This window comes from Chelonoidis abingdonii, chromosome 8 (assembly GCF_003597395.2).
Source record: "Chelonoidis abingdonii isolate Lonesome George chromosome 8, CheloAbing_2.0, whole genome shotgun sequence".
In the NCBI taxonomy this organism is placed as follows: Eukaryota; Metazoa; Chordata; order Testudines; family Testudinidae; genus Chelonoidis; species Chelonoidis abingdonii.
In genome coordinates this window covers 35,581,808-35,639,287 of record NC_133776.1, presented here as the reverse complement: position 1 = coordinate 35,639,287, position 57,480 = coordinate 35,581,808, and the positions used below count along the sequence as shown (strand labels likewise).

Here is a 57,480-nt window from a genome sequence, read left to right as displayed (position 1 = left end):
TAGCAGGAAAGTATTTAAATGTACTTAACCCAGGCAGGAGCACCACCAGCTTTTTTGGCGCCCTTGTTGGCGGAAGGTCCCGCCCCCAAAATACCAACGACGACCAGGGCGGCTGAAGATCTGGCTGCCGCGGTCGCCGCCCCCCAAATGTTAGCACCCTAGGCAACCACCTAGGTCACCTAATGGGTTGTGCCAGCTTGAACCCAGGGCTTGTCTACACAGGCAAGTTTCTGCACAGTAAAGCAGCTTTTTGTGCTCAAGCAGCAGATGTGTACAAACTGCCAAGCCACTTTGTGCGCAGACACTCCTCAGTTGCAGCGCTGCAAATAAACCGTCTTGAGAGTCGTAAGGCTATTTGCACAGAGGCTCCAGCGCTCTATTGCCAGTGTAGACGCTTGATTGCTTTCTGCACTGTAATTGGCCTCCAGAGCTGTCCCATAATGCCTCAAGTGACCACTCTGTTCATTGTTTTGAGCTTGGCTGCCCTGGAGACATGCCCTTCCCCTTTCAAAGCACTGTTGTTTGTGACAGAAGTTATGTGCTGCGCTGATCTGCTCCGTGACACAAAGCAAACCATTATTGTGGAATGCTCATTCTGTTTTAACACAGAGGCAGATAGAGAGGTAGGGGTGTGTCCTGGGGGGCGGGGGGTGAGAGCGCGCGTGCAGGGAGGCAGAAGCTGATATTGGGGTTGCTTCTTGACGCTGTCTGAACTTACAAGATGGCATGCTGACACACTCTCAATCCCCCAAAACACACAGTCTCTTTCACCCCGCTCCATACACACACACACACACACGCACTCTCTCTCCTCTCCCACTCTTCAGATGAAAAGCAGCTGACAATGTAGTAGGATGCTCTACTACAATGGAACAATGGGATTGAGAAACCTGCATCATGTGATGCTGTGCCTGCCCCATGAGGCATTGTAAACCCTTCCCAAAGCACCCTGCGGCCGGTTCCACAGTGGGATAGCTACCACAATGCACTGCCGTCTTTGCAGTTGCAAGAGCTGCTAATGTGGATGTGCTCCAGCGTCACAAGGAGCACAGTGTGGACATGCAACAGCAATTTAATTCCAGCATTTTAATAAAAGTGGTATAATTTGTGGCGCAGAAACTTGCCAGTGTAGACATACCTTAACTTATAACCTATCAGACGCTATCGTATGTTCATTTAAAATTCATTTTTGAAAAGATTGTTGCCTTCTGAATTTTGATTGAAAATCTTTATGCATTTTGCAAATAAAGAAAGCTGTTAAAAGAAACTGCATACTTTTTACTGGCTGTGTGAGAGGTATAAGCAGGAATTAAAGAATCATCCTTGTGTTATTTGTATATTTACTCTCTTTCCTGATTTCTAGCTAATTAAAAAAAATACTGGCTTTTTGTAAAGTTAACATTAATTTGCACAGTCTGTTTGAAAAACAGAATGGAATTGGTTTTACTCTGTTATAGTTTTAAAATGTTAGCTCCAGTACTACGTAACTTCATAATCAAATAGAGAGCCAAATGTTCAAAGATTGCTGTATTTCACACACTTTAAGCAGTGGTAGGTGGTACCAATGAGTATTTAAATTTTAAAGTAACTTCCAGTCCATAGTCAGAGTGCCTATTTTTCCAGTAGTTTAAACCGGACTGATTTTTAGTTTTTTCAAAACTAATCCAGAATGAGTGGTTGGAAAAGTTTATTGGTTCTGAAAGCATTAGATCTGGGCCAAAAACTACTGTAAGCCCCTTTTGCAACAGTCTTTCAGGCCCAGATCCGCAAAGGTATTTAGGCTCCTAACTTTCAATGGAAGTTAGGAACCTGAAATATCTTTGCGGATCTGGGCCTCAACACCTAATATCCTCATGACTGCTAGAGTTAAAAGATTAAGGGCTCAATCCAGCTTCTATTGAAATCAATGAGAGTCTTGCATTAGCAGTGGGATGGAGCCCTAAGGCAATATACATTGTAACAGTTGCAACTGGTTTCTAGATGTAGCACATCGAGATAGCAGCTGCTAAAATCAAGTTGGAAATGAAAGTAGGGAGATGATCAAGATGGTAGTAAAAATTATGTGATTTGAAGGTCCTGTGTCTTATCAGAGTAAGACAGAAATGCTTTTCACAACTAGAAAGCTGAAATTTCCAGCTTTTCAATAATCTAAAACCTTTATTTCTAGCCCAGTCTGATGTCTAGTGAGAGATCAGATTTTATACCTGTAACTGCCTCTGTCTCAATGCTTTTGGCACATGTGCAGGACTGAATACAGCAAGTGCCAGAACTTGGAACAGTGTAATTGTCAATGCTTGTTTATGGCATTTCTTCCCACTCTGACATCTATAGTTGTAGCTGTGGCCATTAACCAAATCACAATTTTAGTTCATAAGTAGCTGTTGATGCTTTTGTATCTATTAGTTTAGAATTTTAGCTATTACAGGCACATGCTGCAACAAGGTTTTCAGGCAAACCTAGAGTTATTCAAACCACAAGAAAATAGCTGGCCTTGAGCAGCTGCAGCCTGTGCTGTGAGTAAGTAATTGCTAACCTCAGTAATGGTTGCATAATCTGGCCCTTACAGGAGTATTACTAAAACCAATAATAAAATGATGTTTTGTGTACCCCTGAATAAACTGGGTTTTAAGGTTAGAGAGTAAATGCACTAATAGTCACATTTGGTGGCCATCTTTAATTTTCTGCTTTGATATTACGGTCAGGAATGCTGTAGAAATGTTTAAGACAAGAAGAAATATAATTTGAACAGAAACTCCTTTGTAATGTGTATCAGTTAATAGATAAAACACAAAGTGTGAACTAAATGACTGGACCTGTGCCATAGCAGGGGTTTTGCTGAGATCCAGAATCTGTTCCAGGTCTCATCACTTCTATATGTTCACCCAGAGCCAGATTCCAACCATCTCAATGTTGATGATGTTAGATATTCATGTCTCCTCGATACAACCTTACATCAAGTCATCATAATATGAAGATATGAGAAGATGCTGAAAATGTTGTACATGAGCAGCCCTTCTGGCTTCAACTGGATTTCTATACAGTACTCCTTAGTCTGACAATGGTTGCAGCAATTAGGGCAGGGTACAGGTAAATGGTTTCTGTATAAGTGTTCTACTTTTGAGACAAAATCATTTTAGTGTTACAGTGCAATGTTTACACCTTTATGCTGTGGTGTGTCCTCAAGTACTGGCATAATACTGTAGTGCAGAACCATTAAGACCCAATATCAGCGAGGCATGAGGTTGCATCACAACAGCCCACACAAATCAGTCTTGAGAGGGGGCTGGTTCTGGGTTGGCATGTTCAAGTGATGGAAAACAGTAGTGATTTAAATTGAATATGCAGTATCCTACTGAGGAAAAAAGACAATAAGAGCACATTTAAAGATCCCCACTAATAAAAATATTGATATGTTATACTAATATTAGTTATGTATTGTCTAATAATAAACAGGTGCTTGTATATGGATCACTGACAACATTAATTTCCATCTTCCTATTGCACTATAATTTTGAAATTCATTTTCTAAGGACTACTGGATACAGTCTGAAATTTGACCTTTTCATTACAGGTCATCATAGAGCACTCAGTTGTTTTTAATCAAATTTCAACTTTTTAGGGTCTCTTTCTGGTATATAAGAAAGTATGAGGTCTGCACCATGGAGAAATTAAGACATCTGAGATAATAATTTTAAGTAATGATTTTAACTAAGAAAATTGGCAAAAGTATATGAATGTGCTGCCAAAGTTGGTAGCTAAATCTGGCTAAAGAGTGGGCTGCTATCAGCCAGCACCATTACTTTGGCCCTGATCATGGAATGCACACTACTACGTCCCCTACACGTGTGATGTCCCATTGATATTACATTGCAAGATCAAAAGCTATGTAACATTAATACCAAATTACTGTTATATTAGAGTAGTAATATTAACTAATATCAATATAGTCTTAACTTTGTTATATTACCGATAAATATTATGTCGCTATTTTGATAGGTATTTGTATTATGGTGGCAATATGATGAGGCCCCCATTGCTCTACACCCTCTACATATACTCAGTAAGACTGGCCTTCTCCTAGAGAGCTCACAATCTGAACAGACAGGACAGATAATGGATAGGAAGGGAAACAGCCAGAGAAAGGTGCAATGACCTGCACAACTGCTGAGTGGCAAAGCTGGGACTAGAACCTTAGAGTACTAGTCATAGATGCAGGAACCTATCCATTAGGCATGCTGTTTCCATAAGCACTGACTCTGGGTGCTCTGGGGCTGGAGCACCCTTGGGGAAAAATTAGAGGTTGCTCTGCACACACTGGCAACCAAGCTTCCCTCACCCTGAGCGCACTGCACCCCGCCTCCTCTGCTTACCTACCAGCGCTTCCCACCTGGCTGCCACACAGCTGTTTGGCAGCATGCTGGGAGGGAGGGGGAGAGGTGGGAACGAGAAGAGGCAGATTGGGGTGGGGATTTGGGGAAGGAATTGGAATAGGGGCAGGGCCGGGGGCAGAGGGTGGGGTCAAGCACTCACCAGTGGGAGCAGAAGTTGGCACTATGGCTGCGTCTTTGTTCTTAGTAGCTGAGAAGCACTATCCTCTTAGACTGATGGAATTAATGGGTGCAGAGGGAGGGTGGTCACAGCACCCCCTGGCTTGAAGGGGTTTCCGTTATAGATGAGGTTTACAGTTTGGTTCAATGGCTCTCAGCATCCCCACTATAAAAATTGTTCCAGCACCACTGTTAGTACTACACTATTAATGATCTCTAGTAATGGGTTAATGGGTCCACGTGGTTGGTGATAGTAAAATATAACTAGTGATAGACATTAAGGATTATCACCTCACACGACACCCTCAGCGCTACTGAGCAGCACTGTATGGGTCGCTAGGAGACTGTAGCAGCAATTACAGCAATAGCATCACAAAGGCGCACAGCACTCACCAGCTGTCTGACCACAGTAAAGATGGCTTCCCCGTGGCTCGCTCTCAGGTGAACGGCCAGAGAGTCACTTCCGCCTTTCTTACGTCAGGTGACGTTACACGGCTCCCTGCTCAGTGGCGGCTACGGCGGTTCGATGGGGACAATTCATCCCGTTTTTCCGTCTAAGCGGACTGGGCTGCATTGCGCTTCCGTATCACTGAGAGACAGCCCTTGAGTGCCCGGAGCGCGAGAGGAGCCTCCCAGGCGGCTTCCCGCCGGCCTCTGGGTGAGTAGGTAACGCTGGGGCCTGCTCCGCCGGACCCCCGCAGCCAGGGTGGGAAGATCCCAACTGCCTCCCCAGCAATACCCCCCTACTCCGCCCCCCCCCCAACTATAGACTCCACGGACGTACCGTCGCCTGCTCTAGCCCCTCCCTGTTCTACACCCCCCCCCGCCTGCTCTAGCCCCTCCCAGCCACACCTGCCCAGCCCTACTCCGGCCTGTCCTAGCCCTCTGTTATGCCTAGTCCCCATTTGTTGTTCCATAGCCTGTTACTGCCCCCCCCCCAGCTGTGCCCACTCGCATTCACTGCCTAGCCAGCTTTGCCTCCCCCCCTCATCTTCTTTATGCTCATCACATCTGCTCTGGCACTCTCACTTCCTGTTTGCCTATCTGCTATCTTTTATACCCCCAACTGGCCCATTTTCTTTTTCTCATGCCCTCCCCCACCCACCCGTGTTTCCATTTTCTCTGCCCACACTTTTATTTTAAATATATTAGCACAATAGGGGATGCTGCTTTTAGTGGCCCCCTCAGGGACTGGATGCCCCAGACTTCACATTTTGAAAGACCTTAAACATGGCACCCTCTATCAACAAAATAGTTTAAAATGTCATCTTAAATAGTATTGAGACCTGAATGGTTAGGATTATATAATACTCTAACTTGCTGGGCCTGTTTTTTCCCTCTCATTTATGCCCTTGTAAATCAGGACACATTCAGCAGAAAACAGTGCTGTGATACCAATATTAGCTCAGAGTCAGGCCCAGTGAATTTCCATTTTACTCTGTTTTAACTTTAGTAATTGTCACTCTGTCAGCAGTATTATTTGAAGTGTTGCTTCTCGGTGGCAACCTGTATATTTCAAAGTAGCAGCTTATCAAACTGCAGCCTTTTTTCTAATTCGTGCTAATTTTACAATACTTGTCTTCTACTAGAAAAATAAAGAAGTTTGCTTGTAAAGCTACCTCTTTGCCCCAGTTGGGATCTTCGCTATGCATTGCAGCTTCAGAGCTGCTGCTGGAAGAGTGGCATTCGCTCTCTTGCATTCATTAAATATTATAGGAACCCAAAGCCTCGCTAACATTTTTTCATTCCTTCCATGTATATGATGTGAAGAGGTGATGTGCATAAATAGATTTGACACATGTATCACGATGAATGCATTTCAGTATTTATCCTTTGCATGCAGATGATATGTAGCTCTGCTAATTTAGGGATTTGGGGCAAAAATCTGTCTGGGCATTGGTCCTGCTTTGAGCAGGGGGTTGGACTAAATGACTTCCTGAGGTCCCTTCCAACCCTGGTATTCAATGATTTCCGCCCCCCCCCCCCACCTCCAATCACCCTGATAGTGCTTTGTTATGTCATAGCTTCCAATTCTAAGTGCTTCAGTGACTGATGCACTGACAGTTAAGCAAAGCTCTGTGTCCCATAGTACATCCTCTGAACTTTGCTTCCAAAGCCCAAAACTGTCATGTCGTTTATGACAAACTTTTTCTCTCCCTCATCTCTCTTGTCTGTGTCTGGCGATTGCCATATCATGGTGTCCAAATTCATCCTTTGTTTAAGTTTGTATGCGCACATCCGTATATGCTCCTTAATCACAAACTGTCATTACAATGACAGTCCCTTTCAGGAGATCCAGAATGGGATATGCATGCTACTTTCTGGCTCCAAGAAGTCAGTGTCATATTGTATTGTCTCCTTGATCTACTTGATTAAACTTCATCTCCAAATCCCATTCAAAATAGCTCTCCTGGGTTCCCATTTACGCTCCTGTATGCACTCTCTCATTGGCCTCCTCTATCCTTTCTCCATGATTCTGTATAATTTAGTCATGTTTTTATTTGTGAAGACTTATCTTTCTCAAACTTTCATTCCTCCCTCACCTTTACAACCACTGAGTTCTGTAAATGTCGTCTTAAAACTTCCTTTCACCTGTTGACTTTGAATACTGTTCAACCACTCAGATTTTTCCAGTTAAAAATGACAGTTCTGCTTTTCATTTACCATAAAAGAGTTAAGAATTTTACTTTTCTAATTTGTGCTTTCAGTTTGAGATCTCTTGATGGTAATGAACTTTTTGTTATTATTTTAAGATCCAGTATGGCTTACAAAGTTGGTTTAAATATTGTCGCTATCTTACACAGGAAACTGAGCCACAGATAGGTCAAAGGTCACACCGTAAGTCAGGAGTGGAATGGGTATCTACATATTCTGATTTAAGCCTCAATCCTGCAAACTTCTCTGTACAAGTGAGCTGCCATTGGGGTCACTAAGGCTATCTACATTGCACCTGAACAAGCCCCCTAAATAGGCTTGTGTTAGTGTGACTCATGCTAGCATGCTAAAAAATAACAATGTGGACATTGTAGCACCAGTGGAGGCTCAGTTTAGCCATCCAGGCTCAGACCCAGGGGCATGCAGCTATTTTTAGCATGCTACCACAAGTTTGTCTACCCAGGCTGGGAGGCTTGCTCTTAAGTGCAATGTAGACATACACTAGGATTTTGCACAGGTACAGGAATCTGCCTACTATGGAGCAGATTGCAGGATCTCAGCCTTAGGTCTCTGTGCTAACTATTCTGCTTTCTAATATCGAGCAACATCTTTTATTATGGACCTCCTCTTCTTTTCCCCCATACATATACATCTCTAGTTTAATTAGTAAGTTTCAGTACTGTAAGGATTCAGGGGCTGAAATCTCACTGTTTTTCCCTTCTGCCATTTAGAAAATCAATGAATTCTCCAGAAATTACATCTGAATTCTAAGACGCATGTGAGCATATTGAAGTATTGTATTTGTAGATACTTGGCAATTATTGTCAGACTCGCATTATGAAACTGATATTTAGATTCTAAATATTTATGAAGTTGACTCTTCTAATGCTGTTCTTTATTTTTTTTACAGCTGGGAAAGCTATTGTCATGCTGTCTTATGTACAAAAACAGATCCAAACTTTACTGTGTTGTAAAGTAAACTGTGCTGCAGTGTAGTGATATTTGATTACAAAATTATATCTGTGCAAATATTTCAAAATGAACAAAAGAACAAGCAGTGAATCACCTGTAGGGAGGTTAGTGAAATCTTATAGAACTCATCTAGTACATGTGACACTTAATATATTGTGGCCATTTAACAAGGCTGTTGCCATAGGATACTCTTGGTATTTTTAAGTTCTTGTTAAAATTTCCACTTTCAGGAGCACTCAGATTGTATATTGTTGATATATTTTTAGCCTGTCCAGATCATCAGATACGTATTAATAAAAGGTCTGTAAGTTTACAAAATACAATAACTTGTCTTTAAACTAGAAGTACTGAATAAATCAAATAGGAATGTTGTAGGAATGCTGAATTTCTGAAACTGATTTGACAGCTTATTGGTGAGCATCTTCCTTCTTGGTGAAACTGGGTTCTGTGTAAGTGAATTATCCCCCACTCCAACTCAGGGCCATGTTGTGAGGCTGCTGTGCAGCCCTGTCCCTTTCCTTTATTCGCCACCTAGCAGCCTACAGTCACCATTCCATCCTATAGGCTGAAATAGCAGCCACAGCCCCTGTGATCCCATTCCCTGGGATACTGGTGTTGCACAAACACATCTCTGCCCCTGACTTTTTATTCAATGTAGCTTTCTGTCCTAGCCTATGTGGAGGCTAGCATGGAAACCTTATCAATGTTGTGTAAGGAATTGCAGGCAGCCAAATGATCACCTGCACAGCCCCAGTGTGGGGTTGGGGTAGCATATGGGGCATTGCTATAGTCCTTTGCTCTTTGAATGTACATTGGAGTTATTCTCAATAAATATTGTGTGTGCTCAGTCAATGGGATCTGACATTTGCCCAGTTACTGGAGAAATGTATCCACTTAACTGTACTGTGCATCGAGAAAGAAACCCACCTAATGTTTAGTTTTGCTGTCAGTTAATAATTCACGGATTTTTGGTTTTCTTTCATCAGAATGAATGGGGCAGTGTTCCCATCTCCAGCTGCTGAGATGGCAGAAATTAATCGAATTCAGTATGAAATTGAGTACACTGAAGGGATCAGCCAGCGAATGAGGGTACCAGAAAAATTAAAGGTAGCTCCACCAACTGCTGACCTTGAGCAAGGCATCCAAGAAGGACTTCCAAATGCCAGTGTAACTATGCAGGTTCCAGAGAGGATTGTAGTGGCAGGTATGTGTATGTTGTGGGGTAAAGGTAGCAATTAAAGCATTATGTTGATTTGCTCTGTGTCCAATTTATCTTGTTTTGGGGGATTAAAAAATAATTCAGTGATGTTTTGGGAAAACAATTATTATTGAAAAACAAAGACTTGTGAAATGTATCCCAATCCTCCAAATAGGAGCTGCTGATCAATTGTGACCTCTCAAGTTTCTTAAAATATGAAAAATGCTTTATTGACCAGAGGCATTGGGATAATTTTTAAGGTGAGATGTTGACATGCACTGTTTCATAATTTTGATGTGCTGTATCTGAATGTATATTGACAATAAGCTGAAATAATTACATGCACCAATCTTTTACTGTGTCTTTCATGCCTGAATTATGAGTACTACAAATGGACCCCAACAAAATTTACTTTGTACTCATAGACTCTAAGGCCAGAAGGGACCATCATGATCATCTAGTCTGACCTCATGCACAATGCAAGCCACAGAATTTCACCCACACATACCTACTGACTGACTTCTGACTCTTAACATAATAGGAATAAGCTATAGGAGCTGCAGTACATTCTAAAAGTATACTTTGTCTGACCTGTTAGATATAATGCAAAATTATTCTGATTAATAGGAGCATCAACATCATATTGATGATGTCTCTGCTACTGAGTTGGCCTTTTGGATAATAAGTTTATGGCGTATAATAATCTGCATTGATCATACTATGACAATAAAGCTTAAGAACATCTGCAGTTCTTACATCTTTTCAAAGCTTGTGCTTGTTGCTGGTACGCATTTGTCCCACAGATGGAAATACTCAGACATTCAAATTTCTAGTCATCTTTATATCTGAATAAAGAGAGTTTTGGTAAGGCCTAATTCTGCAGGTTAGAGAATGCTCTCAGTGAATCAGGTGCTTCCAGGATCGTGAATTATGTGTCCAGACAATACTGCACAGGTAAGAGTGAACAAAAGCTGTAAGAGTGTCAAAGGGCTATAACCATGGCTTGTAATAAGCAAAAACCATGATATGTAGCTTGTAATAAGCAAAAACCATGTGAGAGAGAGGTGGGCTTAATCATATTCTCTAAGGTTAGGTGTTACGTATATGATGGCTATCTTAACCCCCTCTTCCCCCCCTCCCCCCCAAAAAAAAATTCTCATTAAAATTTTGTATCAAATGTCCCTCCTGCATTTCTATCTTTATATATAATTTGCCAAGGCAACAAAGGAAAACCTTTCAGATGTTTGGGTTTTTTTTTTTAAACAACTGTCTAAAAATTGAGTTGTATGAAAAGGTTATTTGGATGGTGACAGTGTGGTCAAGTCACTCAATAATTATCACGCAGCAGATTTAAAGGTGACTGTGAAGTTATGTTCCTCAGGTGTTGTAGAATGTGTGGCCACACTCATCATGGTCAACAGGAATTCACAGGAATATATCTCCGTGGGGATACAGAGGCAAATAACAGCTAGGTCTAGAAGAAACAGGTTGTGGTAAGAATATTTTGGAGCACAGAAATATAGTTAAGGGAAATACTTCAAAAAAAATCTCAGTATGTCCTTAACTGCAGGACTACTAGCAGCCTTCTTTCATAATTGTTTGGTTTTCTGAATTGATTATATTTTGATATATTTCCTTAGTTCCTATGGCATAAATTTTCTTGCCAACATTGGGTCTATTCGTGTCTTTGTTGTCTTGAACTTTTTCACTAACTTTTCACCTGTTAATGTGTTTACTTGATATTGATTAAAGTAATCTCAACTATGTTGTTGCAGGTAATAGTGAAGACATTCCGTTTTCCAGACCATCAGATCTGGACCTTATACGGTCTGCTCCATTCAAACCTCTGTCATTGAAAACTCCTCCCCGGGTTATTTCACTTAGCGAGCGACCACTAGATTTTCTGGATCTAGAAAGACCCCCAACGCAGACACCTCAAAGTGAAGAGGCTAGTATTTTATTTTAACTTTTTCCTAGTTGTGAAAGTTTACTAAAGAAGAAAAATGGAATGGTGAATGATCCCTACATTGTGATCCAGATCAGTTTATTACCATAAAATGGGTAGATATAAAAATATTTTACAAAGTTCTGTATGTACTTACTAGTAAAAAGATAATCCTCTAACCATTTGTCAGTTGAAGTGAATATAGAATCTAGATACCATCGTTAGAACTAGTTTAAAAATAAAAGATCAAAATGCCTTTTTTGACTAAAGGGAAACTTCCACAAGAAAATTCTGTTTTCACTGACATTTTTCAGGTTATCAGAAAACTGAAAACCTAAAAATTCAGTGAAAGCAAAAAAAAAAAAAAAAAAAATCTCAATTATTTGGTGGGAAATAAAATATATTTCCTAACCAGCTCTAATAGGTAAGCATCTATTTTATGGCCATGGCTGTCAGTATTTTCATTTTATTCCCTATTTTCCAGATGCGTAAGCTTTAACTTGGCCATATTTAAAATGCACCAGGAAAAATCTTGGTGTCCAGGTCAATGCAGAATTTTATGTCAAAGTGTGTTGAAAATGCATCAGTAAGTTCTAAATTAAATCTGAGCCTCAGGAAACTCTGTGTCCTTAGAGCCAGTTCAATTAAAATATTTGGTAGTCAAAAAGGCAAATGACATAAGATTGTTTAAATCATCACCTTGAATACTTCAATTCCAGTCACTTCATCTCAAATAGAATATGGCAGAAATAGAAAGGGTTCAGCAAAGGACAATGAAAGTGATTAGAGATATGTAAAACTTCAGTAATAGGAATGATTAAAAAGGAATTGGGACTTTGAGATCAGCTAAATAAGAGATGACGTGATAAAGGTATAAAATAATGCAGTTTAGGGAGGGTAAATCAGAAGCTCCTATTTACCCTTTCTTTATAATACTAGCACAAGGGGACAACAAATGAAACTGAAAGACAGCTAATTTAATTTAAAACTGATAAAAGGGGATTCTTTTTTATGCAGTATATAATTAACCAGTGTAACTACTGCCACAGGATATTATTTAGAGCAAGAGAATAGTGGGATTAAAAAAGTATCAGATCTGCATGAAAACCAGTATCCATTGTTGATATAATCAACAGTAAGCAAAATGTTATTGTTAAAGCTGTAAAAATGTCTTTCAGGGAACAAGACAGAACTGACCTAGGGATGGATAAGACAACTTAATAGATTTGTTCTGTCTCCAATTTTCTAAGCAGCCAAACGGTTATTAAACTGCATATGTAAAACACAGAATTACTGTTTGTTGTTTCAAACTTGGTGGGCTTCTACTGTCCTTTCTAACAGTCATTGTGTGGATGGTTAATAGAAGCAGTAATGGGCATAATGGATTGCCTCCGCATTCATCTAAAATTCCAATATCTTTCACAACACACCTTTCAAGATCCCTGGTCCTACACATGCCTATCATAACATGTGGTGTACCTCATCCAGTGCACTAAATGCCCCAAATGTGGGTGAAACCAGACAATTGCTACACTCTGAAATGAACTCTCACAGAAGAATAAAACAAAAACACTATATCATCCATAGCTGAACACTTTTCACAAAACAATCACTCCATATCTGACCTCTCAGTCCTCATCTTCAAAGGAAGCCTTCACAACAGCTTCAAAAGACAAGCCTGAGAGCTTAAATTCATAACTTCTCTAGAAACTAAAAATCATGGTCTTGAGAGATGCTGGATTAATGGCTTATTACAACAATGTGTAACTCACTAGTCTTCATCCCTCCCCCTCCCTTTTTTTTTTTTTGTGTCCTGTGACTGCAGGGGTATTAACAGGCCACTTCATCTTGAATAGCCCCTGGTAACAGTGTTTCAGAACCTGTTTGATACCAGGGACCAGCTTGCTGCTTTCCTAATCTGTGTCAGGGAGCTCTCAGGGACCAGCACCAGTCCATTGACCAATCGTTGAAAAACACTGCCTGAGGCCATGGCTACACTGGCGCTTTACAGCGCTGCAACTTTCGCTCTCAGGGGTGTGAAAAAAACACCCCCCTGAGCGCTGCAAGATACAGCACTGTAAAGCCTCAGTGTAAACAGTGCCACAGCGCTGGGAGCGCGGCCTCCCAGCACTGCAAGCTACACCCGTAGAGGATGTGGAGTACGTGCAGCACTGGGAGAGCTCTCTCCCAGCGCTGGTGCTGCGACCACACTCGCACTTCAAAGCGCTGCCGCGGCAGCGGTCCCGCGGCAGCGCTTTGAAGTTTCAAGTGTAGCCATACCCATAGACTATGTGTTAATTACTTATGCTAAACAATCTGTTCTGCCTTGCATTTAGCTGTGACAGTGCCTTTCCCTGGCCTGAAGAAGATCTTTGTGTAGCTCAAAAGTTTGTCTGTTTCACGCACAAAAGTTGGAGACAAAGTGGTGAGGTAATATCTCTTATTGGACAAACTTCTGGTGGGGAGAGAGACAAGCTTTCGAGGTTACAGAGAACTCTTTTTCAGGTCTGGGAAACTTACTTGGAAGCTTGTCTCTCTCCCCGCCAGAAGTTCGTCCAGTAAAAGATATTACCTCACCCAGTTTGTCTGTCTAAAATTCCATTTATTCAAGTGTCTTGGACAGCACCAAGTCATTTGGAATAAACTGTATTAGAAACTCACTTCTGTATACTGTAAACAGGACCAGATTCTGCCATCAGGTGCACTTCTGTACTCGCTTTGATATCAACGAGATATCAGATGTTATATGTGAAATATGAATGTTTTCTGAGAGCAGATTCAGTGAACAGCATTTAGCACAGTGCTTGTGGGACACTCCTGAAAAACACTCTCTCTTCCTCTCTTTGTCTCCATCTTCCACTTCTTCTTGTTTTTGCAGGTTCGTTCAGTGGGAAGATTGAAGAGAGAACGTTCCATGAGTGAAAATGCTGTTCGTCAAAATGGTCAATTGGTTAGAAACGATTCCATGTGAGTAGAGATCTGGGATGCAGTGACTTAAGGGCAGCTTGATTAGTATTTTGTTCTCTCTCTTTCCTCCTGTCTGCTTTTCCCGATGTTTGGTGTACTTATTTCAAACACTGAATCCCAGGTAAGTAACACAAGTTTGAACATTATAGAACTGCAATATGTTTCCTGAATAATCAACTCTTTACCCCTGTTTTTTTGTGTGGTTGGCTGACTTCATGTATGAAACAATCTCCCTGTTCTCTTTGGAGTTTGGGATCTTTTTTCGGTTGTGGTTTTGCTGCTTCTTGCCATGAGCTGCAAATCACAACTTTAGCTCAACTGCTTTTCCGTGTGACTTCTAGTTGTCTGCCTGTAACTTGAAAGAGATTATCAGATGATGATTTTGTGTGCAATACTTTCTCCCACGTTTCAGGTTATTCTTCAAAGAAATTGAGTTCTACATTGTGTGTCAAAGATGTCACCACCTTTTTGTGTGATCCATTGAATAAGAGCAAAGTAATTTTCTCTAACATAATAAAAATATAATTTATTTGAAATTGATCACTATATCTTCATATTGAGAAGCAGATGAGTGGCAGACACTCCTTTTTATTGGGTGTGGGTGATGTTGAAATGTTATAATCATATACATGTCATCCCCTTTTGATGAAATTTAATAGAACATTTAAATAGTTAAATTTTGAGTATACTTCAGTTAAGTTTTTTCACAAGAGGTTGGCTGTTTTTGTAATCACTGCAATTGTGCCTTTTATTCCTTCTGCTACTGTCTGAAGATTCCACCCCTGTGTTCTAATTAGAATTAGGAATGTGTTTGCTGGATCTAAACAAATGTGACTTGGATAATAAGCCTATATATTGTATGAAATATGTGCTAGTTCTCCATTCTATTCAGCTGTAAGGATCACATTTTCCATGGTATAGTGAATTATTGACAGAAGCTTATTTGAGTCATTGTAGGCATTTATTCTTGCCCTTGGATGGGTCCGATTCACTTTCCTCCACAAACAGGAGAAGAGCCCATGCTTTGCAGCTTAAATTAAAGTTACATTAAACCCTTTAATTAAAAAGACAGTCCTGTCAAAGCATTTTGCCTCTTAGGATATTTAACCCTTGCTTATCTTGTCCTCTTGGTCTAACTTTACATGCTGATTTGACTGACAGCCAAGTATCATTGTGCACTGTCCACTCTGGCATCTCAATAAAGGCTCCATCTAACCTGGAGATTAATCTGCAGAATCCATTGTAAATACAGTTTGTATAACTAGTGCAGATGGAGCAAAACCATTTAAAAATATTCTCTAGACTAGAACATGGTGACAGAAGCATAGCCTGGAACACTGTATTTTTAAATCTTATTCCCTATCCACTCTGGCCAGACAAACTGTTTATACCATGCTTAAACTAGTCCTGCTAACGTAGTATAATTCTTACATAACTAGGGCATAAGATGATTCTCATGCACTTCTAGGAACTATTTTTAAAATAGGAAAGGGGAGAGTCAAAGATTTTTCTTTTCTGCTTTTTAAAGCTTTCTGGGAGCGTGTTGTACCTCAAATAGGTATAATACTGTACAGATTATGACTGTGATTTTTTCAAAGGAATTTAAGAGGAATTAAGCCCCCATATCCCATTGAAAGTCAATGGGAGTTGAGTGCTTAACTTTTAGGTTCCTTTGCAAATTGCAGGTTGGGCTTTTATCTTTTCCTCCAAAATATCACATAAACAAATGACTTTGCAGAGTCATTGTACACTCAAACCCTACAGTGCTAAAAATGTAGAGACGTTTTGTCTTAAGATTCAGATATTTAATGTACTTTAAACAGTTATAGTATTTTGGAATAAAGATGGCCTGGTAGGTTGTGTGACATTCCAGTATGTGTGCTGTGAGAGTGACAGAAATAAAAAGATTCTTGGAAGAGCCAGCCCAGATTTGAGGGAAGGAGTTGGCACAACTCCTGATTTTGTGTGGGGCTGGGGGGAGAGGGGAGCGTGGAGTTGACAGATGTTGCTGAATGTGTTGTCATTTATCTCCTTGTTACCCTCTTGCATGCAGTGGCTGTCATGAGAATTTGTGGTTGGATGGGAGTTGAACAGTGACAGTAATACTTAGATTCTCAAATGTTTGTAAGACCAGTTGACGTGGTAAGGACTAGGCACATGTTGGTACTAACTGTTGAGCAGTAATGATGGTTCTCTAAATTACCTTCCATTTATTTAATAGGATGCTTACTTAAGAGAATCACAATTATTATTTAAGGTGGCACAGATCAGATACTGTCCCAAGAAATAAGATGTCACAATTCCAGTCACCCTTCTCGACTAAGGACTACACATAAGCTTAATTGTTAATTACAGTACATGAAAATCAAGAGTATTTTTAATTATGTAGCTCTCTGCACTGCTAATCTTATAATCAGAGTGTCTGTAATTCAATGCGTAATACTTGAAATAGTTCTCAGTATGCTGAGAATCTGTTTTCTAGCTGTAATTCTGTTGCAGGATTTCTCAAACTTTACACCTCATTCTTCCTGTAAGGTGCTGGAGTAAAGAAATGTTTGGGCTTACATTAGTGGAAACTCTCTCTTAATTTAAGTGGAGGCAGAAGTTAAGAGGGGAGACTTTCCACTCAGAACATAGTTGCAAAGCAAAAAACAGAAGAATATGTTCAACATATGGACATTCCTTGGCCATTTCTGCTTAGTTGGGGAAACAGAGCTGTATGTTGGTTATTACCAACTGACACTGATTCCTAGGATTGATTACTTTTTATTCTAAAACAAGTGGTCCAGCAAGAATATGTGGCAGAGGAGAGTATTTAATTTTTTGTAGACTCTCTCTCCTTTTCCATGGAAGAGGTTGGTGCCTCCTCAGGGAGACTATGAGAAATGCTGTTCTTCTGGCAACTTGTGGGGGAAGGATGTGATGGAGTTTACATTTTAGAAATGGAACATGCTTTAGCTCCTAATACATCTTGATCTGTGTTTAAAGCTATTTAATCACCCCTGATTATCTAAATCTATTTACTGGAAATTTGCTCCTTTAGAAGCATGAGGCAGGTCGAAGTCTGAATAATAAGTAAGACACCTCTATGTCTTCCATAGTTGTCTAACTGGCCTTCCTGCAAACATTGTTCAACCATAAACCTTAAATATTTTACAGTGTTGCTGAGCTTTACTACAGTTAATTATTTCAATAATTTCCCACTTGGTTCAATTTCATCCCAAATGCACATCCTTCATTCACATGTTTAAGCAGTCTATAGTTACAAACCTGCTAAAATGCTTCCTGAAAATGCCTTTTGTGAAATCTCTGCAGCAAAATAGTATTAAATCCCAAGAATGTTTAATTACAAAAATAGAAAAGACAAAAGAGAGGCAGAAAAGCTTTTGTAGATAGTACAGTAGTTAGAGTAACTAATGACAAGTGTGAGACACTGAAATGTAGGAGCACCTTGTATGTAATTCCCTTGGCAGAGCTGTACGTGAAATGTTTACTCCATATGCCACATCTCCATACTATCTACTTGACTTTGTGTTTAGAATACTTTAGGGTACATCTACCCTGGAATAGAAGACCCATAGCACAGAGTCCCAAAGTCTAAGCTTCAGCCCATGCCAGAATGTCTACACAGCAATTTTTAGCCTTGTAGCCTGAGTGATGTGAGCCCCAGTCAGCTGACCCAGGCCAGCCACAAGCATTCAATTGCTGTGTAGAAGTACGTTCAGAGACTTAACAAATGAATCAATTATAGCTGTATGCTCTTGAATCCTGAGAGAAGATCACAGAAGGGGAATTAACTCAATTCAGTTTTCCTTAACTTCTGTTTTCACAGACAATTCATTTTCTGCCCCAGAAACTTCAAGCTGTATCTCTATGATAATTCCCAAGCTTGCAGAACCAAAACAGAAGGGTCTCCCTTACACTGATTATCTAGTTTGGAGGTATATATATAAGTTAACAAATTGCCTTTGTGGAGAAAATTTTCTTAAGAATTCTGCCTATATAGTTAGCCTATATAGTTTGATCCCTATCCAAAAGCAAATAAATCTTACGATTTGAATAATCTCTGAGACTGTCCTTGCAAGCAGCCTATAAAACAATCCTTTCTTGTAGCCAGTTTGGGGCTCACTGAACTGGATGTAGTATAGTGGACGTAGTGAGTAGATCAAGGACTAAGAGTCGTGTAGCTCTGGATTATATTTTCGTTTTGGACTTTAGCTTGCTCTGTGATATTGTGGAAGTCACTTAATCTCTCTGGTCCTCCATTTTCCTCCATTAAATTGAGTGACAATATTTACCCACTTTGTAAAGCCAACTGACGTTTCAGAGACAATTCAGAATAATTTGATGGTATACAAATTCAAGCAGCTAGTTGTTGTGAGACTGTCAATTTATTCAGTACAGCTGTTAATGCAAAATATCTACTAGAAGTACAATATATATTTCTATTCAGTGGTTCCCTCAAAATCTTTACAAAAACTTTTGTATTTAGATAACATTACTGTGGTATTTAGTATTTATAGACTGGGGCGGGGCTGCGAGGGGGTGTGGAGAGGGCAGCATTCTGTAGTTCGACTTATGTCCAGCCTCTATATTTGTTATCATAAGAACATAAGAATTGCCCTACTGGATCAGACCAAAGGTCCATCGATCCCAGTATCCTGTCTTCTGACAGTGCCCAGTACCAGCTGCCTCAGAGGGAATGAACAGAACAGGTAATCATCAAGTGATCCTTCCCCCATTGCTCATTCCCAGATTCTGGCAAACAGAGGCTAGGGACACCATTCGTGCCCATCCTGGCTAATAGCCATTGATGGACCTGTCCTCCATGAATTTTTCTAGTTCTTTTTTGAACCCTGTTATGGTCTTGGCTTCTGGCAAGTGAGTTCCACCAGGTATGACTCTGCGTTTGTGTGAAGAAATGCTTCCTTTTTATTTGTTTTAAAACCTGTGCCTTATCAACTTTCATTTGGTAACCCTAGTTCTTGGTTATGAGAAGGAGTAAACAACCTTCCTTATCTACTTCTCTACACCGGTCATGATTGTATAGAACTCAATTCAGATCTCCCCTTAGCCATTCTCTTTTCCAAGCTGAAAAAATCCCAGTCTTATAATCTTTCCTCATACAGAAGCCATTCTATACCCCTAATCATTTGTTGCCTTTTCTGAACCTTATTGCCCCCAGTTCCAGATATCTTTTTTTTTTTTTTTGTTTTATTTTTGAGTGAGGCAAACCACATTCTCACACACTATTTTCAAGATGTGGTGGTTACCATGAATTATATAGAGGCAACATGGATATCTTCTGTCCTATTATTTATCCCTTTCTTAATTCTATTCCCAGCATTCTGTTCATTTTTGCACTGCCACTGCACATTGAATGGATGTTTTCAGAGAACTATCCACAATACTCCAAGTCTCTTTCTTGAGTGTAACAGCTAATTAGCCCCATCATTTTATATGTAGAGTCTGGATTATGGCTTTCCAATGTGCAGTTAATTTGCAGTTATCAACAAAATATAATCTGGCCATTTTGTTGCCCAGTCACCCACGATTTGAGAGATCATTTTTGTAGCTCTTTGCAGTCTCTCTGGGTCTTAACTATCTTTAGTAATTGTGTATTCATCTGCAAACTTTGCCACCTCACTGTTTACCCCTTTTTCCAGATCATTTATGTATATGTTGAATAGGAGTGGTCCCAGAACGGACCCCTGGGGGACACCACTATTTACCTCTCTCTATTCTGAAAACTGATCATTTATACCTACCCTTTGTTTCCTATCTTTTAACCAGTTACCAATCCATGTGAGGACCTTCCCTCTCATCCCATGACTGCTTACTTCGCTTAAGAGCCTTTGGTAAGGGACCTTGCAAAGGCTTTCTGAAAATCTAAGTATGCTATATCCACGGGATCCCCTTGGTCCACATGCTTGTTGACCCCCTCAAAGAATTCTAGTAGTTTAGTGAAGCATGATTTCGCTTTACTAAAACCATAGACTTAGACTCATAGACTTTAAAGTCAGAAGGGACCATTATGATCATCTAGTCTGACCTCCTACATAACGCAGGCCACAGAATCTCACCCATCCACTCCTGTTAACAAACCCCTAACCTATGTCTGAGTTATTGAAGTCCTCAAATCATGGTTTAAAGACCTCAAGGTGCAGAGAATCATCCAGCAAGTGACCCGTGCCCCATGCTGCAGAGGAAGGCGAAAAACCTCCAGGGCCTCTGCCAACCTGCCCTGGAGGAAACTTCCTTCCCGACCCCAGATATGGCGATCAGTTAAACGCTGAGCATGTGAGAGTAGCACCATTAGTTCTAAGATCTGCATCTTTACCTTTCTGAAAGAAAAGACAGACACTTGAAACATCCAACGAAGTGGGTATTCACTCACGAAAGCTCATGCTCCATTACGTTTGTTAGTCTATAAGGTGCCACAGAACTCTTTGCTGCTTTTACAGATCCAGAGTAACACGGCTACCCCTCTGATATTTGAAACAAGGTAAGTTACTCAGAAGGAATATTTTGAAGTGTCATCTAGTTCCATGATACCTGCCTGGCTCCCACAAGGATAACAGTAATTGGGTGCACTAAAATGGTAACCACATTTCGATCATGACACCAGTTGTAGCTCTGTAATGTAAAATAATGTTGACTCTTCCTCAACAAATTATATTCATCTATATGTCTGACAATATTGTTCTTTATTATAGTTTCAACCAGTTTGCCCAGTACTGAAGTCAGGCTTACTAGCCTGTAATTGCCGGAATCACCACTGGAGCCCTTTTTAAAAATTGGCGTCACATTAGCTATCCTCCAGTCATCTAGTATAGAAGCTGATTTAAATGATAGGTTACAGACTACAGTTAGTAGTTCTGCAATTTCACATTTGAGTTCCTCCAGAACTCTTAGGTGAATACCAGTGGCTTCTGCAGCTAACTCAGTCATCATCTTCTTCATTTTCCTGTTTGTTCATAATCTGGAAAAGAAAAACAAGCTTTCTCCCTTTTTCAGGTCTCAAACAATTTCTCAATTTGGAATGAATTAGTCCAACAGAAGAAAGTATTCTTTCTACACCGGTAGAAGCTGCTACTTCTGTTAAAAGTGCGATTATCACTACAACAGTCTCTGAATCCAAGTGCTTAAGTGACTTCCACCAGTTCACCAGTGTGATTTCCTTTAAAACACCAGCAGCAAACATATATTTCTTGAATGGTTCTTATTCCCAAATTGGGTCTCTTTTACTGCCTGCTGCCATTATAGGTTTTCCCTTGTAGTGAGAGAATGGCATGCTAGATCTCAAATCAGTGAAGGCTACACTCAGAAAGATCTTAAGACTTCAGGAATATGCTGCTCAGACAGTTTCACTTTTGTTTCTACTGCCTGTCCCTTCTCACATTTATCTCCAGACTTCTTCTCCTTGCCCAGATCTATTACGCCCCCAGCAATCTTCTGTTCACTGAACTTTTTGAAACTTTGCACTTCTAGAGATTGATAAGGGATTGACTCTGTGTCACAGGTTTTGCAGAGGGACAATAAGGTTGAAGTCTCTTATTTCTTGCCTCCCTATATTATTATTTATTTATTTATTTTTAAAACATTGTCTGTTTAACAAGCATGTTATCTCTGGAGAGACAAATCCACAGTTTGAGAACAGCAAAACGAAGCATCTCTGATGGTGTGTTTTAGACTGAGCACTGAGTCCCCTTGGGTATATAGAAAGATTAACCTAAATAATCTATACAGAAGCGCCTGGAACCCCATATGATTGGGTCCCTAATCCATGAACTATTGGAACTCATTTACAAAAGTTTTCATAAACATTACATGAATATATTGTCTCATACTATAAAATTAGACTTTATAATCCCTGTTCCATGATGAGCTGTCTTTGAGCTATAATGTATCTTTATTAAAACGATTTTTAGATAGGTTTTTTTCCCTCAAACAACCATTTTATCAAAAAAATCTGATTTGTTATTGTTTTGTTTTTTTAATCATTGATTTTTTTTCCACCCTGGATATTTATAATATGTGATCACAGTGCAAAAGTAATCCTAAGTATGGAAAAAGAACGTGCAGGTGATTTTTTTTTTTCAAGTACAGAAGAACAATGGCAAAATAAATGTTTGCTGTAGGCTTTGTTTCTATTTCTGTAAATTCTTGCCTAAGTGCTACATCTCTTATGTATTGTGAAAATATCTCCCAATAAACACTATATTGGCTATTGTCAGTCAAGCACCCAGGTAATTCATGATTTCAGGACAAAACTTCAGTTATGAACTAAGCTTATCACATCTGTCAAGATACTATGCAGTAAAAGTTACTACTCATCTCATCTATCCTTATGTCTTCATCTTTGGAGTGGGAGTCAGAAATCCAACTTCTGCATTTCTGTTGCTCCTCAAGCTGGCTGTGCCACTGCTGTGAAAGGACTGATGGCCGGTGCGATGCTGACCCTCCTTTTCAATATAGTTGTTTTTTGTACCACCCATTATTTTAATCTCCGCATCAGCTGAATATACTTTCCACAGTCCAAGAATAACTATACAATGAAAATCTCTGATCCAGCAAAGGAAGGATCCAAACATCAAGTATACTCATTTCCACCATTAATGCTTTACTTAAATTACTGTTTCTTGGGAACACAGGCAAAAGCTCAGAAAGAATGGAACTCAAACTCAGAATATTGTAGCAGTAAAGCAGGAGTGATAGACAAAGAAGGTCAAAGGAATATCCAGTATTGGTCATGAGCAATCGTCTTGAGTTACAAACTATCCCAGAATTTTAAAGAGTACAGTGAATCAGACTCTTTCAAATATAATTACAGTAAGTCCTCGCTTAACATTGTAGTTATGTTCCTGAAAAATGCGACTTTAAGTGAAACAATGTTAAGTAAATCCAATTTCCCCATAAGAATTAATGTAAATACGGGGGGGTTAGGTTTCAGGGAAATTTTCTTCACCAGACAAAAAACTATATATTATATAGACATACACACAGTAAACATTTTAAACAAACCACTGAATACTGTTCACAGCTATGATGATTGTGTAGCTTACGTGAGGTGGTGAAGTTAGAGGGTGGAAGAGGAAGGGATATTTCCCAGGGAATGCCTTGCTGCTAAATGATGAACTAGCACTCGACTGAGCCCTGAAGGGTTAACACTCACACAAGGCAGCACGAATATGAGGGAGGGGAGACAGCATAGCAGACAGACAGACACACACCTTGTGCTTCTCTCTCTCTCCCACGCACACTGCCCCTTTAAGTAAGCTGACCCACTCTTAAGTGGATCAGTCCGTGTCCCCTCCCTGCTCTATATGGAGAAGGGATAAGTGGGGTGCAGGAGCAGGGAGGAGGGGGACACCCTGACATTAGCCCACTCTTTCTCCCCCCCTCCTCCCCCCCCCAGGAAGCAGGAGTCCCTGAGAGCAGCTCCAAAGCAGAGGGCAGAAGCAACACATGGCAGTGGTGGAGAGGGATAGCTGAACTCCCGATTGAGCGGCTGCTGCACAGGGAACTTAGGGGAGCAGAGAGCTGATAGGAAGTCTGCTGGTCCACCCTGCTTCCAAGCCCCCACCAGCTAGCTGCAATGGGCTGCTCTTCTTGCAAGCAGTGGACAAAGTAGGCGCTAGAAGGGAGCATTTCACAATTTTAAACAAGCGTGTTCCCTAATTGATCAGCAACGTAACAACGTTAACCGAGACGACTTTAAGTGAGGAGTTATTGTACTAAATTATCAACTTAAGAATGAATTCAGGCTAAACAAGCATGTCGTTATTAATTAAAATTTGTTTTTATTTTTCTAAAAATAAATATCCTGGTATAAAGGCCTATATGGCTAATGGCAAATTAATAAGAGGAATACATGTACAACACAAAGATGTTTGATCAGAATTTAATAGTGTCCATCAGAAATGTTTGTAAAATAAATCATGTACCAAAAAAACCCCTGTAATGCTTACATTTTAAACTCAGCTCACTTTTCTTTGATAGAATGGTCAGAATTTCAGATCATATACTTTGTCATCTTTGGTAGATGAATTTCGTAGTTTTATTCTACCTTCTTACAGTTAAACCTTGGTTCTTTAACCGTCAACCACAATCAAATCAAAATACTATTGTAATCTCATTCTTTCATTGTTAAACGTGAGAGACCTTTTTTTGCTTCAAGAGATGGACATATGACAGGTTGTCATGGTTGCAGTAATACGTAATTCTTTTGAAGTAATACTTCAAAAGAGATTATGGGTGGGATTGTCAAATGTTGGCCTAAATCTGCTCCCATTGATGTCGGTGAATACTGAGGACTTCTGAAAAAAAAAGCACCCTCTATATCTGTACCAAAATCACAGCCTGTAATTTGTATTTGGTTCCTAAGATCGTTAACAAATGTAATTGTGAATCCATCTACTACTCTTTTTTTTTGACAGTGTTTACCTGGTATTGGTGGGCAAAGGGTAAGATCAAATGGAATCCACCTAAACTTTAGAACTGAGGCTTGCTGAAAAAGTTCTTTATTTAAAATCTGACAACAGTGTTTTTCTCTTCATTTGCTGTGCTTGTACAAACAGTGTGACACCATCACTACAACAGGCTCGTGTCTGTCCTCCTCATATGTTACCTGAAGATGGATCTAATATTTACTCTGCTCGTGGCATTTTGTCGCTTATCCAGTCTTCTACTCGTAGGGCTTACCAGCAGGTCTTGGATGTGCTGGATGAAAATCGCAGGTGATTGGCCATCAGTGATTCTGCCAGCTCTTACTGCTTCTTTTTTTTGCTTTTTTTCTCCTTTTTAGTGGAGTGTGGTATCTGTTTACTAATTAATATGGGATGATATTAATTTGCTTTGCTTTCTTTTGCTTTCGTTGTTTATAAATAACTTAATTGTCCAAAATTCACATTTCAAAAGGCTCCATTATCTAGTACCTTACTTCAATCAATTACAGCATTTAAAGAGTGTGTGTTTGGTTCCTATTTCCCATTCATGTAAAAATCAAAATAGGAAAGGCTAATCTGGTGATTGGAAGGCTTGGTTTATGTGCTGTTTGTAAATTGTTAATTTGTGAGATGTTTTCTGTGGCTTTTGGCAATCCAAATGATGATGGATCACAAGTCTGCAGGCTTCTTATAACATCCTTGACCTTTCTGTTGCTGACTGTTGGAACAAATCGATAAGATTGGGTTGACGTTGTCATCATTCAGTGGAACTAATATGAAGGAGCAAGTTGGAAACTTACCTAAGAGAATTCACATCCAATATTTTTGGAAAAAATGTTAGGAGTCCTTTAACCTGTGACAGTTGTTGTTCCAAATAGTAGATAAGTTAATTATGTAACCGATGACTGTCACTTTGTCTACATGTTGTGCTCAAGTGATAGGTATTAACTGCAATTGCTATTGAAATACTTTCTGGATGGTATTCTGAGAACCATTTGTTCAATACTGCCATTCTTTGGTGACTATCTTATTCAGAAGTATACTATTGTAATATGTTTTACACTTTTATGAATAAGCTGGTTTATAAAGGGTAGTTATTTGGCTAGAATTAGCCTATTTGTGCCACTTATTGTACACAGAATTTGATCCTTAATTTGTTAGTACTGTAAGATTGATGCATCCAACAATATAACATCACTTATAAAGACTAATAATGATGATGTTAATTTATCAAACTTCATCTGTTAATTTAATGGGCTGCATTAGAGAGGTACACACAACTTGCTTCTAGTTCCTGAGGAGTTGACCCAAAAGCCTTTCGAGTAATTAATGGGGAATTCTTGGAGTAGCATTTTAGCACTGGAATTATCTGCATCACGGAATTCTTAAAAATGCTGCCCCTCACCCTCTCGATTTTAGCATCCCAAATGAAATGTTTCTATAATATTCCCTGGTGTAGACAAGGCTTAAGTTAAGCTTTTTCTTTCCCATTCATTTTGGTAAGGGATTGTATCGTGACTGTCAAGACAATCTTATTGTATGTAGTCAGTGTTCAAACTGACCCCTCCTATAGTTAATAGAGTTGTCAACATGTTCATACAGAACTCTCTCTCTCTCTCTCTCTCAAGGTCATGTAATTGTGAAGCACTCCAGACTTGTTGCCTTACGCTCAAAGACGGATTTTCAAAGAGGCCCAAGAGAGTTAATTAGATACCCAGTTCCTATTGAATTCCACTGAGTTGGGCGCCTAATGACTCTCTTAGGGTCTTTTTAAATAATTTTTACCAAGATTTTGATCCTTGTCCAACAGTTGGGTGGATAGTAATGACTTAACATTTTCATATCCATATCAATAAAAGGTTAAACATAACTGTAGTATGTTTTAGTTTTGCAAAATTGCCCCTCCCAAGTAAGGCAGAGTTAACTGTCTACGCTTATGGAAAAAAAAATAACATTTAAAGATTTATAGCATGTAGAAGACTCGTTAAAAATATATGGTAAAATACTGTCCCCATTGAGGTTAATGAGAGGTTTGCCTTTTATTTCAATGGGGCAGGATTTCACACATATATATATTTTCTTGGATTTATGGAAAAAGTAGAACCTTGAAATATTGTTTACCTGTCTCATAATTATCTGATGAGCTTCCCTGAAAATTTCAGAGAACAGCCTTACTGTTTCTGGATTTTATTTTGACATATTTCTTTATGGAAATTTCTAAAGGAAACCGTAAACTATTACTATCCATCTACTATTTTGGCAGGGTTCAAATATAAAACTATTGATGGACTAAAGAGGTGGGTTGGGGATTTTTTTGAGGGGGGGGGGCTTTTTGTTTGTTGTTTGTTTTGAGTAAACAAATTTTCAGATGTTTCAATCTTCCAGACTATTCTGTGACTGAAGTGGGAATGTGAAATTTGGATAATCAACATGCATGATTACTGTTTTTCTTTGCTCTATGTAGTATAGTGTTCCCTATGTATTTCAAGGCATATCTGTTCTTATTTAATATTAATGATATACTTTTGTCATTTGGTGTCAATGAAAGAGATCTTTTAAAATGAACAAGTTTTGATTGTTCTGTTTACTGGAAATACTCTTTGATTTGGTTTTGGCTTGCTTTTCAGTTTCAAAATATTGCCAGTTGACGTCCCAGTCTAGTAAAATTACTGATGGTAGTTTTATACTATTGTAGATAAAATTTTAAGAATAATTCCTTATCAGTATTACTAACCTATTAAAACTATTTAAATTGAAAATAGAATTTAATTCTCACTATTTATACTGTCTGTTTACTTTTGTGTTTTATTCAGCTAGGACAATGAAAATAGGTCCGTTTCATTTTCTTTTATAACAGGTCTTCACTTTCTCTTTCTCCTGCAGTAATGTCTGTTTTGTGTTTCCAAAGCTATAGGGGAATGTTTAAATTTTCAGTGCAACCATATTTTTTTAATTAAGTTTTGAGAACCATTTTTTATTTTTGGCACAACTTAAGCTTGGGACCTAATACTAGTGTTCCTTTTAGGTTGACTGCATTTATAATAACACCCCCTAAAATGCTGGTAGCAACTCCATAGTTAAGTTAGAGCTGAGATTTGTATTTGCATCAGAATTAAAATAACTCCTTCCAACTCTAATAATGTTAATTTTGTCTTTACATTTGGACCAATAACTTTTCAGAGGGAAATTGAATTTTCTATGTAATTTTTAAGGTAAAATATTTACTAACATTTTGCAGGAGACACATTTTAAAAATGCTCCTTCGAAGTTCTACTCTGTTTTCCACACGCTTCTTTGGAATCCTTTAGAGTCTAGCTAAATAACCACTGTCCCCCACAGATGACAAACATAACATGCTCACTCAACATCTCAGAACAGGCCACTTTTGAAAAGTTTGAATTAAACAAACAATTGCTCACCTTATTTGGCATAACTGTTTTTAGCGAAGGTAAGATTAGCTGACAGAACCATTCAGATACAGGATTTGAGATGAGACTGTAGAGGGGAGAGTAAATGGTGTTCTGTGGGCCATGATGAGTTGAGAAGGGCTTTGTGAACTTGGCAGTGTTTGGGGAAAACTGGGATTGACAGGAAGAGGTTTTATGGAGATTAGGGCATGGTATATTTAGAGTAGGGAGTTGTAGTTCCATGGCTCTGCAGGGGGGATAAGGGTCTAGAAGTGGTAAAAACTTAGGGTGTGTCTACACTGTAGTGTAAACCCAGAGTTCAAACTCAGACTCAAGCCTAACCCTCATTCTATCTACATACAAATTACACTAACCCAGGATTCAGACCCAGGGACCAAGCACCTCATGGGAGTGGAGGGTCGAAGTGAAGCTGGGACCCAGGGATCATACCTTATTGCTTTGCAGTGCAGATGCAGCCCCACTGGACTCGTGCTCTGGGAGTTCACAAAAGTATCCCACAGGCCTACTTTCTTTGTCTTCTGGATAGTCAAGTTTGGTGGACAGTCAAGTTTTATCACATTGCACCATGAACAAAGGGCTAGAGTGGCCACATTTTGGGAGGGTGCTAGGAAGTCTGGGATATAGGTCATGGGACTCGGGCCTGCATAATGAAGTGTAGATACTGGAGCCACAGGCTGGAACCCAGTATTCAACAATTCCTAGCCCAAGGTTACAAATGAGTGTAGGTGCTCAAGCCCTAGGTTAACAAACCCAGGTTCTGCTAACTCAAGTTCTACCAGTCCTGGGCTGACATTGCAGTGTAGACATACCCCTAATTTCTCTGCCGAGGCATTAGCACATTAAGGGCTTTCCTGGTGATGCTGAAAGGAGCCAGGGGAGAGCAGCTTTAGTCCGATGCCTGTAGTCTGTCAGTTCACAGCTCCTCTCTGATGTACTGTAAGCAATTAATCAGAGCAGAGCGTCTCACCCAACCCACCTCCAGTTCCCCTATGGCCTTGCATCATTCCCTCCTAACCTCACTCCCCCCAAGATTTCCAGATCAGACTTAAGGCACTCTGACCTGTAAGTCAGCATTGGTGGGTCAGCATAGGGAATCTGATACTACTGCTACTTTTTTGTATATAAGAGAAGACGTGGATTTCCAGGGATGTCAAACCAAAACCTTTAATGATCACTACACTCTCTCTCTCTCTCTCTCTCTCACACACACGTGCACGCACACTAACACAAACTGAAAGCCAGGACATTCATACGTAGTCTGAATGAAAGACAGTGTCTGTCTTATTTTTTTTCCTCAACATCCATGAGTTCGCTACTGAATTATTGTTATGGGATCCCCCAAAATGTGCACTGTTCCAAACAAAGGAACATAAGCTCAGATTGACTATTTCAGCCACTGTACTACTGTCTGTTTTCGCCTCCCCTATTGTGTTGCAACATATTGCAGCATGGTTCCCTCCATGTTCCATTGTGTTTGCAATGGAATATTGTGATATGCTATGTACAGATGGCATCAGGGATGTGCTTAATTTTGATCCTGTATTAGTATTAAATCTACTTAATGTCGTGACCAAAATGATATCAGCCAGGAAATTCAAAGTTTTAAATAATTTATGACAAAAGTTACTCCGGTCATTAAGGAAACCCATATAGAAAGCTAATAACCAGACTAACTGCGTGTTGTACTCATAGATCTGTAAAAATTAAACTAATTGCTAGTTTTAGATAAAGTGCAAAGAGACCTAAAAGTTAGTTGTATTGATTTTAGTGGCGGCTGCATGCTATATGAGGAACGTGTACTTGATGTGAATGTTACCTTTTTGAAATATGCAATCAACGAAGATGTGGCAGGGCAAAGTACTGCTGGTGGTTCTACCCATCCAGTTTGCCCAGGAACTTAATTCACTTACAGCTTTACATTTAATTTGATCTGGATGGAGGAATTAAGGCCCAGATTTTGAAAGGTATTTAGGCATTACTCTGCTCAGCATTAGAAGGCCAAAGTCTCATTTTCAAAAGTGACTTAGGCACTTAAGCTCCTAATGCAGTTAAGTTTTGCAATACTGAACAAAGCAACCTCTAAAAAGCTTTAAACATCTGGGCCTTAGAGACTTGTCCATAGATTAAATCAGAATATTAGGTTGGATTAGAACTCATGGTGTTCTAGCTCCCTGTCTCTAGCCCCCAGATAGCTGTTTCCTAGAAGGGTAGTGTGTTTGAGATCAGTTAGATAACACGGTTTTGTAGATGCTACAGAACTAAATGGCCACAAATTATTATGGAGGCCAAGAACTTAGAAAGATTTTGAAAATTCTTGAATTGTGGATAATGAGAACAGCCAAAATTATATTAGGTGGGATAAGAAATGAATAAGGGATATCAAAACTCATGCTTCATAGTGTAAACTAACCACTAACTGTCTGGAATGGAAAGAAACTTCCTGTCTTGGCAATCTATTCCACAGTTGCCCATTACAGGGTTTCTTACAGTTTCTTCAGAAGAATCTAGTTCTGGCCTCTGTCAGCACAGGATCCTGGACTAGATGGAACACTGGTCTGATCAGGAATGGCGGTTCCTATGGTCTTTTATAAACTTGTTAAATAAACTCTCTGTCCTGAAAAGGAAATGTTAGCACCTATAAAACTGGAGCAAATGATCGTTATCAAATACAACAGACCTCATTCTTTTGGTCAAGAATGCTGTCCTGTTATGTGGGGTGGGGGGTTGGGGTGGCGCGGGGGTGTGTGTGTGTTCCTTTTTGTTTTCTTTTGTAAAACAACTTTCTGCATAGAGTTTCTAGGCATCCGGTTTTTGACCGGAACTCCCAATCAAAAAGGGACCCTGGCAACTCCAGTCAGCACTGCTGACCAGACTGGTAAAAGTCCAGTTGGTGGTGCAGCGGGGCTAAGGCAGGCTGCCTGCTTGCCCTGGCTCTGCACGACTCCCAGAAGTGGCCAGCATATCTTTGCGGCCCCTAGGTGTAGAGGCAACCAGGTGGTTCTGAGTGCTCTTCCCCAGCTGCAGATGCTAACTCCAAGGCTCCTGTTGTTCGGAACCACACCCAATGGGAGCTGGGGGGGCAGCACCTTTAGGTGAGGCAGCGCGTGGAGCTGCCTGGCCGTCCCTGCATCTAGGGGCCACAAGGACATGCCAGTCGCTTCCAGGAGCTGCCTGAGATAAGTGCTGCCCGGAGCTTGCTCCCCTCGCCCCCTTCTGGAGCCTGCACCCCACAACCCCTTCTGCATTCCAATCCCTCTGCCCCAGCCCTGAGCCCCATCCTGCACCCAAACTCCTCAACCCAGCCCCACCTCAGAGACTGCACCCCCAGCCAGAGCTGTCTCCTGCACCCAACCCACTGCCCCAGCCTAGTGAAAATGAGCAAGGGAGGGAAGCGGGATGGAGTGAGTGGAGGTGGGGCTGCGAAGAAGCGGGCAGGGCAGAGGTTTTCGATTTTCGGCAATCAGAAAATTGGCAACCCTATTTCTGCACTGATTTCACATTCTACTGGCTAGTGTTCGGAGTATGTTGTGCAAATGTTTTTTTATTTTTAATTTTATAGATGAGTTTGTTGCTGATGTAAGTTAAGCACCAATATTACTGATCAGAGCCAGGCCTAGTGCAAGTAAGCACAGTGCAAGGTTTCTGCACAATTCTGCTTGTGCACCTCAATCTTCATCTTCTTGAAATGAAACTACTAATTGTGAGGTTTTTGTGTGTTCTTTTGTGCACACGGCTGCTCACCTCTACTCCTTCCCTGGAGAGTGTTCTCTCAGCCTTCTCTCCGCCAGACCTGTGGGCTGTGTGTATCCTCTTGCCCACACATTTCTGCTCTAAGTGTCATCACACCTGGATTCTTTAGTCTTATTATAGAGCCTAGTACATACTTGGGACTAGCATTGTTGTGCAGATGTCTGCAGCTGCCCATAAGTGAGATAAGAGTGAAAAAAAGAGACCTCAAGCCCTTGGAGAAGTGATTACACATCATAGATATTTCAGCAAACAGACAGATGCTAGAGGTCAGTTACAGCCTCATTTTGAGAAGTGCTAAACACCCGCAACTCCACAGTAAGTTACGAGGTGCTATGGGTGCTCAACAGTTCTGGAAATCAGGACCTTAGTACCTGTTCAGCAGCCATGAACATACTAGACACAAATGTAGCAACTTGAGAAGCCTGGGCTCTTCAATTTCTCCTGAGATGGATTGGAAGAGGACAGAAAGGAAAGAGTTAAAAAAAGAACTTGGGAAGGAAGACAGTAAGTAAAGGGGAGAAGAGAAGGAGCTGAGATTGTTTTTCATTATTAGCATTTAAAAAGCCAATATCAAGAGCTCTTATTCACAGACTTGTATGTCAACAGCATATATTCCCATGGATCAGTCTATACCATCAAGAATGACTAGGTTGTCACGATAGCTGCATACTTTTATTGTTAGTGCTATATTAAATAAAAAGAATATTATATGGGGTATTTTGAAAATACAGTTTACAACATGATATTAACTAGATATTATATTGTATTGAAATACCATACAATATAATTGAAAATATTTTGACATTTCTTTGTCCTTGTTTCTTTTGTTGTATCTTTTCTCTGTGTTTATGCTGTTTCCTGCTTCTGTCTTGTGCCTCCTATCTGCAATAACCTGCTGTAGGCCTGCGTTACGAGGTGGGTCGGCTGCTGCCACTTCCTCTAACCCTCATCATGAAAACACCAGGTAAACGTATTTCCTTTTAGTCAGGGTGCACTATTTTAGGCTTTAAAATTTCGTAACTTAATTGTTCTTGATTACTGAATCCCAAAATAGTTTTTGAGCTACTTATGCTTAACGTAACACTTGATCAACATCCGTTCTGTGCATAGAGATGTTCCGTAGGGCCTGACCGTATGCCCATCACAGTCATTAGCAAAGCTCTCATTAAGGTTCAGGTCCTTAAAATATGTTGTAAGCTTTAGAATTCAGTTTCAATATGTCAATTGAAGCTTTTAATGTATGATAGAAGCACATGTGGTAGTACGTCCATTGGGCCTCTGACCTCTGCTTTTCTCTGAGGGAAGTCAATAAACTGGTGTGAACAGTAAAATATAGAAGTTTTCAATAATGTGCCTATTATTGTTTTGCATGGGGTTTCCCACATCCATTTTTCTGTTAGATGGGTGTCATTTCAATGTAAGTGGGTAAAAACCTAATTTCTGATTTGATGGCTGAGACTCTGAGAAATAAGAAACTTTCTGCATACTATGTAAATATCACATCTTCCACCTCCCACTCTTTACCACCTCTGCCATCTCCCCAAAGCAGACATCCTGAATATACAAAAGTTATAAAGATTTTTAAAAGCTGAGTAGAGACGGTAACTCCTTTTTCTGTTATCTAAACATTAGTGTTTTAAAGTCAGAAAAATTGGTCTATAAAAATAACCCTCAACAGATCTCCAAGTCTGGATCCATACAGATCATTCTTTTGGGTTGACTTGGGAATTTATAGCTTTCATAATTAAGAGTTATTTCTGGCTCTGCCAGTATAGCTAATTGCAATCTGGATCTAATATTTGGAAGGGGATTGGAGGTTGGTGAGGTGATGATGATACACTTGTCATAGACTTACCATAACTACTGCAGTCTGAGGTTGGAGTGCAGCTGTGTCATTGGAGTGATGGATCTGTTTTCAATATGCCATCTGAGGAGATTGATAGAAGCAGTGCAGTTTCACCCAACTCTGAGGGTTAGGATTGTGGTGCCAACAGACTGGTCTGCAAGTGGTCTGGTGGGAATTTTATATGCCTTTTTATTTCTTTCTTCAGCCATTGATGCAGTAGCCCCTTTAAAAGCTCCCTACTCTCTTACAAATGACCTGTGACAGATTAAGCAAAGGGAGATGGCTGGAGCAATTGTAGTGGAAAGTCTGAGTGATTTATACCATTTAAGTATTATGCCACAGCTATGTCAGAAGCAAGAAAAAGGCCTTTGTGTCATCACAACATTAGGAAATAATGCCATGTAGAACCATTTAATATAAGCTGCCTGCACCTGGCCTCAGTATCAAGTCTTCCTTGCTGCGAGGGATTTTCAAGTTTCTGCATATATAAATTTGCACCAATCCAGATAGAGCTTCCTACCTCTGTGGCATAACAGCACCATTCTGAGGGGACTAATGCAGAGTTGTCTTTGAATTCCAGCCAGTGTCGCTTCCTGCAGTTCTGGAAGGGATGGGGGCAGTTAGGCCCATCGAGAATGTGTATTTTTATTCTCTCCAAGCTATAGTTAGGTAAAACCTGAGGATTCATTTCCTAGATGCCCTGTGAGATTATCCCCTTAAAACAGCTCGAGGACAGATACATTCCCTCTCTGGTTTAGGGGACTGTGCCTAGTTCATATTTTTTTTTTCTCCAGGAAATCTGCCCAATAAAGATGAAACAGAATTGTACTCATCAAGTCTATGGATACTGGTTATCTCTGAGAAGGGATCCTTGGATTCAAATTTGGCAGAAAATTTAGTTTTTTCTACAATGTTTTATAAAACCTAGACCAGCAGAAATCTTCAGAGTGTTTTTTAGCATACTGAAATGTAGATTCAAACATTCCTCTGCTGTATGTGCAACCTGATTGCTGCAGTAGAGAGATCCTGAAAGTGAAACACTTCATTGATTTTCATATAGTCCAAGCTGAGGGAAATGTAAATAGTAAACAGCATAAATAATCCACAGTAAATTGAATTTTAAAAGTCTCCTGTTTTAATTGTCCTTATGGGTAAGGAAATGTTTGTTTTTTAGTGACTGAGGGTGGCAGTGGCTCTTTGACAGGAGGTTGCCTAATCAAGTTGTCCCTTAACATAGTTCACTGCCGTTCCTTGCCTTTCAAAAACTAGTTTTTTCACATATCAATTGATAATCCAGCCGATCTCTTTCAGACACAGCATCTCTCAGGGTTCTCATTGTTATCAAAGCTTCAATTTCATTTTTTTAAACCACCAAAATATTGACAAACTACAGGGTAACTGACCTGTAACTAGAAGAAATGATGAATTCTAGTTAAATTGTGTATTCAGCTAATTGCACTCTACAGAAACTTGTTTCACTATGGCTACACTTGGAATTTCAAAGCGCTGCTGCTGCAGCGCTTTGAAGCATGAGTGTAGTCAGAGCGGCAGCGCTGGGAGAGAGCTCTCCCAGCGCTGCACATAAACCACATCCTTTACGGGTGTAGCATGAAGCACTGGGAGCTGTGCTCCCAGCGCTGCCGCCCTGATTACACTGAGGCTTTACAGCGCTGTATCATGCAGCGCTCAGGGGGGTGTTTTTCACACCCCTGGAAAGTTGCAGCGCTGTAAAGTGTGAATGTAGCCATACCTATATTGGCCCAAGAGAATGTTAAATGCAAAAGAACTCTCCTTATTTAAAGGGACCCTGCCAATTAAAAGAATCCCACTTGAATCTGATTTTTTTATTAAGTGAAACTTACAGGTACTATAATTGAGGGATTATGTACAAAAATTCATTTTCTAATTTATTTCTTTTCTGCATTTACCAGCACTCTGTATGGTAAGGCTCATTGTTTTCCCAGTTTAAGCAGTCAGTTTCCCATGCTGTTTGCAGGGTTTTTTTCCTCACATCATATCACCACCACAGAAAAAAGAAATAAATAAACAAATAGAACAGGAAAATGTGACTTTAAAGTTTAAAAAAAAAAAAAAGTCAGACACTCAGATGAAGGTGTAGTACCTGAGATTACTTGTAACTGTTATTTGGTGCAAGAAAATCTGAGTAATAGGTAGCCTTTGATGGTCAAAGCACATTCATTTATCAGGTTTCTGGAACTGTCAGCGCTATGTCAGCCTCTAATAAACGTGCTTTGATCAAGGTTAATTTGGATAGAAACCCTTCTTGATTAATGTATAGTTAATTAGCTAAATCTACACTGGAGTTAAATTAGTGCACTCTTTGTCCTTCTTTTAAAGTATAAAATAATCACCATATTGGGCGGGCTGTCCAGGAAGTGGCCTGGAAGCTAACTTATTTTCTAAAGGGTACGTCTATACCGCACGCCACTGACGGGAGTTGGGTACATGTAGCTACACGCTGCATTCACACTCTGGTGTGTAGCTACATCAGTGAAAGACTCTATCAGGGGAGAGGCAGCAAAGACTGTGGCAGTGAAGAGCTCTCTTTCTGCTCTGGCAGCAGGGAGGCAGTGCGACTCTACACTGCTAAAAATAGCAATGCAGATGGGGATGGTACCGCTTGAGCATGTAGAAAGCCTGGTAGAGTACACACCCACAGTGTTCAGGCAAGTCTTCACTTGTGTAAGCAGTGCCTCATCATCTATCCTGTTCTTTATATTCATGCTGGGGAGGCATGCAGCATATGTACTCTAAATGCTGCTGCAGGAAATGTGCTGTGTAGCTGCACCCTAAGGGTTTATGAAATTCAGTGGCAGTGATTCAGAACTCATTGGCAAGGGCTTTAATAGCTTCCCAGTCTCTGGCTGAGTGCTAAGAGTATCAGGAGCTCCAGCCTCAACAGATGTCAGTTTGGAGGAGATTATTCTTCGTTCCCTGGGGTAAAATACCTCTTCTCTTCCAGCTTCTTCAGAATTATATAAAAATGATTTATTTCTGAACTCTTCTCTAGAAGGCTCTTTGTTGGATTATGACCTCAGGGATAGTGGCTTTTCTTTGTTTGTAAGCCAGCAGTTCTCAAACTGTGCTTCAGCCCTGGGTGGCAGCGCTTAGGTTACAGGGCCCTTGTCTGGGGCTGAAGCCCATGGGCTTCAGTTTTGACACCCCAGCCTGCGGCAGCCGGGCTTTGGCAGGCTCAGGCTTTGGTCTCCCCTCCTGGGGTCATGTAATAATTTTTTTTTCTCAGAAGGAGGTTGTGGTGCAGTGAAGTTTGACAACCCCTGTTCTAAGCTAATACACATTCTCAGGTTTATTTTTTTGTTAAAATAAACATTTAGTTTGAATATTGTATTTATTTGTTGTGCCTTCATGTAGGATTTCAATATCTGATCCATCAGATCTGTTAAATGTCTGAACTATATTTTTGAGGTTTTGGCTCAAGCTGTTTGCAGGTTTCAATATTAGATCAAGCAATTCTGAGAGATTTACGTTACTGTCCAAGCCACAATAACTATTATTTCCCCCAGCTCTTTGTTTTGTGGAGCATCTACAAAACACTTAGTCCTGGAAAGCATTAAAGCCCCAATTCAGCCAAGTCCCAATTCAGCCAAGCACTTAAGCACATGCAAACATTAAAGTAAGTGGGACATGAGCCCCTGTCTAAGTGTTTTCTTGAATTAGGGCCCTAAAGCATCAGATGCTTTTTTTAAAGTTGGAAAAGAGCTTTTTTTCTGAAAATTCCTGTTTCTTACAGAGAACATCAAATACTGTACCAGTTACTCTTCACTGAACATGTAGAGCATCTAAACTTTTTTCCCCCCCTCTGATAGGTACGGTCTTTCAAACTTGGACACAACACTTGAGGGAACTCCAGATGACATGTCAGTTGTGGATGCTGCTTCCTTAAGAAGACAGGTATTTAAAATATGCTTGCTGGTGAGATAAGAAAAAGATTTAGGGCTGAAAATGGGAAAACAGGTTAGATATGTGATTTCACTATAATTTGCAAAGGCAGAATATCTCTGACATCACATCTGTGGTAACTGGTCATCTCTGTATTCACTCGTGCAACTCCACCTAGAATACTCTGTATTATTCTGGGCATCTCAGTGTCAGAGGGATGTTGGCAAACACAAAGGAACTCATAGAAGAATAACAAGTATGGTGTATAGTGGTCTTGAAGGATTAACTGATTGATGAGGAAAGAAGAAAAGAGTTAAATATAGCATGACTATGTAACAGTTAAAAGGAGGGGGACCCAGCTTTCTACAAGATCAATGCAAGTTATTTCCCTAATAAAGAACTGAACAAAAACTGGAAAATTTTGTCCTCAGTCAGTGAACCTCCTAAACAGTGAGGTTGTGCAATCTAATCTTTAAGAATAATGCATTCTACATACTTTTTTATATATTCTTTAGAGAATCTAGCAGTCTTATACCAGGCACTAAAGCAGACTTTCTTTTTTTAGATAATCAAACTTAATCGCCGTCTACAGCTTCTGGAAGAAGAAAACAAAGAGCGCACTAAAAGAGAAATGATCATGTACTCAATTACTGTAGCTTTCTGGCTACTCAATAGCTGGCTGTGGTTTCGGCGCTAGACACAGCTCTCCAAAAGATTTAATAGCTGGAAATATAAAGAATTTGCAAAAATTTTTGTCTCTAAATGGTATGCTGTTTTATAATCCATGCACTGAGAACTTCTGCCACAGAAAAAGGCTGTAGCGTTACAGTGTTAAAAGGGACATTCTGTTGTTCAGTAATATTTATTTTTATCAGTTTGTACTCACATACTTACAGTATCGTCCCTTTGCATGTCTCAATGTAAATATAGATAGACTCATTTTGGAAAGGAATTTGCTTTTCTGCTATGTAAGGATGGTGATCTGCAGAAATAATCATTGTCTCTCTTGTGGTAGGAAGAGAATGGATTTGGTAAAGAAAGTCTCTAAACAAAGTACGTAATACAAGTATGACTTTTTTTTATTGTTGTTCTCTTGTTAGATGCAGTCATTTTATGGTTAGACATTATTGCACTAGTTTTCCTTTAGCCAAACTAGTCACAGCAGTGTGCCAGATTTCAAAACAAAACAAAACAAAACAAAAAAACTCCAGCAACCTTAGTTCATGAATATATCCCTTGTTTATGCACATGTACAGATTGAATGAAAGGCATTCTTTGCTAACATGATTCAGCAGATTATCCAGTGTGTAATATGTATTTTCATATTTTAGCTTTAATTTTGCAGATGTTTTTCTATAAAAGACATTTTTAAGCGAGTCTGTCTGTAAGTGATCTAAAGATTATGAAATATAAGGTACCAATGTAGTGTATTTAATAAATCTGTCAAACCAACGCAGAATTTAATGTAAGTTTTTAAAAGGTTTTCATTACTGGTCTTATCTTGGGAATTCTTAAATGCTGTTTCATTCAAATGTGCAGGAATCCTGTATTTTCAGACAAAAAGGTATTCTTCCTTCAAAATGCTAAATATGCTTCCTCTTCACTTCCTCTAGCCAGGCATCATTTCCAGAATCATGTCCCACATTTACTTATCCGTTTCATTATGTAAAACTAGAGATGTTGAGTGTCTTCATATATATCTCATCTACCTCTCTCATAGGTAGAAACAGAAGTTTATTGAATTTGCTATTCATAACATCCAATTTGGAAACTTACTGAGATTCAGCATGTGCTTTTAAGTTCTTACATTTTAAATCGATTATCTTTATCTTTAAAAGGCAGGCAAAGAATTTTCTAAAAGGAAATTTTAGAAACAGAAGAAAATCTGTAGGGGTCTGTATTAAAGGCAAAATACCTTAGCTCTCAGTAACTTGTGGTTGGAAGCAGGTTTCCCATTTTGTTGAATGTTATCTATTCATCAACACCCCACTCATGCACACCCTTTTGAGTTTTGTCCACACTGTGCTACAAGCAATTGGCTAGTGTGTTTGTTTATTTTTAGTTATTTAAATAGCCTGGCCTCCCCCACCAGTCTTTATCCTTAAAATGTGTATGATCAGCTGACAGAGGGTAGGATAAGAGTGCAGCCCTCACTGATAGTGTAGGCTGTTGATCTAGGACAGCGGTGAGTGCCTTAGAGCTCCTGAAAAGAGTTAGCTAGGTGCTGTGCTGCTGTTTTCATTAATGCAGCAATTGCAAGACTGATGTGTGCTTGGGTGAGGTCACATGGCAGCTTTCTGGCCTGAGTTGCCAATTATAGTTGGACATATTCTTGGAGGTTTCATCATATGACATAATCTTTAATCCCTGAAGATTGTAGGACAATCCTGGAAGGCTGGCAACCCTAAACTGGGGTCAGAGCAGTACCCAGGTGCACATGCCCGAACCTAGACAGCTGTTAGACAGGGCAGGGGCCCGAAGAGGTTAATGTAAAGGGGCGGGTCCCTCCTCTTCCCCTGGCTATGGGTGACCCTGGCCCGGCATCGGGCTAACGTGGGCTAGGGCGTTGCCCCCGCCCGTGCACAGGCCGGCCCGGGCGCCCTTGCAGGGGAGAGGTGGGTCCAGAGCACTACATCTCCCGGCATGCAGCAGGCGGGGGGGGAGGCTGTGGCTGGAGCGGCGCCTGCTGGGAATTGAAGTCCCCAGAGCCGCCCTGTCTCTGGTGGGTCATGGGCTAAGGCGCGCCCGGAACGTTTCTCCCCGGAACTGAAGGGCCGAGGGCTGTTTCCCGCGGCCGCTCTCAGGGCGACTCCTTCCTGTTCCCAGTCCGCGCCGAGCAGCTATGGCGACGGGGCTGCTACTGCGGGCGCCTCGTCGCCTCTTGGCCGCTGCCGGCGGGGCTGGGCGGGCCGCGCTCTTCCTCCAGCATCAGCAGCGCCGGGACAAGAAGCTCTGGCTCTGCGCCTACCTGGAGCAGCAGCGGCTGCGGGCGCCCGTTACCCGTCGGTAAGATCCGGGTCCAGCGCTCCCGGGTTGGGTCCCCCCCGGCCCTACCGCCCGGTGCTGGGGGCCCCATCCCCCTCTGGGGATCCCATTCCTTCCCCTGCCTCGGTCCCGGTCGCTCCGTTCTTCCTCTCCCCGTCTGCGCTGGTCGCCCCAGCCATGGCAGCCCGCTCCCCTCGCTCCTGGGCCCCGAGACCGGGCGCAGGCGGAGGAAGGGCATCGGTAGGCCCAGGCTAGGCTGTCCTGGGTCTCTGCCTCCCTTCACACACACCCCGCCCGCGCTGTGGCTTTATCACCACCATTCCTCCTGCTGGGCCCCCCGCGGCCCATCGGGAACCCAGCACAGGGCGCGGAGGCGCCTGGCCCAGACCAACATTGTTGTTTATTGTCACTGCCCCCCCCCACCCCCCGCAGCTCAGTTTTAGTGCAGACAAGGTGCACGGGCCCCTCGTTCAAAATCCTGGCTCACAGGCTCCTTTTGCATAATGCCAACGCAAAACTTGGCCATATTTAGAGTGCTGGTGTGCTGAGACTCTGGCCTGTGGCAGGGGTGGCCAAACTCACTGACCCTCTGAGCTGCATACAACAGTCTTCAGAAGTTCAAGAGAGGGAGCAGGCGCCTGCTCAGGGCATCAGTCATGCAGGAGGGGCCTGCCGAGGCTCTGCGTGTCAGCCACATGGGAGGGGCCCCACAGGTCTGAGGCCCAAAACCCCCACCCCCCATGGGGCAGAAGCCCCCTAGCCCAGGGTGGGCAAACTTTTTATCCTGAGGGCTGCATCAGGTTTTGTAAATTGTATGGAGGCCTGGTGAGGGGAGGGGGTTGTGGCCTGGCCCTGCCTCCTATTCTCCCCCCCCCCGACTCCTGCCCCATCCAATCTCCACGTTCCCTAATGGCCCCCCTGGGACCCCTGCCCCATCCACACATCCCTGTCCCCTGACTGCCCCCAGATCCCGCTGCCCCATCCAACCTCTCCTCTCATTCCTGATGGGCCCCCCCGCCAGGACTCCTGCCCCATCCAACTGCCCCTTCTCCCTGCCCCCTGATGGCCCCTTGTCACCTCATCCAACCACCTCTCCTTCCTGACTGCCACCCCCCGCCCCCCCGGGACTCCTGCCCCTATTCAACCCCAGTTCCCCCTGACCCCTATCCACACCCTTACCCCCTGACCAACACCCCCTACCCCCATGCCACTTTACCGCGCTGCCTGGAGCACTACTGATAGGTGGCAGCGCTACAGCTGTGGTGTCCACCATGGAGCACAGAGCACTGGGTCAGGCCAGGCTCTTCAGTTGCGCTGTCGCAGGAGCTCACAGCCCTGCCGCCCAGAGCATTGCTCCGGAGCGAGCAAGCTGAGGCTGTGAGGGAGAGGGGATAGCAGGAGCTCAGAGGCCAGGCAGGACGGTCCTGCGGGCCGGATGTGACCCGCGGGCTGTAGTTTGGCCACCTCTGCCCTAGACCCACCACTGTGCTGCAGGGCAGAAGCCCTGAGTCTGCCCCTCCCCCCCATTTGGTAGATGGAGAATGGGAAGTTGTGGGGAGCTCCATGAGCTGCACTTGAACTGTAAAAATCACTCTCAAGCAGTGATTTGGTCTCCCCTGACCTATGGTGCTGAGGTATATGATCTTATTGTTTCCTTTTCTTTCCCTCTCTGTATCTATTTATCATTTCTTGTTTTATACTTAAATTATTAGCTGTGTGGGGGCAGTGACTGTCTTTTTGTTCTGTGTTTGTACAGGGCCTAGCACAACAGGGTCCTGATCGAGGGCTCCTAGGGACTATAGTAATGCCAGCAACAAATAATATTTGGGGGGCATGTGATCTGGTGGGAGGAGGTGCTGGCAGCCCTGCATGGCATCTGTCAAAAGGGTTCACACAGGGACATGCCTTTTGAAGAAAGGAGAAGGGCAGGTTAAGGGACAGCAGCCTCATAGGCTATGAGCTGCAGACAACTTCTTCCCAGCCTTTGAGATGCTATATTTAGAGCCCTGCATGGATACAAAATTTGTATCAGTATCCAATCCACAAAAACTGTCTTGATGCAGATATCCGCAGATTTGAAGGGCTCTAGCAATAAGCCTACTTGAAGATGTCTGAAATATTCTGTTTATTTTTACATTTCCTTTTAATAAATGGTTTCATATGTAAGCTGTTTAGTGGAACAGATGACTACCTGTCTGGAAGGTCTGTTCTACTCTTGAGTTCATTCTCCCTTGTATGTTTATAGTTCAGAGAAGCCTAACTGGGATTACCATGCAGAGATACAGGCTTTTAGCCACCGACTACATGAAACCTTTTCCTTGGACCTTCTCAAAACTGCATTTGTTAATTCTTGTTATATTAAAAGTGAGGAGACCAGACGCCAAGAACTTGGGCTAGACAAAGAAGCGGTTGCCCTCAATCTCCAGGATAATCACAAACTTTCTGAACAAGGGGTATCTCTTTCACACTCTTACCTCACTCAGTGCTTTGAAGATGCTTATACAAAGATGCCCTCTGAAGGGATACAAGCCCTCGTTGATTTTCTTACAAGCCAGGAACTTGTGTCTTATGTGGCCAGAAACCTATCCATACAGGATTTAACGCTTTGTGCAGAGTTTCCTGTCCCACCCAGTGTGCTGCAGCAGACTTTCTTTGCTGTAATAGGGGCATTGTTTGAAAGCAGTGGGCCTCAGAAAACAGGGATATTTATCAGGGTAAGTACTACCAGTTACAGGTATTATTTTTATTTCTTTGGCACCTCTCTGAGGCTGTAGGGATCCTAGTCTCAAATTATAAGACCAAAAATAAAAATAAATAGTATCTTATCACTGACAGCCAGCAAAAGCCAGACCCCCTACAAACTTATTTCTCCACATTCAGGTGTAACATATCCATATATGCAAGAGCTAGGAGAAATACTCCACTTAAGGACGGAACCATTTGTTGTGCACATCCTAAATGGGAAATGACTGCCTAGGAAAGAGTACTGCAGAAAGGGATCTAGGGGTCATAGTGGATTAAAAGCTAAATGTGAGTTAACAGAATAACACTTAGAAAAAAAGCAAACAGCATTCTGGGATATATTAGCAGGATTTTTGTAAGCAAGACATGAGAAATAATTCTTCCATTTTACTCTGCGCTGATTAGGCCCTCAGCTGGAGTATTGTGTCCAGTTCTGGGCACCACATTTCAGGAAAGATATAGACAAATTGGAGAGTCTAGGAAAGAACAACAAAAATAATTAAAGGTTTAGAAAATATGACCTATGAAGGAAGATTGAAAAAACAGAGTTTGTTTAGTCTGGAGAAGAGAAGACTGAGAGGGGACATAAGTTTTCAAGTACATAAAAGATTGTTAGAAGGAGGAGGGAGAAAAATTGTTCTCCTTAACCTCTGAGGATAGGAAAAGAAGCAATGGGCTTAAATTACAGCAAGGGCAGTTTAGGTTGGACATTAGGAAATACTTCCTAACTGTCAGAGTAGTTAAGCACTGGAATAAATTGCCTATGGAGGTTGTGGAATCTCCATCATTGAAGATTTTTAAGAGCAGGATAGACAAACACCTGTCAGGGATGGTCTAGATAATACATAGCCCTGCCATAGTGCAGGGGACTGAACTAGATAACCTAGAGGTCCCTTCCAGTCCTATGATTCTACATTACTCAAGCCAACCCCTACTTTTCAAGGAATAGCAACTTATTTATTTATTTAAGTAGCACTGTTTACTTTTGACCTGATTTGTTAGATATTTTATGGCTGAATGAGTGGCTACAGTATAAGTTTTTAAACAATTATTTGATGGTTAATACAGTCATGAAACTGTTCCAGAAAAACTCTGCAATTTCTTAACATTCTATATAGAAAGTCAAATCAGTTTAGAGATTTGTTAACAATTCTCTCTCTGGAATTGAACATCAAAACGTTTCTTATTAAAATATATTGTGAGAAGGAAGTCATTTTAGCAGTTGCTATCCTTCCAGTTTATGCCATTTACTTACTCCTATTTTTTTATCAGAAATGTCAGCTAAGAGACATAATATGAAACAATCAAAACCATGTTACTTCTGCTGCATGGCATTCAGATATGTCTGTAGGAAAAAAGCAACTATTTAGAAAATTCTGTCTCATTGTTTAAGGGATCACGAATTTCATTCAAAATATCTTATAATGCAACATTTCTGTATTGGATTTTCTACCGGAACTCTGTAGTTAGCACTTACAAAGCACTCAGTACTGTGTAGCTAATCCCCGCATCATCCCTGGAATGCAGGTGGTGGTATTCCCATTTTATAATTGGGATAATAACAGGAACAGAGAGATTATGAGAGAGATTGTGTGACCTTGCCCAAGCCAACCAGCAAGTCAATGGCAGAGTCAAGCCCAGGGTTTGGGTACATTAGCTAGCTTTATAGCCATGATTCAGCATCGATTCTATTTCTTCACTGGTAGCAATGGTAGAAGCTGCAGTGTTTAGAGGACTTGAACATAATGTTTTTCCACTGTTGTCTAAATCACTTGAGTCCTGTCTATACTACAGCATCTGCTGTAGTTGTCACCAGTGGTGAACTGGAACTACAAGATATGCTAATTTTGTTGCTGCCTAGGAATTTCAGCTTGTGCTGCCTTTCAGTACAGGACAACAGGTAGCAGGTTAATTGGAGGGTAATGGAAGCCCTGCTGGTCTCATAATTATGTTAATTTTTTTGTAGTTATTCTTAATAAATAATATAATATATGGAGATATACCTATCTCATAGAGCTGGAAAGGACCCTGATAGGTCATCAAGTCCAGCCCCCTGCCCTCACTAGCAGGACCAAGTACTGATTATTTGCTCCAGATCCCTAAGTGGCCCCCTCAAGGACTGAGCTCACAAACCTGGGTTTAGCAGGCCAATGCTCAAACCCCTGAGCTAGCCCTCCCCCCTTCTTAATATTATTTAGCAAAATATTTGAAAAGAAACAAAGTGAAGTGTCTCTAATCTTTTTGCAAAACAGTTTGTAAAAACTATTTTAATGTTGAGTCCTAGCAATTTGAATGTCTCAGATGGTGAGAGGTCTCGTAGTTCTCAACCATCCTTTATAAGCCCTGAGTAGCACTTTCAATATTTGTGATTTTAATCTGGATTTTGTGAAGGCTTTTATTTTCCAGGTGGCCTGATCCCAGTTCTCCCTTTAATTAGAATTCCTTATATGGCAGTGATATTTAGCTGTGGGTAGTTTCTTAATGTAATTTTGAATAAAGGCGTGACCCAGCTAAAAGTGAATTAAAATCTAAAGTGCCTCACAAGTACAGAGCACTCGAAGTACCATTTATTTGAGACATGTACATTTAGAAAATGCAAAATATCCCTATAGGTTAGTTCATAAGTACACCTCTACTTCAATATAACGCTGTCCTTGGGAGCCAAAAAATCTTACCATGTTATAGGTGAAACCGTGTTTTATTGAACTTGCTTTGATCCACCGGAGTGCACAGCCCTGGCCTCCCGGAGCACTGCTTTACCGTGTTATATCCGAATTCATGTTATATCGAGGTAGCGGTGTATTCTGTAGGAATTATAGCTAGGCAGTTACGTGAGTATGTATTTTGGCACGTGGGTTGGCACTAGATCTGCTGAGCTGTGTTGTCTTTCACTATAAGAATGCATGAGAGACTCTGGTAGCATAAAAATTCATCAACCTTAATTTAAAGGCACTGCACATATCGAAGCTAACAGCTTACTGTTAACTGCTCCTCTCCTCCCTTCCCCCTTATATTACTTTTGTTGGCAGGGACATCAGGCACCAGAGCATTCATTCCTCTTCCTTTCCGTTAATTGTAATGTTTTTGTTCAGGACTTCTTAATTCCTCAGCTGATTGGAAAAGACCTTTTTGAGATCTGGGATGTTACAAACCCAATGGGTTTACTAGTGGAGGAACTGGCCAAGAGAAATATGTCTGCTCCAGAACCAAGACTTACCAGGCAGTCAGGAGCCAGTACAGTTCTTCCACTGTACTTCGTTGGATTGTACTGGTTAGTAAAACTTTCATCCAAAGTCAAACGGATTCCAGTTTTATGGGGAGGAAGGAAGGAAATGGTCTGTTTTTCACAAGTTGCCCTTGTTAAAGTTGCCATGTAAAAATAATTTTAGAAGAAAGATGCAATTTATTCAATGGACTTATATAAACCTTTGAGGATTGACATGTTTTTTTTCTCATACAAATGCATAAAGAGACAGTCCCCATCTCAAGGAGTTTATAATCTAGTATAGACATATGCAGTATATTGGATGCAGGTGCAAATTTTAATAGGGTTCTTGCAGACGTTGTTGAACAGCTTTGGAAAGGGTACCATGGGAGGAGGATGCAAAAGGGAAGTGGAATTGACAAGAGAATCCTCGAAGTACAAGAGTTACTTTAGAGTATTTAAGGCCAAATCATGGCCTCATTTATGTAGCCATAAAGATTGTTTCTCTGCTAATTGAACTATTTTTGAATAAATCTATTGCTGAACTATGTCAAGACAGAACGCTTTAAAATGATTGTTTACCAGGAAAAGAGGGGCATATCAAGATGATGTACTTGTATATTTTTAAAAAGTTCTAACAGAGACTGGATAGTTCAGGCAATTGGTAATGGAATGTGAATCTGAATTAACACAAGTTGTACTTCTTCAGGAATTCAGTGTAATTCTTACTCGAGTGTCCATCAACAAGTACACACTCATGTACAGTTGCCCAAAAGATCACCATAATCTAAATGTTTTCCCTCCAATAAATACGAAATGCTGGGTAGAGGACTCATTTTATATATTAACGGTGCATGGTGGTGTTCAAGTAAATGTCTTAATGACATTGGGTTGTGTTTTTTTTTCTCCCAGTGATAAGAAGCTTATAGCTGAAGGTCCTGGCGAAACAGTGTTAGCTGCAGAGGAAGAAGCTGCCCGTGTGGCACTGCGGAAACTGTATGGGTACACTGAGAACAGGCAACCGTGGGACTACTCTAAACCAAGAGAGGGATGGAGAGCAGAAAAGGCTATTAGCAGCACTTAAACAACTTAGTCTACTTCTTCTCTCTATCCACAAAAGCCATGTTCTGCATGCTAAGTATAAATGTGTTTCAGAAAAGCAAACTTCAGCAATTGAGCTCTTTGGTATAAAGGATATGTTTTGAAAATTCCAGCCATCACATATATTTTTAGAATTCTCCACACTTGAATAGATTTATTTTCCTTCTGTAAAATATTTCCTATTATAAAGTAACGGAAGAAAATGTGATATTTCTTGTAAGTAAACAAAGCAGAGGCGGTTTCCTCACTGAGTTCCCACTGTTTATCTAAGAACTTGATCATATGTCCAAGCACACAACTCTTAGAAATGTACTGTAATCTGTGACTGCTTTTTAAAAGCAAACTGTCTCCATATAGGAAAAAAACTTATGTACAAGTATCTGGACCAGTTTTGAGAGTATTAACAAATCAGCATTGAATTAAAAATGTAACGTTAGCATGAGACTTGCATCTGAATTCAGTTGGCCTTGAGTTGTGGTAAAATCCATATGAAATATAATGTCTACCTCATCAGTATCACCACAGATCAGAATAAAGGATATGCTCTGACATCAGTTGCGTACACTGATGCTGTTAAAGCCTTACCAACAGTTTGCTTGCTGATTTTGGTAATTTACTGTTCATTTGCCGTAGACATTTGCCATTTGTTTCTAGACCCTGAAAGAGAGCGTATTCTTAATTAGAAAAATTTGTGTTTGGAGTGTCAGGGAGGAAAGAGCTTAAGTTTCTACATGATATAAAAGAAAATCAACAGAGTACCTTCTTTTCTTGTTGGCCTGGTGATTAGGTTGACAAAAGATCTTGGTGCTTCATATTTGCTAACTTTTTGTTTCACCCATCCAATAGAATTCACCCCTTTTGAACGGCTCAGACTGAACAGTTTTCTAGGCATGCACAATATTGGATTATATGAAAATCTATTTGCCTTTGCACCACCCCTTTCTAACACTCAAAACATTTGGCTCAAAAAGGTGCTTTAGTGAGGATGCTACTATATCATTACCTGCTCAGTGCAGTCTGAAGGTTTAGCAGTGCGTATTGTTGATCATACAGAAAATAACTTTTTTCTGTTTGACATTCAGAATCTGTTGTGTGCAGTTGAATCTCTGAAAGTTTGCATCTGTACATTCCCAATGTGAATAAAAGATTTGCATCTGGAATTCATTTTAATCTAACTCTTTTATCAAATAAGTCTGTGATTACCTACAGTTTGGAACAGGGGTAGTCAGGCTGGCCTAGATAACTCAGGATTGGCTTTGTGATATGGAGCTTTTCGTCTCGGTCACAAATAAGACTCCACTCCAGGTAAAATGGACATTTATGGCCAAAATCTGATCTATGCATGAAACACCTATAAAAGAAGAGAACCAGTATAGTAGTGTTGGTGGAGGGAGTCCTTATGTGTGGGAAGTTCAGAGAACAGTTCACTGGTGCTCCCTTGCCTGATACCATGCTGATGGTACTTAAGAAATGCATTCATTAGGTGAATCTACTTGAGCAGTTATGGGTGGCTGTGCTGCCTGATGGAGGGGGCAAGTAGCTATATGTATCTGCTGGCCAAAACCCCAGTGTAGGGTGGGAAAGCGGTGGCAAAGCAGGTACAAAATCCTCCACCGTCCTGAGATTTCAGTAGTGACTGTGAAGCAGCTCTATAGCCTGGACATGAGAATTCCATCCCACAATATCCACAGAGCTCCCTAGTCAAGTCCTACTGACCACGGCTGTTTTTTCAGAGGTGAAGGTTTGGCCCTAAGATATGTTATAATAAAACTGTAGCCTAGTTAGTCAATTCAAAGAAAACCACAGGTCTGTCATTGTTCAAATGTGTTTTCATTCAAATATCCGACGTGTACTTCTGCACATGTGAAATACTTGTGAGTAGATAAATGTAGTCTTTCTGCTTGCTTCTAGTACTGCAATTTACTTATGTGGAAAAAATAGTTTCTTACTAAAATGCACAGTATCATGGTCAATATAGCATGAAATGAGAGTAATAAGATATGGGCTCAGAAAGGCCTGGTTGCCTACCTTAGGTTTAGCTGAAAAATTACAGCTAAAGAAAATGCTGCTCTCACTATGACAAACTTGAGGTCCATTGGAAAAGAATAGACATCTACACACAGTGCAGCACTCCATTCAGAATGGATGATAGCACCTGAAAAGAGGAAACTAGTTCATGCTTCTATTTTTCAGTTGTGAAGTATTTCTGTTTTAAAAGGACTCTGTCAGGATTTTTACCCCCAAAAGGTTAATATGCTTACTAGGTGTGTGGCGGGGGGGGGCCTGGTCTACACTACAGGGGAAAATCGATCTTAGATACGCAACTTCAGCTACGTGAATAACGTAGCTGAAGTCGAAGTATCTAAGATCGAATTACTCACTGTCCTCACGGCACGAGATCGATGTCCGCGGCTCCCCCTGTCGATTCCGCAACTCCATTCGGGTTGGTGGAGTTCCGGAATCGATATAAGCGCATTCGGGGATCGATATATTGTGTCTAGATGAGATGCGATATCGATCCCTGAGCAATCGATTGCTACCTGCCGATACGGCGGGTAGTGAAGACGTAGCCTGTGTGTGTGTGTGTAAGAAACCATTTTGCCAGCAGGTTGGCTGAAAAAAGAACTGCATGAAGTTACCCGGCAGTTCAGAAAATTAGAATGTCATAGTAGAAATGAGCTTGGGGGTGAGTGCAGGTGAAAAAATGAATGGTGCGGGGTATATTTAATTTATCGTGTAATAAGTGTGTGGAATTGCTTCAGTCATAAGCCTGGATTTAAGAGTAAAGGACAGTTTGGGAACAGAGGAAGTGAAATGGAGATAGAATTAAGGAAGGAAGCATTGGATTTAAGGAATGAAACAAACAAAAAGAAGATATTAAAGCAAGAACTTTTCAATTGGCTTTGCAATGTCTCATATGCCACATGTGTATGTCTAAAAACAACCTGGTGAAGTGAGGCTTCCTTTACTCTTCAGAAAAATAGTTACACTGATCTGAGATGTAGGTGAAGCAATTTTCAGCGGTGGACCAGTGGAGGTTTAAGGTGAGGAACTAACATTGTAAGATTTATGCCATTGGAAAACCAAGGATGCCTAAGTTTCCAACAGGTTATTGTTTCTAGCTCCGGAAGATCCTGAGATATTAGACTTTAAAACTGTAACGTGTCTAAAAGGCTGTTCTAGTAATTGAGGTTTCCAGAATGTTCTTTTTCTTTTCCTCTGAGACAGTAGGACTCATAGGGCCCGTTCTGCTTCCTATTCAGGTTAATAGGAGTCTTTCTATTCATTTAGACAGTAGTTGGGTAGGACCCAGGGTATATACAGAATTTCCAGTGGTGGGGGTTTTTTTGTTCGTTTTTGTAAGATTTCATTGGTTTCATGAGTTTTGTAATTTGCAGTAACTCAGGTCTAGTAAAAGCTATCCCAAACTCATGTTAATAAAAGCTTAAGCCCACACCACCCAATTATGTATTACTTCACATGTAGCTAATATTTGGAAAGCAAGAGCTTTACGTTCCCCCCCACCCACACTTTTCTAATCAAATGTTACTATGCTGTATTATGTGGGTCAATAGCTCAGCACCCAAAATAGCCCTGTCATAACAGACTAGAGTGTGGATATATGATGACAGAAAAGAGGGTTTCTGGTGTAAAAAAAATTATTTTCAGTTTCCAAGAATCTGAGATTGACTGCAATTCAGCAAAGCAGTTAACCACATGCTTAATGTATTTGGTTTAGTGGGACTAACCTGTGCTTAAATGCTTCACTTTATAGGAATGGGATAATTCACATGCTTTAAATTAATCACATGCTTAAATGTTTTGCCGAAATCAGGCCATAACAAATATCTAGGGGAAAATATCTTTAAAACATTTTTTCAAAAGACCTTGTCAGTTTCTCCAGAGTCTGATAAAAATGTCCTTTCCTCTGAAAATGAAGATCACAAAAGTGATTGTGCATGACTGAAGTTGGTGGGAATTTTGCCACTGACTTCCATGGCCGCAGGATTAAGCCCTGTGGAAGGAGCCATGTAACTAGCTGGCAAAGATTCAGATTCCATGTATTCAGCACAACTGCAGAGGTCGCATTCAGCCAATGTATCCTCCCTCATATAATTTCTCATGGGACAGGCAGAGAAGATAGTAAATCAAGCAGCTTTTAAAACATACGTCACTTTAAAAAAAATCAATAGTCCATTATTGCAATCCTATTCCGTTATCGCTGATGTTCATTATGGAAATTATCATGGCCACTAAATTAACTTGGCATTAACTAAAGATGTGTTAGATACTTAGCACTCTTAAAATCACCTACTGAGTCAACTTGTTAAATTTTTCGTTATGGTTTCTTTTTCATTTGATAAAGACTGATTTCTGTTTTATATTTATTTTCCTTTAACTCTTTCAAACCTTGCATTTAGTGAGGATTATAAAACAGTCAGTTACAATTAATACATCAGGTCACAGTAATAATTTCTTGTATGCATAACCTGCAATATTCAGGGTCATCTCTGTTTTAGCATCAAATTTTCCTAAAGCACAGTATTCTGTGTTGTTTCTTTTCCAGTTTCTTTAATAAGTAATACCCTGACTTGAACTTTCTATTGATATTTAACATGCAAGTGTACTTTAGTGTGGATTTAAGTCAGTTTATAAATATACAAAGTGGATTGAATATCAGTGGTGAAATCTTGACTCCACTGAAGTCAGTAGGAAGTTTTGCTGTTTGGAATCAGGAATTCATCTCTAAGATCAAATATTCTGATTGTGATTCATCTCTCCTTATATGTAACCATGAGAACTCTCCTTCCTTTCTCTCACCATATTATGAAGCTGATATTATTTTAAAAAAGAGAAAAGATACTTTTCCTTGTATTGAAGTCCTGGCTGGGCATCTAAAATGAGTAAATTGCTGTTGCACACAGTACTTTGTGCACCTTTAACAAGTTATGTCTGATCTCAAGAGTTGCTGGTGCTGCACCTTAAACCATTCAATATCACAACCTATGCTCTGTACATACCTCTATTCGGAAGATGCAACTTGCTCTGATTTTGGCAGCCAAAGACATTGCCACTGCAGAGAGCACCAGTATATCACAGAAACAGTCAAAATGTTTGCTACTATTTTTTTTTTAAAGACTAAAATATGGTTGCCTTATACATTTGTTCTTGTTAACCTGGAGTTTGAAAGTTACACTGCAATGCTGGGATTTTTTTTCAATTCCTAAAACCAGGGACTTGTGTGCTGAATGGAAAACTTAAACTAAACTGCAGCCCCATCCTATTTTGTACTAAACCTCATGAAGAATACAAAGCATCAAGAATCTTGTTCTGCATTGGCATTCCTTTTTAAATGAGATGTTAGAATTCAGAAGAGCTCTAATTTTACTCATTGTCAGCTCTTACTCACTGCAGTGCTAAGCTCTGAAATACCTCATTTGTGCCTCCCAAAGTACATACAGACTTTGAAGTCTAATACTGAGATATGCCTTTACTGCAAAAGCATAATCATCCCATTGCGGATGGCTTTATCTTTCCAAAATGATTCGATCAATCTAGAGATTTTAGTGTGTTTTGGGTTTTGCTGTTTTGTTTTTCGTTGAATTGCTACTGACTAAAACAAATTATGACGTGTTGCTAAATTGATCCAAAAAAAGAAAACTAGCTGGTGTGATGTGGGCAATGTAGTCTGCTCTTGTGATAGAAAGATGTTCTGTGAATCCTGGTGACAGAATCAGAACAGTGAAGCCTGTTGATTGTTCTTTAGCCACATGGATGGTGCAGCTGCTCACAATGCACAGAGAGGCAGGGATAGGAAAATGGCAGCCCTGGGGAGAAAATAAAATTTAATAATGTTCCTTCCCACTTGCATAGACCCAATGATATGTCTATCTCTGGTGTAGGCCAGATGCCTACTTTTAAAAAGAAACTAACTACTATTAATGAGCCTGTTTTTACCATGTTATCTATTTGATTAGAAGATGGAAAATACATAGGATGAAATCTTGGTCCCACTGAAGTCATTTGGAATTTTACCTTTAACTTTAAATGGGGCCAAGATTTCACTCAGTCATGTAAGTCCTGGGTGATTCCAAGCCTTCTCAGCTTCTTAACCTTGTGTTTCTCCCACTAAGGCTGGAGGCTCCCTCTGGATGCCCATCACGCCTTGGGTGACCAGACAGGAAGTGTGAAAAATTGGGACAGGGGGTAGGGGTAAAGAAAAAGACCCCAAAATAGGGTCTGTCCCTATAAAATCAGGACATCTGGTCACCCTTATCATGGCATGCTCTTATGCCGAATGCAGTGTGACACTCACGTATCTGCCTGACTGCGTTGTACCAGTTGGCTTAATTTAGGCTAGAATAAATGCTCATACATGTAATCTTGTTCTTGCTGTCTGGGCATTAAAGATGGGGATTTTAGACTAACGCTGACTTCAGTTTAGAACTTGATAGCAAACCGAAACTAATCAGGCCAATAGACAAGAATGTATTCACTAGACATGATTAATCTATATTATAAAAACAGCATTCCCAAAGGTAGTTTGATTGATTGGGCCAGTTATGATCATAATAGCATTACTAAACCTAGAAATTTGAGAATTTACAGAAAATAATCTGTTTTTACCACCATTACTTAAAAAGAAAAGAAAACTCAGCAAGTTAATGCAGGCTAGTTTAGTAAAAATCTATAGTTCTATTTAGTAGCAGATACTACAGTAAGATGGGCCATATATTACCTAGACAAATATTGGTTCAAACTTTGTTAATCATGTCTAGTAACCTGCTGCAGCCAGCCGTGATCAATACCTGAAGTGAAAAACCCACAGAATGCACCTAACCAATTTTTCAGAGCTGTACATGTGGGAAAAGAAATTCTTCGTGATCCCTTTAGATGGTCAGTATATTCCCTGAAACTTGAGATTAAATGATTCTTGCATACTGCCTGCTTGCTTGCTTCTGTCTGATATCATCATATCTAGGATATCTGAAGGCATGTCTCTTTCAGAATTCGATTATGCTTTACAATCCATCATAGGTGTGAAGATATTAGACAAATATAATTACTGTGATGATTTATTGCTATAGAAACAAATTATGCTAGGCAATTTACATACAAACAAAATGACCCAGTCCCTACCCTTAACACTTATCTAGTGTGTTTTATTGTTGACATCAAATACTCTCCAGCATTTATGTGCTGTAATACCCTCAGCACGTATGCCTTTTTTTTTAAAATGACACTTTGTTACTCCATTGGACATGAGGCTGGAATCTGTGGAGCAGCTACAGAGGTAAGGGAGTTTATGTAACAATAGACAGAAAGGTGCAGATTGCAAAAAACTTCATGGTCTCACCTTCTGACTTAAGATTCTACTCTGTATACCAATGCCATTCCACCACCTCTCACATATAGAGAGCGGTGCTCACATTTATGGTGTGATAATGACACCTAACTGTTTGACTGGTTTGGAGTAGAGCTGGTTGGAAAAACTTTGACGGAACTATATTCCATCAGAAAATGCAGGTCTGTTGAAAAAATAAATGGAAAATTAAAAAACTTCCACCAATATCAAAAGATCCTGTTTCAACATTTTTTGGAATAAAACGTTTCAATTTTTCATTTTGAAACTACTTTTCATTTTGAATTTTCTAATTTTATATTATAGTATAGAATAAAAAAAATCAAAATTAAACCTTTTGTCAAAACACTTTTTTAAAAAATATTGGAGAGTTTAAAAATGGGTTTTGTTCTGATTTGGAATGAAGCTAAATTTCAAAATCTGTCACAAAATGGAATTTATGTCCTCTACAGAGCTATAGTTTGGAAGTTTAAAAAATGCTAGCATGATTTATGGGGCCAACTGTCATGATAGCTGATATTTCCTTTAAAGCCCCAGCTCCTGGAGTTAAGTGATTACATGGAAATCTCAGCCTTCGTTCTTTAAAAATGTAAATTTCTAGTTTTTGTGGTTTCAGAGAAAACTTGAAAATGTGAACTCAAAGGGTTAAAAAAAATTTTTTTTATTTTAAAAAGTCCCTTACAAATTTTTAAGCCAATCTTCCTGATTATTTTGAGGCCCGATTCCTGAACTTTGGAGTGGTAATATAGTAAGAAGTTCCCTCAAATTAAACAAGTCTTGCATGAAGTCATGCTTTCTTCCTGCCTAACATAGATAATCTATTCACCCTCAGTTTAGTCTTACCTCCTTCGTCCTATCCATTTTATCTGTTCTAAAAAAGCAGTTTCAATAGGCTAAATACCTAAATGTTTTTGAAATATTCCACTGTTACTCCCCTCCCCACCAGCATGGACTTAAGATTCAATGCTAACTCTCACCCTCTGAGTTAGTACCTTGTCTGCTTTTAGCAGGCTGAAACAGAATGAAGCAATAAAAAAACAATTCAGGTGTTTATCATGCTAATTTAAATGGATTAATAACATTTCCTGATAGCTCAGCAATAATATTCAGTGCTGGGGAAAATCTTTATTTTCTCTACCAAATTGTGGGAAGACAATATTTTGTAGTGCAGAATGCCTTTCAGCTTTTTCAGATTACACCCAGTTTGCCATCTTTTAAGAAGCTGCACAATTTTGCACCAGCAAAAAAGGTGCCAAAGAGGCAATCTTAACACAGGCCTTTTTCCATATTGCATCAAACCATGGATTTTGTTTATACCAATTAATAAAAACGCAGTAGACTTATATTAAGAGGATAAGGCAAAGATCCAACATTGTATGTAAATATAATAATAAGGCAAAAGATAAAAGCAAACAAGTTGTTTACTACTTATTCTATCACTACTTATTCCTTACACACACACACACACACATTTATTTCATCACACATCATTCCATTCAGGTTCTGTATAGGTGTTATAGTTATCAGCCTAGAAGTTGCTCATGCCAAGTTATGCCAGGTATCTTGGTCATGAGGATGGAGCCTGATCCTGCGCAGATGCACCTGATGGCTCCTGGAGGTTGGCAGCAGACAGGACTCAAAGTCCTCTCCGTTTTAGAGTCCTATGTAATCAATTCCTAGTTAGTCTATGGGAACCGTTCATCCTGCTGTTGTTGGCTCAAATTGGCAGATGGCACATTCCTGCTGGCTCCACACTGTCTAAAGTGACACATTCCTATCCAGGTGTTTGGGGTGGATCCCAGTTTACCCTCGCGGGGGTTGTCTGGTGGTCCACTGACACATTCTTCGGTCTGATGGATCCTTGCCAAGGCTGGCACTCCCTAACCATTCACATACCATCAAGACATTTATCAACATGCCATTTGTGAAAGTAGAATTAATTATATTGTAAAAATAAGAATGTAATTAAAGAAATGTTGTTGCACCTTTAAGCAAAATGTTGGAAATGTTGCAGTCCAGGTGTCAGGAACACAGACATAAGCACTAAGACACAATTACAACCGTTAAAGGGCATATTGAAAACCGTAGTAGCCTTAGATCCATCCAATCAGTAAAGATGGTGGAATTATGCATGCTGTGTCGACAGGTGTTCCTGTCTGTTGCTCTTTGTCCTTTGTCCTAGAATTCCTGCCCTTTTAATCTGTATAAATAGATAGTTTGTGATCTTCTAATGATGGGCTCACGTTATCTGGGTGTTATTAGCAGAGCGCGTGCTAATAAAACAGAGTGGTCTGACAAACTGTGAGTCGCTGAGTCTAACTTTGACAATTGGAGGTTCCACCGAGATGGCAACCGTCTTCACTGGGAGCTGTGTGATCCGACCATTTTTGTAGGATGACCGTGGCAG

At 40.4% G+C, this 57,480-nt stretch overlaps 2 protein-coding genes across 6 annotated transcripts; both read left to right on the top strand.

Annotated features, from left to right (window-relative positions):
* Nucleotides 1–5,043: 5,043 nt before the first annotated feature.
* On the top strand, nucleotides 5,044–39,129 carry MFF (mitochondrial fission factor). 5 transcript variants are annotated; one of them, XM_032788882.2, is made up of 9 exons: nucleotides 5,044–5,205; nucleotides 8,113–8,278; nucleotides 9,161–9,378; nucleotides 11,148–11,320; nucleotides 14,196–14,284; nucleotides 24,865–25,023; nucleotides 32,812–32,874; nucleotides 37,605–37,689; nucleotides 38,243–39,129. In XM_032788882.2, exons 2-9 carry the CDS (start codon nucleotides 8,241–8,243, stop codon nucleotides 38,372–38,374), a joined length of 957 nt encoding a protein of 318 aa, XP_032644773.1. In that variant the 5' UTR covers nucleotides 5,044–5,205; nucleotides 8,113–8,240; the 3' UTR covers nucleotides 38,375–39,129. The 5 variants fall into 5 exon arrangements, with proteins under 5 accessions (XP_032644773.1, XP_032644775.1, XP_032644776.1 ...); XM_032788884.2 differs by lacking the exon at nucleotides 8,113–8,278 and having other exon boundaries at nucleotides 5,045–5,205; XM_032788885.2 differs by lacking the exon at nucleotides 24,865–25,023 and having other exon boundaries at nucleotides 5,046–5,205.
* A 1,349-nt stretch (nucleotides 39,130–40,478) lies between these two features.
* MRPL44 (mitochondrial ribosomal protein L44) lies at nucleotides 40,479–48,874 on the top strand. Its single transcript, XM_032788887.2, has 4 exons — nucleotides 40,479–40,683; nucleotides 42,908–43,376; nucleotides 46,497–46,675; nucleotides 47,522–48,874. Exons 1-4 carry the CDS (start codon nucleotides 40,520–40,522, stop codon nucleotides 47,691–47,693), a joined length of 984 nt encoding a protein of 327 aa, XP_032644778.1. The 5' UTR covers nucleotides 40,479–40,519; the 3' UTR covers nucleotides 47,694–48,874.
* The last annotated feature ends 8,606 nt before the right edge of the window (nucleotides 48,875–57,480 follow it).

Bases quoted from the DNA above. Each gene is read 5' to 3' on its own strand.
- MRPL44 (XM_032788887.2), top strand. From the start codon at position 40,520: ATGGCGACGGGGCTGCTACTGCGGGCGCCTCGTCGCCTCTTGGCCGCT. The intron at 43,377-46,496 runs GTAAGTACTACC...GTTTTTGTTCAG, and splicing joins AAACAGGGATATTTATCAGG to GACTTCTTAATTCCTCAGCT. The intron at 46,676-47,521 runs GTTAGTAAAACT...TTTTTCTCCCAG, and splicing joins TACTTCGTTGGATTGTACTG to TGATAAGAAGCTTATAGCTG.
- MFF (XM_032788882.2), top strand. From the start codon at position 8,241: ATGAACAAAAGAACAAGCAGTGAATCACCTGTAGGGAG. The intron at 8,279-9,160 runs GTTAGTGAAATC...TTCTTTCATCAG, and splicing joins AGTGAATCACCTGTAGGGAG to AATGAATGGGGCAGTGTTCC. The intron at 11,321-14,195 runs GCTAGTATTTTA...TTGTTTTTGCAG, and splicing joins AGACACCTCAAAGTGAAGAG to GTTCGTTCAGTGGGAAGATT.